The 59308-nt window shown below is 47.8% G+C and overlaps 5 protein-coding genes across 5 annotated transcripts; all 5 read right to left on the bottom strand.

The window, feature by feature from the left end:
- Positions 1-8604: 8604 nt before the first annotated feature.
- LOC118851379 (galectin-1-like) lies at positions 8605-10338 on the bottom strand. Its single transcript, XM_036760820.1, has 4 exons — positions 10312-10338; positions 9775-9854; positions 9189-9360; positions 8605-8751 (listed from the first exon to the last, which is right to left on the bottom strand). The coding sequence occupies exons 1-4, from the start codon at positions 10336-10338 to the stop codon at positions 8605-8607; spliced, it is 426 nt and encodes a 141-aa protein (XP_036616715.1).
- A 3368-nt stretch (positions 10339-13706) lies between these two features.
- LOC118851378 (galectin-1-like) lies at positions 13707-16683 on the bottom strand. The gene is made up of 4 exons (XM_036760819.1): positions 16675-16683; positions 14960-15039; positions 14354-14525; positions 13707-13853 (listed from the first exon to the last, which is right to left on the bottom strand). Exons 1-4 carry the CDS (start codon positions 16681-16683, stop codon positions 13707-13709), a joined length of 408 nt encoding a protein of 135 aa, XP_036616714.1.
- Positions 16684-24606: 7923 nt separating this feature from the next.
- On the bottom strand, positions 24607-26440 carry LOC118851377 (galectin-1-like). Its single transcript, XM_036760818.1, has 4 exons — positions 26414-26440; positions 25858-25937; positions 25265-25436; positions 24607-24753 (listed from the first exon to the last, which is right to left on the bottom strand). Exons 1-4 carry the CDS (start codon positions 26438-26440, stop codon positions 24607-24609), a joined length of 426 nt encoding a protein of 141 aa, XP_036616713.1.
- An 11184-nt stretch (positions 26441-37624) lies between these two features.
- On the bottom strand, positions 37625-38338 carry LOC118851376 (tubulin alpha-1C chain-like). Its single transcript, XM_036760817.1, has one exon. The coding sequence runs from the start codon at positions 38336-38338 to the stop codon at positions 37658-37660; it is 681 nt and encodes a 226-aa protein (XP_036616712.1). The 3' UTR covers positions 37625-37657.
- A 1169-nt stretch (positions 38339-39507) lies between these two features.
- LOC118851453 (galectin-1-like) lies at positions 39508-42620 on the bottom strand. Its single transcript, XM_036760912.1, has 4 exons — positions 42478-42620; positions 40815-40894; positions 40225-40396; positions 39508-39721 (listed from the first exon to the last, which is right to left on the bottom strand). The coding sequence occupies exons 1-4, from the start codon at positions 42496-42498 to the stop codon at positions 39575-39577; spliced, it is 420 nt and encodes a 139-aa protein (XP_036616807.1). The 5' UTR covers positions 42499-42620; the 3' UTR covers positions 39508-39574.
- Between the last annotated feature and the right edge of the window lie 16688 nt (positions 42621-59308).

Genomic DNA, 59308 nt, shown 5'->3' with positions numbered 1-59308 from the left:
GTAGCTAGGAAATACCATTTCCCTCATTTGATGAATGAAGAAATTGAAACTCAGAAAGGCTGAATGAATGGGATGTGGTCACGCAGCTACCATACTTGGGAGTAGGATTCAGAACCAGTTTTTCTGATTCATGCTGCATGAGGCTTGGAGTCAGGAAGGTCTGGGTTCAAATCTAATTTCAGGCACTTACTAGCTGGGTGAATCATTTCCCTCCTGGGGGCTGTTTCCTTAGTGAAGGATATAGACTCTGATATGTAAGGCCCCTTCCAGCCCTAAATCTAGGGTCTACTGCTTTTACAGGGTCCAGGTCTTTAAAGAGTATGGTGCTGAGAGATGGGGGGTGGAGGACACAAGAATGTATGAGACACTCAAGGAATTTATTATACTTCAGAAGAGGAAGGGAGGGAGCAAGAGCTCACAGAAGGGACTTCAGAGGCCATCTGGTCCAACTTCCTCACATTACAAAGGAGGAGACTGATGCCTGGGAAATGACTTGGACCTATAGAAGCCAAGCTCTGCATTTTACCCCTGAGGGAACTGAGGCCCAGGGACTTTTCCAAGGTCATCTGGGCAGTGATGATCAGAGGTCAAACTCAACCCAAGACCTCTGACTCCAGAGCCAGTGACTGTCTTTCCACTCTTCTCCCATCTGGCCTCCAGACCTCTCTCTGAGCTTCCTCAGGCTTCCCTGGTTTGTGTTCAACATCTTTCCAGCAGGTGGGCTTGCCCCCAGTCTGTGCTCTGTCTCCCTCCCTTCACTGACATACAGAGGTTCCCCTGCACTTACTGTGGGAAAACCCTTCCCCATTGCTATTCAGGGATTGTCTAGGACTTCTAAGTGCCTATCACTTTTTGTGTTATGGCCAGGGCTCCTGACAGTCTGGGGCAGCCCATGGATCCCTTCTCAGAGTAATGTGGTGTTATCATTTTTTTTTCATTTTTGAAGGTTCTATTTTTAAGTTTGTTTTTATCATTTATTTTTAAAAACTCTGAGTTTCAAACTCTCTCCCTCCCTCCCACCCCTCCCTTCCCAATGGAGATGATGAGCAATGTGATATCACTTAGAATGATGTTTTGATATATAAACATGAAGGAATGCTGGGAAAACCAGAAGTTAGTGACAATAAACATGTTGGGTTTTTCCCATTTGAAATCTATCCCAGGTGGAGAACCTGTGTCGTAGAAAGTCACCATAGGACCATCGAGCCGAAGGGATCTATCCAGGGTTACTCAGCCATTTTTTCCAACTCCAGAACCCAGCCCTCGATATTCCCAGAGCAGAATAACACAGAAAACATCAACTGTTATCATCAGCACTTTTATTAGTAAGAAGAAAGGCCCAAGAGTCAAGAATAAAGTCCGAAGCCAACTTGATTGGAGGGCTCATTTAAACTCCAGTATTTTGAGCTTGATATCACCAGCAATTGCCAAGAAGTTGAGTGTTTTGAACTTAAAGTGACTGGGGTAATTGATTTCCAAGCCATCAGAATGTCTCATGGCAAAATGATGCCCTTCAAAGATTATGCAGATTTGAATGGGGAGAGGGCAGAAGGAGATGAATACAGAATCCTGGGTTTGGAAACAGGAGGACCTGGGTTCGAATTCTGCCTCAAGACACTCTGTGACCTTGGGCAAATCATTTCTTCATTTGCATCCTCAGTTTCCCATTCTGAAAAATGACAAGGTGAGACTAGATGGCCCCTGAGGTTCTCTCCAGCTGGAATTCTAGGGTCCTATTATATATGCCTATTATATGGCACCCCAGAGCGTTCTTCACTCCTATTTGGACCACAGCCCATCACAGCTCCTCTCTTTCACCCCAACCTCTCCCCAACTTAAGGGATGCTGGGCTTCTTGCCCTTGACCTTTGCAAACCCAGTGACACCTTTCTCCTCTAGCTTTTCATTGTTTCCCTGTCAGAGTTTATTTCTAGGACTCTACTTTCAAATAGAAGGGCTGGATGAGATCATCTCCTGGGTCCTTCCCAGGTGGAACCTTCCATGCTGTGATGCTGGGTTTCTTGCCCTGTCCTGCTCCCTGGCACAAAGGGGAAGTGGGGGTCTCTTTCTTCTGGCTTCCAAGAGCCATCCTCACAGGAGTTGTAGACTATGCATTTGGTACCACTATAGGCATTGAAGCGTAGATTGAAGTGCAAGGCAAGATTAGATCATCTTTGCTCAGGTCCACACTAAAGGAATTGAGAACACATCTCCATTATTGCCATGGAGCCTAAAGCCTTAACTGCCTTCCACCTCCAACTCTTCTCTTAGATGACCCCCAAAGGGACCCTTGCCCAACCCTGACCTGAAGCACCATGGCTTCCCTTCTGCAGTACCCTCCTACCCCGACCCTATCACACAGGTAACATTTCTACATACCTCCAGAGACAGGGAAGGGAGCTGACTACCTATCTAAACTCCATTCTAGCTGCTGGGAAGCTTCTGTTGGGAAGATTTTCCTGATGCTAACTCCTGGCTCTGTCATCTGGGGCTGAGGCAAAACCATCTTGGTCCTTCTAATCAAGGGTCAAGTGCAGGCAGGTATATAAAGGATTCCCTGTAGTCTATGGTTATATTGTGACTCATCCATCCCATGTCCTACTTGCTTCTTAGCATCAGGTGCAATATCTCCCATTATTCTTATGCACACACCGGGTTGGAGGTTCAAATCTTTGAAAATCACTGTCTAAAGAGACCAAGTATGGCAAGTTTAGGGCTGGCTGGGAGCTGAGGGGACCCAGAGCTTCCATTTGGGGAGGGACCATCCTCCATGAAGGTTTTAGGAAAGAAGACTCTCCCCAGGCTGAAGAGAGAGTCAGTCCCAGCTCTGTGACCTTGGGGAAGCCCCTTCATATCTCTGGGCCTCAGTTTCCCCATCTGTTAAATGAGGAACCAGCCTAGATGATTATCCAGTCCTCTCCTCATTTTATGGATCAGGAAATTGAGGCTCAAAGAAGCAAGAAGAAACCTGTCCCAGGTCACACAAGTGAGCAACAGAATCCCATTTTTCCTGAGTCCCAGGCCCATCTTCTCTGTCCCACTGGCCATCCCAGTACCATCTTGCGCTGGCATCATATGTATCCTGGCACTTGGGCAAGGATGAAGGGAGAAGGGGGGATTGTGTGCTACCCTAAGGGTAGAAAATAGACTATAGCTATCTTCCCCACACTCCCCAGCCATTTCCCCCTCCTCATGCTCCAGAGCTGCCTTCATCTCACTAAGCAAGGAAAGAATTCCTCCCAAGAAAAGTTTTCAGGAAGAGCTTCCCCCATTCCCCAGAGTCAAATCTTGATCCCAGTCTAGGGCAGGAGCCAGCCATGCCCAGGAGGAGGGGACTTGACAAGAGAGGATGAGGTTCAGAAAGAATGGGGAATCAGTGGTGATCTTGGCAGAAACAGTAAGGTCAAGGAACTTAGCTTCTCCTGTCCCTCAACCCCACCCCCTCCCTAGAAGAGTAAGGGACACAGGGCAGCACAGATGTGGGGTCCCTTCCTGTTCCAAACCAATGTTCAAGAATTGAGAGTATTGGGGGGAGGGTAATTTTATCAGCTGGTTTCCTGGAGAAGAGGCAAGAAGTGTATTTGTGAGGTTAATTCGGTCTTATTTTTAAAGGGAGAAGGACTAGAATTTGAAAGGACCCGAGGAACCACTTGTCCCCTGCCCCATCCCATCAGCCTTCTCCAGTTGCCTCCCTTTTCCAGTGGAGCCTCCTCAGACTGGACTGTTTCTGTTCCATCCAGCTGGGTTGGAGGTAACTTCATAAGACAGTCATTCATCCTAGAAAGTCGGATCCTCTGGCAGAAGATTCATCTCCGCTCACCTCGTCCATTTCCTTTCCTTCTCAGCTCAAGGAAGGGGATTCCCCACATCCTCCTCCACTCCCCCCCCCCCCCGCACCACAGCCATTCAGAGGTAGCCCCTTACAGCCAAGGGACACCCTACCTCTAACTCATGCCAGGTCCCACTTCCCCCTACCTCCCCTCTCCCCAGAATCTGTCTGGACTAAGAAGCTTGTCAAAAACAAGTTGCAAGGGGGAGGGAATTGAAGGGCAGCCCTTACAAGTGTTGGGGAGGTCGGGCGGAGGGTGGAGGGAAGAGGAGAAGAGAAAGGAGCCCCAGCCCACACAGACAGCGAGGATAGAGCATTCCCACCCGCTAGAGGACACTTCCTTCTCGAGTCTCCAGGATCCTTTCCAATCAACAACTCCACAGGATCCCCCACCCTTGGACCTTCAGCCTGTACCTTGGACAAGGACACCCGCAGCCTATATATACCCTGGCGCACTCACTAGTGGCATGCCGGAGGGTGAGAAATGCCCCTGCGATTCTCCTGGCTGAGCTGGGTCCCCGAAGGATGACGTCCAGCATAAACCTAGTGATGGTGACTCAGGGAGGTGAGACACTCTTCGAATAAATGCTCAGTTTCGCGGGTTAAGCCGAACCCCCACCCACAACTCCACTGCGGCCCGCCTCTCGCGCGCGTTTCCCTAATTGAGATCCACTATAGGTGAGGGGGCGTATCTCAGCGGCGGTGGCGGCTGAGTTTTTAAAGTCTTCCTTGCCCGTACAGCCCATCAAGGAGGAGACAACCCTTTGGTCACACCGCTCCACTTCAAGATCCATCCTTTATCTAGCCTTTCCCCCCACATCCAACCTCCCAAAACTCTTCTTTGGGGGACAGGGTTCGGAAGAGTAATAGATTGATTAGGGGATCCAATGAATAACTATTTTTAGAATGAACAAGAATCTGATATTCTCAGGAAGAGGAGGGGGCGAGGAGGAGGGAAGGCGGCACTTTTGTCTGGATAACAGTCTGACCCTGGCCTCCAAAGAGTCCATCTGAAGGGAGAAATCCTAATTAGAGGATACCGCAGCGTGGAGGGACCCAATGGGGAAACTGAGACCCTGGCATTACTTGGGCAATGAGAAGCTAAACCAGGCTTTGTACACAGGTCCTCTGACTCCAAGTCCAGTGCTCTTTCCACGGTATCACGCAGTTAAACGACCACATTCTACAAACAGGAAAACCGAGATGCAGAGATGAGAGTAACTTAGCCAAAGTCACCTGTTACTGACTTTGAGGTGGTTCATTGAAGAATGAGGTGGGTGAGAGAAGGGAATGGAATCTGCTTGGTCTCCATTTGGGATGAGGGATCAATGAGTCTATTCAAAGTCTTTGGACATTGCCCCCGGGGGTCAGTGGGAGCCTCAGCCTAAGTGAATCACCATAGAGGTCTCCCAAGCCTTTACTTTTAAGGAGAGAAAAACTGGTAAGGTATCGGAGGCTGACCTTTGGTTTTCTGACCTGCTGTCAGAAAGCTCTCTCTGCTCTATTTGTATCATGAGGCTAGAGGGAGGTAGGCTGAGGTTCCTCAGAAAGTCTTGCCATGGCAGCTCAAGGAAGGGAGTGCCAGGCACCCCATTGGGCCCCCTGGTTCTGCCAGAGAGTGGGACCCAGGCTAGGAGTCCCAGATAAGTCTGCGATACAGCCTTCCTTAAACACCCACAGATGCTTCCCCTGACAATGGGACTAATAGAACAGAGGTTCAAGGACAGAGGTTAGAGGGCCCTGTGATTCCATTGAACCGAAGGGGGATTGGTGAGGGAGGAGATGAGGGGGCATGAGCTCCCTAAGAGAAAAAGAAGGGATCCCATGTTCCCCATCTTGCCTCCTCTTTTACCCTTGTCTCTTCTTCCTCTCATGAGGGGAACCTGAAGGCCATGACCCACAGCTGCCAGTCACTTCAATTCTCTGAACTTTAGTTTCCTCATCTGAAAATTGGGATCATAATAGAATTAAAAGTTAGACATCGTAGTTGATAGAGATCCACTCCTTCAAAGTCAAAAAGAACTGGGTTCAAATCCTACCTCCCAAGTCACCAAACTTCTCAGGACTTGAGGTCCCTCTCTAAGATAGTTCTTAACCTGGGCTTCACAGATCTCCCTGGGATCCATGGATAGATTACAAGGGATTTGTGAACTTGGAGAAGAAAAAAGGGATTAGATCCTTATTTTCACTGAATTCTACCTGAAATGCACTATTTCCTTCTACTACTTAAAAAATACGTTATTTCTCAGAAGGGCTTCATTAGATAGCCCAGAGAAATGGCCTTCACCCTAAGAATCTAAGTTTCAGAGAAGGTGCAGACTTGTATTTGAAGATGGTGTTTGCTCGCCTGAGAGTTCCCAATACATACAGTGTCATCAGAGATCAGGTCCCCATCCCTATCCCCTAACAGAATCATCAAATCTCCACTTGGAAGGGCCCTCAGACATCTATTGAAATAAAATCTTCCTCTGAAACGTTTCCCTCAGAGGTCATCTAGGATCCCTTTGAAGATCTCCAACAATGGGAAACTCACTCCCCATGGCATCACTGGTTCCACTTCTGGACAGCTCCTATGGTTGGATTGAATGGAAAGGTCCCTCTGTACCTTTCCCCAATCCCTCCTGGTTCTTCGTAGGATCAGGCTCAATCCTCTCCTGTAGGTCAGCCCCTCTGTACTTGCAGATGAGGCTCAGGTACCCAAGCACAACACGCCTAACTATTCCTTTTCCCACCATCTATCTCCAGGGCAAGAGAAGCACTCCACAAACCTTGAAGAGGTTGAAGAAACAAAAACCCTGATCCCCAGGCAGAGGGAGCTCCCAGCAGTGAGTGGGGCAGAACAGACACGGCTCCCCTCCTTCCAAGCCCCCCACCAACCCCAAGTGCCTCACATCTTGAGCCTGATTGCAGCCCCTTCATCTTCCCCACAGTCCTGGCACCAGCCCCTCCCCCACCCCCTGCACTGCCAGCTCTGTGACCCATGGGCAGGTCATATCTCCACTCTGAATCTCAGTTTCCTCCTGTGTAAAAAGCAGATAACCATCCTTGCACCAAACCCCTCCCTAGATGTTATAGGTGAAAGATGAAATGACTGAGGAGACAAAGGCTGGGGCTTCCATAAATGTCTTAAGCAATGCCTGGCAACTGCCCAACAAACAAGGATGAGACCCCTTCCTCACCTTAAGGCTACATTGCAAATACAGGGAGAGACAGATTTTTATACATGAAAAACAATCAATTGGTCCCTTAGGAGACAGGACTCAATGACCCATACTTGATGCTCCAGAACTTTGAACCAGGCTGATTGGCTCAGTTTGATACAAGATCCCAAGCTCAACCCACTGGAGGGTATGTGTATGGGAGAGGAAAAGCCTCTGAATCAGGCAGAAAAAGAGGTTTGGGAATTAATGGAACAAAGAGTTCCAAGAAAGGATCACAGAATCAGAGCTGGAAGGGAGCTCAGAGGTCATTTAGTTTAATACCCTTACTTTTAAAAAGAAAGAAACTGAGGCATCCCTTGCCCCCAGAGTCGTAGCTCCCTAATCTAGAAGAGAGAAAGTGGGGACAAAGAAGAAAAGTTAAGGCAGCATCAACCAAGTCAGAACTGAGCTCTAGGGGAAGTTGGGACTGATTCGAGGGGTGACAGAGGAGGGGATGTTGCCATTAGGGAAATGGCACCCAGGAGAGGGAAGCAGGAGGTACTGGGGGGAGAGGACACGTAGCTCAACCTAAAGGAAGGAGAGATAACTAGGTCCTTTGGGGAGCTGAGAGGCAGGCCCTGATCTGCAGATCCCAGAAGATGGGTGTGTGTGTGTGTGTGTGTGTGTGCGCGCGCACGCGGTGGTGGGGTTCAGGGGAGGGAAACATCCAAAGTGGACCAGGATATGGGCACCAGGGAAGGGGTCCTTTCATGACCATAGAGTAAAAGAGACCAGGGGAGAAGTGAAAATCAGATGACAACCCATCCTCTTGGCTGCCCTGTATGTGCTCAGGTGTCCTCAGTCTCCAGCCCTGCTATCAAGTCTGTCATACTGTCCACTTAGTAGTGGGCACTTCCAGGCCCTCTCTGTCTCTTTCAGGGCTGGGCTCTGCTCAAGGAGAGTGAGTCCATGTGCACTTAGTGCATCTCATGATCTAAGGCCATCATCTGATCCAAGAAACCAGGCTCAGAAAGGTACTAAGGCCTGCCCTCAGCCACATTCCCAGCATAGGCCTCCAGGGGAATCAAAATGACCTTGGCAGATACATTAAAGTAGAGGAACTTAACTTCTCCTCCCCCTCCCTTTGGAGAAGGTTAAGGGAACCAGGGCATCACAGATGTGTGGTCTCTTCCAATTCTAAATCAATAGGGAAGTAATTGGGGGGCAGCGGGAGGGGAATCTTTAGAGCTGATTACCTAGAGAAGAGCCAGTGAATGTCATTCCACTCTACTCCCATCTGGCCTCCAGATGTCTCTTAGGCAGGTCCTCAGAAGTACACAGTGCTTCCCTGGTTTGTGTTCAGCATCTTTCCAGCAGGTGGACTTGCCCCCAGTCTGTGCTCTGGTCTCCTCCCTTCACTAACACACAGCGGTTCCCAGAAAGTCACCAAAGGACTATTGAGATGAAGGTAGTTATTCAGGGTCCTTTAGCCATCCTTCCCAACTCTAAACCCAGCCCTCTATTCCCCGACACCAGAATAACACAGAAAAAGTCAGCTGTCGTCATCAACACATTTATTAGTACCAAGAGACCCCCATGTGTCAAGAATGGTCTGAAGGCAGCTTCGTTGGAGGGTTCAGTCCAAGGTCAGCGATCTAAACTTGAAGTCACCACTTGTTGCCAAGTAGTCGATTGTTTGTAAGTGAAGACGATTAGGGAAAGTGAACTCAAAGCCATCAGGCAGCTTCACCTTAAAGTACAGCCTTTCAAAGGTTATGCGAACCTGAAAGGGGAGAGTGCAGAAGATGAACACAGAATCCTGGGCTTGGAGACCGGAAGACCTGGGTTCAAATTTCACCTCAAGGCACTCACTACAAGACACTATTTCTTTATTTTGAGACTCGGTTTCCTATTTTGTAAAATGAATCTAAATCTAGGGTCTTATTGTGTGTCATATGACAGCCCAGAGTCTTCTCTAATTCTTTTGGGACCATGGTACCTCACAACCCCCTCCCTTTCTCCCAACAACTCCCCAGTGCAAAGGATGCCGGACTTCTTGCCACGGACCTTAAAAAAGCCTCTGACCCCTTTCTCCCATAGCTTTTCATCTTCTCGCCGGTTTACTTCCAGGACTCTTCTATCATATGTAAGGGCTGAATGAGATAATCTCCTGGGTCCTCCCTAGGTGGCACCTTCCATGCTCTGATTCTGGAGTCTTACCTCCACTTCCCTCTTTGGCTGAAAGGGGAAACGTTTCACCCTTTGTTCTTTCCCATACACTTTGTCCTTCTTGGAGTTGCAGACAATGGTTTTGTTATCCTTATAAAGTCTGAAGCGTGGGTTGAAATGCAGGCCAATATTATCATAGTCTTTGCCCAGATCCAATACAAAACTGGGAACAGAGAACACTTCCATTAGCATGGTCCCAGAGCCTTGGAGACCTGCCACTCAGATAATCCCTGAGCTAGAAGACTCCCAAAGGGACTCTCACCCAAGCCTGAACTGAAGCACCATGGCTTCTCTTCTGTAGTACCCCTCCCACCCCAACCCTGTCCCACAAGTGATCGTGGTACATATTTTACTACCCCCAGAGATAGGGAGCTCACTACTATCCAAACTGTCCATTCCAGCTACTGGGAAGCTTCTGTTGGGAACTTTTTCCTGATTCTGAGCTCTAGCTTGGCCATCTTGAGCTAAGGTAAAAATTTGGCACTTCTTATCAAGGATCAAGTGTAAGCAGGTATGTAAAGGATTCAGCTCTCACCCATGGTTAAATTTTGTCTCATCCTTCCCATCTCCCACTTACTGTTTGGCATCAGGTAGAATATCTCCCACTATTTTTATGCAAACTCCATGGTGGAGATCCAAGTTACAGATAGCCACATCCTGAAGAGACCAAGTAGAGTAAGATTAGGGAGCTAAGGAGACCCAAGAGCTTCCAATTAGGGAGAGACCATCCCAGAGGAAGGTTCTAGGAAAGCAGATTCTCCCCAGACTGGTTAGTGCTGAAATGGGAGTCAGTCCCAGCTCTGTGACCTTGGGGTAGCCCCTTCATGTCTCTGGGCCTCAGTTTCCCCATATGTAAAATGAGGAACTAGTCTAGATGATTAACCAGTCCTCATTTTGCAGATCAGAAACTGAGGCTCAAAGAATCAAGACATGACCTTTCCCAGCTCACACAAGTGAGCAACAGAATCATAACCAGAATCTAAGTTTTTCCTGGGTCTCAGGCCTGTGCTCTCTCCATCCCACTGGCTGCTGCAGTGCCAACTTAGGTTGGCATTGCATGTGTCCTGGCACTGGGACGAGGATAAAGGTGGAAGGGAGGACTGTGGTGCCTTACCTTGCCTCCCCCACACTCCCCAGCCATTGTCCTTCCCTCCTCCTCATGCTCCCAGAGCTGTCCTCAGCTCAAGTAGGAAAGGAACTCCTCCCCAGGAAAGCTTTCAGGAAGAACTTCCCCCATTTCCCCAGAGCCAAGTCTTGGTCCCAGTCTAGGGCAGGAGCCAGCTATGCTCAGGAGAAGGGAGTTGGCAAGGGAGGAAGAGGTTCAGAAAGACTGGGGAATCAAGGGTGACCTTGGCAGAAACTCTAAGGTCAAGAATTTAGGTTCTCCTGCCCTCCACCCCTTTGGGAGAAAGGTAAAGGAACCAGGGCAGCACAGGTGTGGGGTCCCTTCCCATTCTAAATCAATAGAGAAGTAATTGGGGGGCAGGGTGAAGGGAAGTCTTATGAGCTGGTTTCCTAAAGAACAGTCAAGGAGTGTATTTGTGAAGGTAATTCCATCTCATTTTTAGAGGAGACAGGACTAGAATTTGGAAAGACCTGAGGAATCAGTTGCCACCTGCCCCACCCAGCTGGCCATCTCCAGCTTCCCCCTTTCCAACGGAACCTTCTTAACCTGGACTCTTTCTGTACCATCCTGCTGGGTTGGAGTTAACTCTAATTCATTGCAGAAAGTCTGACACCTCGCAGAAGATTCAGCTCTACCCACCCCACACTTCCACCTCGCCCCTTCTCCTTCACTCTCCACTCAAAGAAGGGCGTTCTCCCACATCATACCCCCATCGCCACAGCGGGGTTGCATTTCAGAGCCAGGGGACACCCTAACCTTAATCCACGGCAAGTCTCACTTCCCCCTGCTCTCCTCTCCTCAGGATCTCTCTGGACTTGGCAGCTTTTCATAGACAAATTGCAAAGGGAGAGGACATAGAAGGGGCAGCCCGTCCCAGGTTTGGGGAGGTCCGGGTGGAGGCTTAGAGAAGGAGAAGGGAAAGGAGCCCCGGCCAATACCGCGGGTGGGGTGGGGGGGTTGTGCTAGAGCATCGCCACCATTTCTCGAACACACTCTTCTCGAGTCTCCCCGATTCTTCCCAAATCTCAATCCCAGGGGATCCCGCACTTCTGGACACTCAGTCTACACTCTGGACAAGATTGCCCTCAGTCCATACCCCGGCCATGAGGGAGGGTGAGAAATCCTTCTGGGATTCTCCTGGTGGTGCTGGGTCCCTGAAGGATGACATCCTGCAGCAGCTAGAAGGTGGTAACTCCGGGAGACGTCGGATCCTTCAAATAGAGAGTGGGGCTCCAGGCTTCTGCTGAGTCCCCACCCCCAACCCCACCCCGCCCCTCCCCTCTTGCACTTGTCGCTAGTGCAGAGCACAAAAGGGGAGGATCCGTACCTCAGTAGGCCGGTCCGGCGGAATTTTTGAAGTCTTTCTTGGAGGGCGAGCCAATCACACCCCCTCTACAACAAGCTCCGTTCTTTTCTAGCCATTTCCCCCAAGTCGAAAAGCCCAAAATTATCCTTTGGAAGATGGGTTTGGGGTGAGTGGTAGATTAATTGGGCAGGAGCCATATGGCGCCCTCTAACTGAAACTCAGGGCGCCCCCTCCTATTGGCGTACTAAAACTTGGAACTTTAGTAGATCCCCGGCTTCTGATCGGTCCCTTAGGAGACAGGACTCAATGACCCACACGAGATATTCCAGAACTTTGAACTAGGCTGATTGGCTCAGTTGGATTCAAGGCCCCACTGGAGGGTGTGTGTGTGTGTGTGTGTGTGTGTGTGTGTGTGTGTGTGTGTATGGGAGAGGGGAAGCCCCTGAACTAGGAAGAACAAGGGGGTTGGGAAATAACAGTACAGAGTAATCCAAGAGAGCCCCTTAGGATCACAGGTTCAGAATTGGAAGGATCCTCAGAGGTCATTTAGTCTAACACCCTCATTTTTACAGAGAAGGAAACCGAGGCACCCTTGTCCCCAGAGTGTCCCATAGTTCCTGGCCCTGGAAGAGAGAGAGTGGGGAGAAGGAAGAGAAGTTAAGGCAGCATCGACCAAGTCAGAGCTGAAAGAAAGGGGAAGTGGGCGATGATCAGAGGGATAAGGAGGAGGGGATGCTGCCATCAGGGAAATGGCAGCCAGGAGAGGAAAGCAGGAGGTAATGGGGGAAAGGACCTAGCCCAAGCTAAAGGGAGGAGAGACAACTAGGTCCCTCGGGGAGCTGGGAGGCAGGTCCTGACCTGCAGATCCCAGAAAGAAATGAGAATCAGATGACAGCACGTCCTCTTAGTTGCCCTGCATCTGCTCAGGTGTCCTCAGTCTCCAGCCCTGCTATCAAGTCTGCCATACTGTCCACTTAGTAGTGGGCACCTCCAGGCCCTCTCTCTCTCCCGGGGTTGGGCTCTGCTCAGGGAGAGTGAGTCTATGTGCACTGAGTGCATCTCATGACCTAAGGCCATCAGTTGACCCAAGGAACCAGGTTCAGAGAGGTACTAAGGCCTGCCCTCAGCCACACAGCCAATTCCTGGCACAGGCTTCCAGGGTAGTCAAAATGACTTTGGCAGACGCACTAAAGTAGAAGAACTTAGCTTCTCCTGCCCTTCCCTTTGGAGAACCAAGGGAACCAGGGCAGCACAGATGTGAGGTCCTTTCCAATTCTAAATCAACAGAGAAGTAATTGGGGGGCAGTAGGAGGGGAATCGCTAGAGCTGGTTGCCTAGAGAAGAGCCAGTGAATGTCATTCCACTCTACTCCCATCTGGCCTCCAGATATCTCTGAACTTCCTTAGGCTCGTCCTCAGAGGGACACAGTGCTTCCCTGGTTTGTGTTCAGCATCTTTCCAGCATTTGGGCTGTCTACCTTCTGGGCTTTGGTCCCCTCCCTTCATTGATATACAGTGGTTCTCCTGCATTTCCTACTGTGGGAAATCCCTTCCCTATTGCTAATCAGGAATTCTCTAGGCTTCTAAATGCCTATCACTTTTTGTGTCATGGCCTGGGCTCCTGAGAGCCTGGGGAAGCACCAGAGTCTGCTTCTCAGAATAATGTGCTCTTATTGTCATTGCTAATTTTCATTTTTATTGTTTTTATTTTTTCAAAATTTGTTTTAATATTCATTTTTTAAAAAATTGAGTTTTCAAGTCTCTCCCTCTCACCCTTCCCCTACCCACTGAGAAGTCAAGTAATATGGTAAGAATTGGAATAACGTTTTGAAATATAAAAAAACTACAGAGTCATTTTTTGCCATGCAAAATCTATCCCAGGTGGAGAATCTCTGTCGTAGGAAGTCACCAAAGGACCATGGAGGTGAAGGGACATATCCAGAGTCACTCAGCTGTCTATTTCCCCAGACCAGAAAAACCTCGAAAATGTCAGCAGTTATCATCATCAATTTTTTTATTAGTCAGAAGAGAAACCCAACAGTGAAGAATGAGGCCTGAGGCCATTTTGATTGAAGGGCTCAGTCAAAGGATAACATTCTGAGCTTGAAGTCTTGAGTAATTTCCAAGAAGTTGATTGATTCTAAGTTCAGACGATTAGGGAAAGTGAACTCATAGCCACCGGGCAGCTTCACTTTAAACTGCTTCCCTTCAAAGGTTATATTAACCTGAATGAGGAGAGAGCAGAAAGAGATGAACACAGAACCCTGGGCTTGGAGAGGGGAAGACCTGGGTGCAAATTCCACCTTGAGACACTCACTACAAGACACTGTGTGACCTTGGGCAAATCATCCCTTCATTCTGAGTCTCAGTTTCCACCTCTGCAAAATGAGGGGATCAGACTAGATGCCCCTGTGGTTCTCTCCAGCTCTACATCTAGGGTCCTATTGTGTGTCCTGGGACAGCCCTAAGTCTTCTCTTATTGAATTGAGACCCCAGCCCTTCCCAACTCCCTCCCTTTCTCCCCAACATCTCCCCAGCTCAAGGGGTGCTGCACTTCTTGCTGTTGTCCTTTGGAAACCCACTAATCCCTTTCTTCCCCAGCTTTTCATCTTCTCCCCATCAGAGTTTGCTTCCAGGGCTCTTCTGTCAAGTAGAAGGACTGGATGAGATCAATCTCGGGTCCTTCTCATGAGCAACATTCCATGCTCTGATTCTGGGGTCTTACCTCTGCTGTGCTCCCTGGCACAAAGGGGAATTTTTTCACTTTTACTTCGTTGCCCCATATGTAATCATGCTTGGAGTTGCAGGTGATGATTTTGGTATCCTTAGCATATTTGAAGCGTGGGTTGAAGTGGAGGCCAATGTTAGCTAAGTCCTTGCCCAGCTCAATTCTAAAGCTGTGAATAGAGAACACATCTCCATTATTAACATGGGTTCCAGAAACTTGGAAACCCATCTCTCAGAGAATCCCTGATCCGGAAGACCCCCAAAGGAACTCTTACCCAATTCTGCCTTGAAGCACCATGGTTTCTCTTCTGCAATGCCCCTCTTAAACCCCACCCCCCACCTGTGCCGTTTAACAACCGACAATTGCACATATTTTGTTACCCCCAGAGACAGGGAACTCAGTACCTATCCAAACTATCCACTCTAGCTACTGTGAAACTTCTGTTGGGAAGACTTTCCTGATGCTATGTCTTCTCTCTGACATCTAAAGCTAAGTCCAAACCAACTTGGTGCTTCTAATCAAGGGTCACATGCAAGCAGGTTGGAAAGGATTCAGCTCTCACCCATGGTTAAATTTTGTCTCATCCTTCCCATCTCCACTTACTTCTTGGCTTCAAGTGGAATATCTCCCACTATTTTTATGCAGACACCAGGTTGGAGGTCCAAGTGAGTGGCGAGCACTTCCTGAAGAGAGCCAGAAGAGTTAAGGCTGGGTGGAAGCTGAGGAGATTCAGAGCTTCCAGCCGGCAGGGGCCACCCTCCCGGAAGGATCTAAGAAAGCAGATTCTCCCCAGGCTAGTTAGTGCTGAAGCAGGAGTCAGTCCCAGTTCTGTGACTTTGGGGAAGCCCCTTCATATTTCTGGGCCTCAGTTTCCCCATCTGTGGAATGAGGAACTAGGCTAGATAATTGATCTTATCTATTCCTCATTTTTCAGATCAGGAAACTGAGGCTCAAAGAAGAAAGAAGGGACCTGTCGCAGGTCACACAAGTGAGCAACAGAATCATAACCAGAAATCTAAGCTTTTCCTGGTTCCCAGGACCATGATTTTTTCCCCCCACTGGCTACCCCTAGTACCATCTTAGGCTGCCATAGTACGTATCCTTGTACTTGGACAAGGATGAAGGGAGAAGGGAGGAAAGTGGTGCTGCCCGGAGGGTAGGAGATAGATTATAATTCAATGGGGAAGCTCCCTGGTAGCTTGGTTAACCTTACCTTGCCTCCCCTCCCCCCACTCCCCAGCCATTGTCCTGCCCTCCTCCTCATGCTCCCAGAACTGTCCTCAGCTCATTAAATAGGGAAAGGAGTCCTCCCCAGGAAAGTTTTCAGGAAGATCTTCCCCCATTCCCCAGAACCAAGTCTTGGTTTTAGTCTAGGGCATGAGCCAGCCACGCCCAGGAATAGGGGAGTTGGCAAGGGAGGGGGAGGTTCAGAAAGAATGGGAAATCAAGGGTGACCTTGGCAGAAACACTAGGGTCAAGAATTTAGGTTTTGATATCCCCCACCCCTTTGGGAGAAGGTTAAGGGAATCAGGGCAGCACATGTGTGGGGTCCTTTCTTGTTCTAAATCCATGGACAAGAAATTTGGGGGAAAGGTAAGGGGAGTTTTTTAGCTGGTTTCCCAGAGAATGGGCAAGGAGTGTATTTGTGAGGCTAATACTGTCTTATTTTTTAAAGGGGACAGGACCAGAATTAGGAAAGACCTCAGGAATCACATGCCCCTATGACGCACCTGATCTGCCATCTCCTTTCTCCTCCCTTTCCAATGGAGCCTTCTCAGCCTGGACTCTTTCTGCACCATACGGCTGGGTTGGAGTTAACTCTCTAAGACAGTCATCCATTCCAGAAAGTCTGATCCTCTGGCAGAAGATTCAGTTCTACCCACCCCACACGTGCACCTGTCCTTTTCTGCTTCACTCAAGGAAGGGCATTTCCCCACATCCCCCCGCCCCAACTGGGACCTTGCCCCTTAGAGCCAAGGGACACCCTAACCTTAATCCATGCGAAATCCCATTTGCCCCTTGCTCGCCTCTCCCCAGAGATCTCTCTGGATTTAGCAGCTTTTCAAAGAGAAGCTGTCGGGGTGAGGGCATAGAAGAGGCAGCCCGTCCAAGGGCTGGGGAGGTCCGGGTTGGGGGTTAGAGAAAGAGAAGAGAAAGAAGCCCCGGCTCTTAGAAATAACGAGGTTACAGCATCCCCACCTTTGCTTGAACACACCCTCCCCGAGTCTCCACGATTTTTTCCAAGCCTCAACCCCAGAGGATCACCCATTTCTAGACCCTCAGCCTATACCCGGGACAGGATTCCCCTCAGCTCGTACCCTGGCCATGACGGAGGATGAGAAATGCTCCTTCGATTCTCCCAGCTGCACTGGGTACCTGAAGGACAACCAACCTGAAGGTACCAGCCAGAAGATGGTAACTCGGGGAGGTGTCTGGCCCTTCACCGAGATGATCCGTCTCTGGGCTTCCGCTGAGTCCCCACCCCCAACCGCAACCCATCCCTCCCCTCTTGCTCCTTTTGCATTTAATGAGCAGAAGAGGCGAGGGAGGAGGTGATATCGCTGGACCTTCGTGAGGTTTGAAGTCTTTCTTGGAGGGGCAGCCAATCCAGGAGACAACCTTTGGTCACACCCCATCCACTTCAAGTTCTGTCCTTATCTAGCCTTTCCGCTCACACCCGAACCCCCAAAACTCTTCTTTGTGGGGTAGGGTTGGGGCTAGCGTAGATTGATTGGGGGAGTCGATGAGAACTACTTTTAGAATGAACAAGAATCGGATATTTTCAGGAAGGGGCGGGAGCGAAGAGGAGAGAAGACTGTACTTTTGTCTGGATGACAGTCTGCCCCCTGGCCTCCAAAGAGTCCATCTGAAGGGAGAAATCCTAATCAAAAGATGCCGTAGGGGGCAGCTAGGTGGCCCAGTGAGTAGAGCACCAGCCCTGGAGTGAGGAGGACCTGAGTTCAAATCCGACCTCAGACGCTTGACAGCTTACTAGCTGTGTGACCTTGGGCAAGTCACTTAACTCCAATTGCCCTGCCTTCCCCCCTCTAAAAAATGTTAAATAAAAAGAATGAAAGGATACCGTAGGGTGGAGGGACCCAAGAAACCATCTGGTTTCCTGATCAATGGGGAAACTGAGACCCCAGTCACTTGGGCAGAGAGAAGCTAAAGCAGGGTTTGTACCAAGGTCCTCTGACTCCAAGTCCAGGGCTCTTTCCACTGCATCACACGGTTAAACGACCATGTTTTACAAATAGGGAAACTGAGATGCAGAGATAAGAGTAACTTAGCCAAAGTCACCTGTTACTGACTTTGCGGTTGTTCATTGCAGAATGAGGTAGGTGGGAGGAGGGAATGGAATCCACTTGGTCCACTTTTGGAATGAGGGATCAATGAATGTATCCAATGTCTTTGGACATCTCCCCTGGGGTCTGAACCCTGGTGGAGGTCCCCCAAGCCTGTAATTATAAGGAGAGAAAGTCTGGCAAGTCTTCAAGCTGAGCCAATGGTTTTCTGAGCTGCTGTTAGACCTTTCCTCTCTGTATCATGAGGTTGGAGGGAGGCAGGCTGAGGTGCCATGGCAAGCCCAAGGAAGAAGTGTCAGGGACCCTAATGGGGCCCCTGATTCTGCCAGAGAGTGAGACCCAGGTTTGGGGTCCCAGAGAAGCCTGTGACATAGCCTCCCCTTAGATGCTCGCAGACCCTTCCCCTGACAATGGGACCCAATGGAACAGATGTACAAGGTCAGGGTTTAGAGGGCCCTGTGATTCCATTGAGCCAAAGTGGGTTTGGTTGAGGGAGCCGAAAGGGGAGAATGACCTCCCTGTGGGAAAAAAAGAGATCTAATTTTCCTCATCTAGCCTACTCTTTCATTCTTGCCTCCTGTTCCTCTCAGGATTGGGCCTAGAGCTGCAAGTCTCTTCAGTTTTCTGATCCTCAATTTTCTCATCTGTAAATTGGGATCCTAACAAAATTAAAATCGGGCGTTGTAGTGGATAAAGATCCACTCCCTCAAAGTCAAGAAGACCTGGGTTCAAATCCCACCTCCCAAGTCACCTCACTTCTCAGGGCTTGGGGTCACTCTCTAAGATAGTTCTTAATCTGGGCTTCACAGATCTCCCCCTGGGGTCCATGGATAGATTACAAGGAATTTGGAGAGGAAAAAAGATATTACATCTTTATTTTCACTGAACTTTAAATGCAATGTACTATTTCCTTCTGCTTTTTAAAAACCACATTTTTTCCCAGAAGGGCTCCACCAGACTGCTCAGGGGGTCAATGGCAGAAACCAGTGAAAAGACTTCTCCCCTAAGACTATAAATTTCAAAGAAGGGGCTAACTTTTATTTAGGGAGGAGTTTGGTCACCTGGGAGTTCCCGATATATACAGTGTCATTGGAGATCTGGTCCCTATCCCTATCCCCTAATAGAATCACCAATTCTTCACTTGGAAGGAAACTTAGACATCTATTGAAATAAAATCTTCCTCTGAAACATTTCCCCCAACTGGTCACTAGGCTCCCTGTGAAGACCTCAGAATGGGAAAGTCACTCCCTATGGTATCAACTGGTTCCACTTTTGGACAGCTCCCATGGTTGGATTGAATGGAAAAGTCCCTCTGCACCTTTCCCCAATCCCTCCTGGTTCTGCCTCTGGGGCTGAGCAGGATCAGGCTCAATCCTCTCCCATAGGTCAGCCCCTCTGTACCTGCAGGCAAGGGTCAGGTACCCAAGCCCAATGCCTCTAACTGTTCCTTCTCTCACCATCTGTCTCAAGGGTAAGAGAAGCAGTCCATAAGACTTGGAGAGGTTGGGGAAACAGAGGGAGCCTCCCCAGGCAGAGGGAGGTCCCAGCAGTGACAGGGGCAGAACAGACACAGCTCCCTTCCTTCCAAGCCCCACACCAACCCTAAGTGCCCTACATCCTGAGCCTGGTTCCAGCCTTTTCATCTCCGCCTCAGTCCTGGCACCACCCCCTCCCCCACCCTCTGCACTGCCAGCTATGTGACCCATGGGCAAGTCATATCTCCACTCTGAATCTCAGTTTCCTCCTGTATAAAAAGCAGATAACCATCCTTGCACCAACCCCCTCCCTAGATGTTATGGGTCAAAGATGAAATGACTGAGGAGACAAAGGCTGGGGCTTCCCAGCTTATTGATATATTAAGCGATGCCTGGCAATTGTCCAGGCCCCTTCCTCACCTTAGGGCTCTGCATTGCAAATACAGGGAGAGACTGACTTTTATAGATGAAAAACAATTAATCAAATGAGGCCAATTAATTAAAAGGAAACAATACATTAGATAATTTGATTTCTAATTGGAGGAAAGATTAGGAACTTTCTTGTTGGGAGGAAAAGAGTCAACAAGTGCAACTCTCTGAATTAAGAAAAAGAGGTGTCCTTCTCCTGCCAAGGAATGTGGCAACACTAACTGACTGATCAGAACAGGGCTACTTTTCAGATAAGACATTTAGGTTGCTTGAGATGTGGAATTGTGGGAAAGCTCCTTGCATTAGTCTTTGGACCCCACTAGGTTTCTGGTCAGCACAACTTAGGTCCTTAGTTAAGAGTCTCTAAGCAGCAGGGAAAGGTGGTTCCACTTCCCAGACCTACAGGGCAAGGTTCAAACAATACAGCAAGGCTTTCTCCCAATTCTGACGTTGAAAAAAGTTTTCTCCCAAGAAAGAATTTGGACTTGACCCATAATTGAATAGAAAGAGAACTGGGCTAGCTCCAGAATTGGATCCCAAGAATGAGCCAGTGAAGTTCCCGGAGTTAATCCTTTGTCTTGCTAAGTCTCTCAATCTCCTCAGTTCTCCCTTTTGATTCATGGTGGAGTGTCCTCCCTTGGATCACTTATATATAAGTTAAATGCATAAGGGTTTTCATAAATGTATAATCAGAATTACCTAAACTAGGATAAAAATCAAACTACTTAAATGTCATACAATGGACTCATTTTGAGAGAGCAGGTTTACCTGTCATGGAGATAACCAAGAAAAATGCAACATAAACAAACTCCATGAAGCAGAAGGCCAAAGCACAGCAAAAGGATCATCAGTATTAACTAAGATCGAATTTCCTTGTACCCTGGGCACCCACTCCCAATGTCCATTTAATCAGCATATGTTAAGCCCCAGATGCCTCTTGTAGCCCTCTGGTGCCAGCAAATATCTTCTCTTGGACATTCTGGAAGAGGTCTTATTCTCAGGGCAGCTCTGAAGGGGACTCTGTTTCTCTGGCTCCGAATCATTTGTAGAAGCTTCCTAGGTAATTCTGCTAAAACCTGCCGGTAACAAAACTTCACACAATTTAGTATAGTCTCTTAAATTTGATTCTCTGATCCTGCAGCTTCAGAGAATTTAAGTTTTTATATACCATTTGCTCTTTCTTTCTTTTTCTAAATCCTGTCCCTGACATAAGAATGATAAAAAAAATTTCATGAGTGTCTGACTTGTAAAATGAATTCTTCTGTCTTTTCAAATTATCTAACAGATGCTTTAAAAACAGGAAAATAGAGTGTTGTTTGTAGGGAAGTACTGGCAAATGTTAAGTCTCTCTAGAAATAGGAGTTGGTCATATGGACTGTTTGTGCCTGACCTGTGATAGAGCTTTCCCAGCTTGTATTGGTCTGTTGAGCCATAAGTGAACATACTGTATCTTCACCTCAATATAATAACATCATTTTGGGTCTCTTCAAGAAAGAAGGACCACAACCAACCAGGGGAGGAGGTACCTTTGGGTGTCCAGAGCCTTGAATGTGACACTTCTGTTGCCCTTCCAGGGTCATGATTCCCCTTCTACAAAAAAGGAAGCTTGAGGTTTGGTGTGGGCCGGTGATAACCTGAGTCACACAGCTGAAGGGCGGTGTCAGGATTCCAACCCAGGTCTCTCCTACCTTCTCCTTACTCACAGGTGAGACAGGGCAGCCACAGGGGGTCTGGGAGGTCACCCACCCTCCTCTGCTTGATGCCCCTTTCCAGTCAGGGTTCTCTGACTGGTCCTAGTCATCCTTTCCCTCCAACAAATGACCAGATGCTCTCAGTGAAGGAGGCATTGGGTGACCAGTCCTGAGTCTGCCCAGCCTACCTAGGATGGCTGCTAGAGAGCCTCTAAGACTTAATCTCCTTTCAGGACTCAGTTTATTCAGACTTTAACTCCTGTGTACCTGCCCACAGCCCCATGTTCTCTTTAGTTTCTAGGTAGCTCTGTATGCCTCTCTGAAATCTCTCTCTCTTCAGGATTTTCCAGCATTTGTGGGGAATGGGATAACTGTGGTAGGCCAGCCACTGGCCAGCTGAGTATGGGCCAGACAGCTCTGAGGAAAGCTTCCATACCCAAGGGTACTTTACCCCAAGGACAGATACACAGGAATTAAAATTTATTCAGGTCCAAGTTTTTGGAGGGTTTTTTTTTTTTTTATAAATTTCTTTATTTATTTTTAGTTTACCACACACACGGTTCTACATAGTTTTGAGTTCCAGTTTTTCTCCCCTCCCTCCCCGCTCCCTCCTCAAGACGGCATGGAGTCTCATATAACTGTCATGTATGACTTTGCATTGAATTAATTTATGCACTAGTCAAGTCGTGGAGAAGAATTTTGACCAATGGAATGAATCATGAGAAAGAAGAAACAGAACCAAAAATAAAAACAAACCCCAAAAACAAAAACAAAAGAGAAGCAGAAAAGGCGAGCATGTAGTGTGCCTCAGTCTGTATTCAAACTTCGCAGTTCTTTGTCTGGATGAAGATAGCATTCTCCATCGTGAGTCCCCTGGAGTTGTCCTTGCCCCTTAGGTTGCTGAGAAAAGGGCAGTATGTCAGGTTTGGTCCTCACGGAATCCACATATCTGTGGTTGTGCACAACGTTCTCCTGGCTCTGCTCCGCTCACTCAGCATTATGTCGTGTAGGTTTTTCCAGGTTGTTATGAAGTCTGCATCATCCCCACTTCTTATGGCACAATAGTATTCCATCACCTTCATATACCACAGCTTGTTCAGCCATTCCCCAATTGATGGGCATCCCTTTGCTTTCCAATTCTTGGCTACCACAAAGAGAGCTGCTATAAATATTCTTGTACATATGGGTCCTTTTCCCGCTTGCGTTATTTCTTTGGGATACAACCCTAGAAGTGGTATTGCTGGGTCAAAGGGTATGAACATTTCTATAGCCCTTTGGGCATAGTTCCACACCGCCCTCCAAAATGGCTGGATCAGCTCACAACTCCACCAGCAATGCAACAATGTTCCAATTTCCGGAGGGGGGATGTTAAGAGGAGATTTGAATACATTTAAGAGGGGTCATGGTCACTCCTCCTGGAAACATCTTAATAAATAACCTAGTAAATAGGCAAGTCCTGGGACAGGGGGACAAGCACATCAACAGTCCCAGGGAAAGAGATTGAAGACCCCTCCATGTCCATCATAGCCCTTGGGGAGCAGGGTCCTTTTTTCACTGAAGTCTGGGCAGGAGCAACATGGCCTCTCTAGTTGGCACTCAGGGCACCCCCTCCTTTTGGTCCAGTAGACACTGGAACTTTAATGAATTCTAGCCTTCTGATTGGTCCTTTAGGAGACAGGACTCAATGACCCACACTTGATGCTCCCAAACTTTGGATCAGGCTAATTGGCCCAGTAGGGGCTGATTTGAGGGGTAACAGAGGAGGAGATGCTGTTATTAGGGGAATGGCACCTAGTAGAGGGAAGTAGGAAGTTATAGGGGGAGAGGACACCTGGCCCACCGTAAAGGGAGTAGGGATTACTAGGTCCCTTGGGGAACTGGAAGGCAAGTCCTAACCTACTCATCTCAAAAGATGGAGAATCAGTGTGTGTGTGTGTGTGTGTGTGTGTGCGCGCGCGCGCACGTTTGTGTGTGTTGTAGTGTGGTTTTTAGGAAGGAAACATCCAAAGTGGACCAAGATATAGGGATTGGGGAAGGGGTCCTCTCATGACCACAGTGTAAAGGAGAAGATGAGAGAAGAAATGGGAGTAGGATGACAGCCCATCCTCTTGGCTGCCCTGCATCTGGTCAGGTCTCCTCAGTCTCCAGGCCTGCTATCAAGTCTGCCATATTGTCCACTTAGTAGTGGGCACCTCCAGGCCCTCTCTGTTTCTATTCTGGGGCTGGGCTCTGCTCAGGGAGAGTGAGTCTGTGTGCACTGAGTACATCTCATGACCTAAGGCCATCATCTGACCCAAGGAACCAGGCTCAGAGAGGTATTAAGGCCTGCCCACAGCCACACAGCAATTCCCAGCACAGGCTGCCAGGGGAATCAAAATGACCTTGGCAGATGCACTAAAGTAGAAGAACTTAGCTTCTCCTGCCCTTCCCTTTGGAGAATCAAGGGAACCAGGGCAGCACAGATGTGAGGTCCTTTCCAATTCTAAATCAGTAGAGAAGTAATTGGGGGGCAGCAGGAGGGGAATCGCTAGAGCTGGTTGCCTAGAGAAGATTCAGTGAATATCCTTTCACTCTACTCCCATCTGGCCTCCAGAACATTCTGACCTTCCTTAGGCTCATCCTCAGAGGGACACAGTGCTTCCCCGGTTTGTGTTCAGCATCTTTCCAGCATTTGGGCTTGTCTGCATTCTGTGCTCTGGTCCCCTCCCTTCATTGATATACAGTGGTTCTCCTGCACTTCCTACTGTGGGAAATCCCTTCCCCATTGCTAATCAGGGATTGTCTAGGCTTCTAAGTGCTTGTCCCGCCTTTTCTGCATTAAGGCCTGGGCTCCTGACAGGCTGAGGAAGCCCAGGATCCCCTTTTCACAATAATGTGGTGTTTTTTGTCATTGTTTCTTCCTTCTTGTGAAGGTTTTAGTTTTTGAATTTCTTTTTAATATTCATTTTTTAAAATGTTGAGTTCCAAATTCTCCTTCAGTCACACCCTTACACTACACACTATAAAAGTCAAATAATATGGCTTCAATTGGAATGATGTTTTTAAATATACTAAAAGCACAGAGAAATACTATCAAAACCAGAAGTTAGTGACAATAAAGTTGTCATTTTTTTCCTATCCAAAATCTATCCCAGATGGAGAACCCCTAGAATGTCACCAAAGGATCATCAAGGAGAAGGGGCCTATCCAGGGTCACTCAGTCATTCTTCCCGACTCAAAATCCAGCCCTATGTCTTCCGGAGCAGAATAACACAGAAAATGTCTGCTGCTATCATCACCAGCACATTTATTAGGAAGGAGAGAGCCCCAAGGGTCAAGAACAAGGTCTGCAGGCAGCTTGATGGGAGGGCTCATTGGAAGGACAATGATCTGAGGTTGAAGTCATGAGTGATTCCCAAGAAGTTGATTGATTCTAAGTTCAGACGATTAGGAAAAGTGTACTCGGAGCCATCAGGCAGCTTCAGTTTAAACTGCTTCCCTTCAAAGGTTATGTTAATCTGAATGAGGAGAGGGCACAAAGAGATGAACACAGAACCCTGGGTTTGGAGAGGGTTTGGAGAGGGGAAGACCTGGGTGCAAAATCCACCTTGAGACACTCACTACAAGACACTGTGTGACCTTGGGCAAATCATCCCTTCATTCTGAGTCTCAGTTTCCACCTCTGCAAAATGAGGGGATCAGACTAGATGCCCCTGTGGTTCTGTCCAGCTCTACATCTAGGGTCCTATTGTGTGTCCTGGGACAGCCCTAAGTCTTCTCTTATTGAATCGAGACCCCAGCCCTTCCCAACTCCCTCCCTTTCTCCCCAACATCTCCCCAGCTCAAGGGGTGCTGCACTTCTTGCTGTTGTCCTTTGGAAACCCACTAATCCCTTTCTTCCCCAGCTTTTCATCTTCTCCCCATCAGAGTTTGCTTCCAGGGCTCTTCTGTCAAGTAGAAGGACTGGATGAGATCAATCTCGGGTCCTTCTCATGAGCAACATTCCATGTTCTGATTCTGGGGTCTTACCTCTGCTGTGCTCCCTGGCACAAAGGGGAATTTTTTCACTTTTACTTCGTTGCCCCATATGTAATCATTCCTGGAGTTGTAGGCGATGATTTTGGTATCCTTAGCGTATTTGAAGCGTGGGTTGAAGTGGAGGCCAATGTTAGCTAAGTCCTTGCCCAGCTCAATTCTAAAGCTGTGAATAGAGAACACATCTCCATCATTAACATGGGTCCCAGAAACTTGGAAACCCATCTCTCAGAGAATTCCTGATCTAGAAGACCCCCAAAGGAACTCTTACCCAATCCTGCCTTGAAGCACCATGGTTTCTCTTCAGCAGTACCCCTCTTACCCCACCCTGGTTAATATGTGACCATGGTACATATCTTACTACCCCCAGAGACAGGGAACTCACTCCCTATCCGAACTGTCCATTCCAGTTCCTGGGAAGCTTCTGTTGGGAAGATTTTCCTGATGTTAAGTTCTAGCTCTGCCATTTAAGGATAAGTTCAAACCAGCTTGGTGCTTCTAGTCAGGGGTTACATGCAAGCAGATTGTAAAGGATTCGGCTCTCAACCAAGGCTAAGTTTTGTCTCATCCTTCCCATCTCCACTTACTCCTTGGCATCAGGTGGAATATCTCCCACTATATTTATGCAGACACCAGGTTGCAGGTCCAAGTGAGTGGCAAGCATTTCCTGAAAAGACCAAGGACAACAAGGTTAGGGTTGCCTGAGACCTGAGGAGACCCAGAGCTTCCAGCTGGCAGGGGCCACCCTCCAGGAAGGATCTAGGAAAGCAGACTCTTCCCAGGGTAGTTAGTGCTGAAGTGGGAGTCAGTCCCAGTTCTGTGACCTTGGGGAAGCCCCTTCATGTCTCTGGGCCTCAGTTTCCCTGTCTGTTGAATGAGAAACTAGCCTAGATGATTAACCAGTCCTCATTTTTCAGATCAGAAACTGAGGCTCAAAGAATCAAGATGTGACCTTTCCCAGCTCACACAAGTGAGCAACAGAATCATAACCAGAATCTAAGTTTTTCCTGGGTCTCAGGCCCATGCTCTCTCCATCCCACTGGCTGCCAACTTAGGCTGGCATTGCATGTGTCCTGGCACTTGGGCAAGGATAAAGAGGGAAGGGAGGACTATGGTGCTCTCTGGTAGCTAGGTAAGCCTTACCTTGCCTCCCCCACACTCCCCAGCCATTGTCCTTCCCTCCTCCCCATGCTCCCAGAGCTGTCCTCAGCTCATTAAATAGGGAAAGGAGTCCTCCCCAGGAAAGTTTTCAGGAAGATCTTCCCCCATTCCCCAGAACCAAGTCTTGGTTTTAGTCTAGGGCATGAGCCAGCCACGCCCAGGAATAGGGGAGTTGGCAAGGGAGGGGGAGGTTCAGAAAGAATGGGGAATCAAGGGTGACCTTGGCAGAAACTCTAAGGTCAAGAATTTATGTTCTCCTGTACCCCACCCCTTTGGGAGAAGGTTAAGGGAACCAGGGCAGCACAGGTATGGGTCTTTTCCTGTTCTAAATCAATGGAGAATTAATTAAGGGGCAGGAATCTTATGAGCTGGTTTCCTAGAGTAGAGGGAAATAGGGTATTTTTGAGATCATTTGGGCATTACTTTTAAAGGGGGCAGGACAAGAATTAGGAAAGACCTCAGGAATCAGTGCCTCTATGGGCCAGCTGATCTGCCATCTCCATTCTCCTCCCTTTCCAATGGAGCCTTCTCAGCCTGGACTCTTTCTGTACCATCCAGCTGGGTTGGAGTTAACTCTAAGACAGTCATTCATTCCAGAAAGTCTGATCCTCTGGCAGAAGATTCAGTTCTACTCACCCCACACTTCCACCTCGCCTCTTCTCCTTCACTCTCCACTCAAGGAAGTGCATTTCCCCACACCCTGCCCCCAACTGGGACCTTGCCCCTCAGAGCCAAGGGACACCCTAACCTTAATCCATGCCAAGTCCCACTTGCCCCTTACTCGCCTCTCCCCAGAGATCTCTCTGGATTTAGCAGCTTTTCAGAGAGAAGTTGCAAGGGTGAAGGCATAGAAGGGGCAGCCTGTCTGAAGTTTGGGGAGGTCTGGGTGGGAGGTTAGAGGAGAACAGACAGGAGCTCAGAACATATGGAGAGGGTGGTGGGGCTGGTTGTGCTCGAGCATCCCCACCCTTGCTTGAACACACTCTTCCCGAGTCTCCCTGACTTTTTCCAAGCTTCAACCCCAGGAGATCCCTAACTCTTAGACCCTCAGCCTACAACCAGGACAAGATTCCCCTCAGCCCATACCCTGGCCATGATGGAGGATGAGAAATTATCCTGCGATTCTCCTGGCTGCACTAGGTCCCCGAAGGATAACGTCCAGCTCCAACCGGGAGATAGTAACTAGGGGAGGTGGCCGGCCCTTCAAATAGACAGTTGGTCTCTGGGCTTCTGCTGAGTCCCCACCCCCAACCCCACCCCACTCCTCCCCTCTTACACTCTTCGCCCATACAGAGCAGACAAGGAAAGGGGGCCATATCTCAGGGGCTGAACCAGTCAAATTTTTGAAGTTTTTCTTGGAGGGGCAGCCAATCCAGGAAGAGACAATCCTTGGGTCACATCCCTTCCACATCAAGCTCTGTCCTTTTCTGGCCTTTCCTCCCACATCCAAAGCCCAAAACTCTCCTTTGCGGGGGGTGCGTTTGGGGCAAGTGGATCGGGGGATCCAATGGAAAACTGCTTTTAGAATGAACATGAATGTGATATTCTCAGGAGGTCAGGTGGAAGGAAGGTCATGTTCTGGTCTGGATGACAGTTAACTCCCTGCCTTGCAAAGGGGGAAATCCTAATCAGAGGATGTTGTAGGGTGGTGTGACCGAAGAAACTATCCAGTTTCTTAACCATTGAGCCCCTGGCATAACTTGGGCAGTGAGGAGCTGAACCAGGTCTTGTAGCCAGGTCCTCTGATCCCCTAGTCTACTGCTCTTTGCATCATATCACACAGTTAAACAGGAAAAATGAGATGCAGGGTAACTTATCTAGTTTACCAGAGAGTAACTTACCTAAGAGGGCGGTTTACTGAGCTTAAGTTGGTTCATTGAAGAATGAGGTGGGCAGGAGGAGGGAATGGAATCAGCTTGGTATCCATTTGGGATGAGGAATCAATTAATCTCTCCAATATCTTTGGACATCTCCCCTGGGGTCTGTGGTCATTTCCAGCCTTATTGAGCCCTTTTGGAGGTCCCCCAAGCCTCAGATTATAAGCAAAGTCTGGCAATGTGCCAGAAGCAGAGCTTTTGGTTTTCTGCCATGCTATCAAACAGTACTCTCTGCCCTGTCTATATTATGAGGCTGGAGGAAGGCAGACTGAGGGTCCTCAGAAAGTCCTGCCAAGCCAGCTCAAGGAAGGAGGTGTCAGGGACCGTAAGGGGCCCCCAGGGGCAGCCAGGGAATGGGACCCAGGCTAGTGGTTCCAGGTGACCTGTGACGCAGCCTCCCCTTAGATTCCCATAGACCCATCCCTGGAGTACGAGACCCAATGGAGCAGAGGTACAAGGTCAAGGTTTTGACGGTCCTGTGGTTCTATTGAACCAAAGTGGGATTGTTGCGGGGAGGGGATGGGGGAGCATGAGCCCCTTGAAGGAAAATAAGATTACAGGGGCTTGTGAACTTGGAGAAGAAAAAAGAAATTGCATCTTTATTTTCACTGAACTCTAATTGAAATGTACTGTTTCTTTCTATTTAAAAAAATACATTTTGAGTAGAACACCGGCCCTGGAGTCAGGAGGACCTGAGTTCAAATGTGACCTCAGACACTTGACACGCTTACTAGCTGTGTGACCTTGGGCAAGTCACTGAACCCCAATCGTCCTGCCTTCCCCCCTGCAAAAAAAGATAAAAATACGTTTTTCTCAGAAGGGTTCCACCAGACTGCCCAGAGGTCAATGACACAAACTAGTCAAAGGACCTCTTCTCTACGACTTTAAGTTTCAGAGAAGGTGCTGACTTGCATTTGGGGGATACTTTGGTCACCTGGGAGTTCCCTATACATACAATGCCATCTGAGATCGAGTCCCTGTCCCTATCCCTTAACAGAATCATCGAATTTCCACCTGGAAGGGATCTCAAGACATCTATTGAAATAAAATCTGAAACATTTCTCCCAAGTGGTCACTAGGCTCCTTCTGAAGACCCCAGACAATGGGAAAGTTACTCCCTATGGCATGCACTGGTTCCATTTCTGGACAGCTGCCATGGTTGGACTGAATGGAAAGGTCCCTCTGCACCTTTCCCCAATCCCTTCTGGTTCTGTCTCTGGGGCTGAGCAGGATCAGGCTCAATCGTCTCCTGTAGGTCAGCCCCTCTGTACCTGCAGGCAAGGCTCAGGTACCCAAGCCCAATGCCTCTAACTGTTCCTTCTCCCACCATCTGTCTCAAAGGTAAGAGAAGCACTCCATAAGACTTGGAGAGGTTGGGGAAACAGAGAGAGCCTCCCCAGGCAGAGGGAGGTCCCAGCAGTGACAGGGGCAGAACAGACAGAGCTCCCCTCCTCCCAAGCCCCCACCAACCCCCTCCCCTGATTCCTGAGCCTGATTCCAGCCTTTTCATCTCCCCCACAGTTCTGGCACCACCCCCTCCCCCACCCCCTGCCCTGCCAACTGTGTATATCTTCACTCTGAATCTCAGTTTCCTCCTGTATAAAAAGCAGATAACCATCCTTGCACCAACCCCCTCCCTAGATGTTATGGGTCAAAGATGAAATGACTAAGAAGACAAAGGCTGGGGCTTCCAAGCTTATTGATGTATTAAGCAATGCCTGGCAAATGCCCAACAAACCTTGATGAGGCCCCTTCCTCATCTTAGGACTGCACCACAAATACAGGGGAAGACAAATATTTTACATGAAAAATAATTAATCGAAAGAGGCCAATTAATTAACCAGTAACAATACAATATTAGGTAATCTGATGTCTAATTCCCCTCCAAGCTGGAAGGGTAAGAGTCAACAGATAGAATTTCCTGAATTCAGAAAAAGAGGTGTCCCATTCACCTCACACAAGCAAAGGAACGTGGAAACACCAACTGATTGATCAGTACAGGGCCACTTTTCAGATAAGACATTTAGGTTTCTTGAGATGTAGAATTGTGAGAAAGCTTCTTGCATTAGTCTTTGGATCTGACCAGGTTGCTGTTCAGTAGAACCGAGGTCATTAGTTCAAGGTCTCTAAGCAGCAGGGACAGGTCGTCCTTCTTTCCAACCACACAGGGCTAGGTTCAAACAATAAAATAAGGTTTTGTCCCAATTTCCACAATTGAAAAAGAAGTTTTCTCCCAAGAAAGAATGTGGACTAGACCCATAATTGAATGGAAAAGGAACTGGGCTAGCTCCAGCATTGGATCCCAAGATGGAGCCAGTGTAGTTCACTCAGTTCCCACAGTTAATCCCTTGCTTTCCTAATTCTCTCAATCTCCTCAATTCCTCCTTTTGATTCGTGGTGGAGGGGATAACTCACTCCTTTTCTGGATCTAAATATCTAAATTAAATCCATAAGGACTTTGGTAAATTCATAATCAGAATTTCCTAAGGCAGGTTCCAGATCGAACTACTTAGAAGACTTTTTTGAGAAGGGAGATTTCTATATTGCCAAGGTAACCAAGAAAACTTCAACATAAACATGAACTCCATAAAACAGAAGGACAAAGCAAAACAATATTGATGGTAAGTATTAACTAGGATTGAGTCTCCTCGTACCCTGGGCACCCACTCCCAATGTCCATCTAATCAGCATATGTTAAGTCCTATACTCCTCCTGTAGCCCTCTGGTGCCAGCAAATATCTCCTCTTGGACATTCTGGAAGAGGTCTCATTCTCAGGGCAGCTCTGAAGGGGCCTCTGTTTCCCTGGCTCCAGATCACTTGTAGAAGGTTCCTAGATAATTCTGTTAAAATTTGTCAGTAACAAAACTTCACACCATTTAGTACAGTCTCTGAAATTTGCTTCTTCAATCCTGAAACTTCAGAGAATTTCAGTTTTATATTCCACTTGCTGTTTCTTTCTTTACCTAAATCCTATACCTGATATAAGAATATTTAAAAAATCATAAGTGTCTGACTTGTAAAATGAACTCTTCTGTCTTCTAAAATTATCAAACAGATGCACTAAAAATGGGGAAACAGTGCTGTTTGGAGGGAAGTACTTTGCAAATGTTAACTCTCTCTAGAAATAGGAATTGGTCATATGAATTATTTGTGCCTGACTTGTGGTAAAGCCTTTTCAGCTTCTATTGGTCTATTCATCCACAGGTGGATGTGCTGTACCTCAACATAATGATGTCATTTTGGGTCTCTTCAAGAAAGAAGGACCACAACCAACCAAGGGAGGAAGTATATTTGAGTGTCCAGAGCCTTGAATGTGAAACTTCTGTCCCCCTTCCAGGGTCATGATCCCCATTCTACATAAAAGGAAGCTGAGGTTAATTACAGGTAGAGGAAACTCCTTGGCCACACAGCTAATGGGCAGTGCCAGGATTCTAACCCAGGTCTCTCCTACCTTCTCCTTCCTCACAGGTGAGACAGTGAAACCACAGGGGGTCTGGGAGGTCATCCACTCTCCTCTGCTTGATGCTTCTTCCCAGTCGGTGCTCTCTGACTGGTCGTAGTCATCCTTTCCCTTCAACAAATGACCATATGCTCTCAATGAAGGAGGCATTGGGTGACCTGTCCTGGGTCTGCCCAGCCTACCTAGGATGGCCACTAGAACCCCTCTAAGGCCTAATCTACCTTCAGGACTCAGTTTATTCAAACCCGAACTCCAGTGTCCCTGCCCTCAGCCCCATCTTCTCTTAGGGTTCTAGTTAGTTCCCTCTGCCTCTCATAAATCTCTACCTCTCCAGGGTTTTCCAGCACTTGAGGGCAATGGGGTGACAGTTTCAGGCACATGGGCCAACTGAGTATGGGCAGGATAGCTCTGAGTAAAGTCTCCATTCCCAAGGGATGGTCAGATACACATGAACATGGACAGATACACAGGAATTAAAACTTATTCAGTTCCATGTTCCTGGGGTGTGGAGGAGAGGGGAGTTGGGTATATTTAGAGGGGGTCATGGTGACCCCTCCTGAAACATCCTAAGACCTTAAAAAATAAATTCATATATAAACCAGTCCTGGGGAAGGGGGACAAGTGCATCAACAGTCCCAGGGAAAGAGATCAAAGGGCCCACCATGTGCATCACAGCCCTTGGGGAGCAGGGTTCTCTTTCCACTTAAATTCTGGGCAGTTGCAACATGGCCCCTTCAGTTGGTGCTCAGGGCACCCCCTCCCATTGGCCTACTAGAAGCTAGGACTTCAATGGATTACAGACTTTTGATTGATCCTTTAGGAGACAAGACTCAATGAGCCACAATGGGTGATGTTCCAGAACTTTGAACCTGGCTGATTGGCTCAGTTGAATCCAGGGACCCAAGCTCAACCCACTGGAGGGTGTGTGTGTATAGGAGAGGGGAAGCCCCTGAACCAGGCAGAAAAAGAGTGCTGGGAATTAATTGTGCAGAATGATCCCTTTGGATCATAGATTCAGAGCTGGAAGGGGCTTCGGGAGTCATTAAATCCAACACCTTCATTTTTACAGAGAAGGAAACTGAGCTACCCTGTACCTCCAGAGTCATAGCTCCTGGGCTTCGAGGAGAGAGAATGGGGAGAAAGAAGAGAAGTTAAAACAGCATCAACCCAGTTGGAGCTGAGAGAAGGGGGAAGTGGGGGTTGATCAGAGGGGTGAAGAGGAGGATATGTTGCCATTATAGAAATGGCACCCAGGAGAGGGAAGCAGGACGTACTGGTGGGGAGAGGACACCTAGCCCAACCTAATGAGAGCAGAGATAAGTAGGTCCCTTAGGGAGCTGGGAGGCAGGTCTTGACCTGCTGATCCCAGAAAATGGAGAATCTCTCTGTGTGTGTGTGTGTGTGTGTGTGTGTGTGTGTGTGTGTGTGTGTTGGGGTTGGGGGGAGGGAAGCATCCAAACTGGACCAGGATATGGCCACTGGGGAAGGGGTCATCTCATGAGAACAATGTAAAAGAGACTGGGGAGAAGAAATGGGAGTAAGATGACAGCCCATCCTCTTGGCTGCCCTGCATCTGCTCAGGTGTTCTCAGTCTCCAGCCCTGCTATCAAGTCTGCCATACTGTCCACTTAGTACTGGGCACCTCCAAACCCTCTCTGTCTCTCTCCCAGGGCTGGGCTCTGCTCAGGGAGACTGAGTCAATGTGAACTGAGTGCATCTCATGATCTAAGGCCATCATCTGACCCAAGAAACCAGGCTCAGACAGGTACTAAGGCTTGCCCTCAGCCAAACAGCCCATTCCCTGCATAGGCTGCCCTGGAGCTTGGCTTTCATCTTTGGACCTCCAGTCACCTGGAGGCTCTTTCCACCCAGGCTTGGGGGATCCATCTCATTGCTTTCTCTGACACTAGGCCTGGCCTGGAGTGACTGATCCCCAAATGTTTGAGAGCTGATTCTTGCTTTCTTGCCTCTTTGGTAGGAAGAAATACTGGAATTTATTATACTTCAGAGGAGGAAAGGAGGGAGCAAGGGCTCCCAGAAGGCACCTCAGAGGCTGTGTGGTCCAACTTCCTCATGTCACAGAGAAGGAGACTGAGGCCTGGGGAATGACTTGGGCCTATAGGAGCCAAGGTGTAGAGAGCTAGAAGGACCTTGGAGGCCAAGCTCTGCATTTTACCCCAAAGGAAACTGAGGCCCAGGAACTTCTCCAAGGTCATCTAGGCAGTGAACCCAAGACCTCTGACTCCAGAGCCAGTGACTGTCTTTCCACTCTCCTCCCATCTGGCCTCCAGACCTCTCTGAGCTTCCTTAGGCTGGTCCTCAGAGGGACACAGTGCTTCCCTGGTTTGTGTTCAATATCTTTCCAGAAGATGAGCTTGCCCCCGGTCTGTGCTCTGGCTCCCTCCCTTCACTGACATACAGAGGTTCCCCTGCACTTACTGTGGGAAATCCCTTCCCTATTGCTATTCAGGGTTTGTCTAGGACTTCTAAGTGCTCATCACCTTTTTGTGTTATGGCCGGGGCTCCTGACAATCTGGGGAAGCCTGTGGATGCCTTCTCAGAATAATGAAGTGGTGATATATTTTTACATTTTTTGAAAGGTTTAGTTTTTAAAATTTGTTTTTAACCTTATTTTTTAAAATTCTGAGTTCCAAATTCTCTCCGTCCCTCTGACACTTCCCTTACTCCAATTAAAAGGTAAGTGATATAGTATCAAATAGAATAATGGTTTTAAATATATTAAAAATGCAGAGTAATACTAGGATAACCAGAAGGTAGTGAGAATAAAGATGGCATTTTTCCCGTCTGAAAACTATGCACGGACCCCAGGTGGAGAACCTCTTTCCTAGAGAGTCACCAAAGGACCACTGAGGGGAAAGACCTTGTCCAGGGTCACTCAGCCACCCCTCCCAACTCCAAAGGCAGCTCTCTAACCCTCAGAGCAGGATAAGACAGACAATGGCAGGTGTTATCATCAAAATTTTTATTAGTCATAGAAGAGATTCAAGGGTCAAGAGCAGTCTGATGCTAGCTTGATTGCAGCGCTCATTCAAAGGCTATCTTTCTGACCTTGAAGTCGCCCCCAGTTTGTAAGTAGTTGATTACAGGTAAGTTAATGTCATTGAGTATCTTGAACTGAAAGTCATCAGACAGCCTCATAGTAATGTGCTTCCCTTCAAAGGTTATGTAAACCTGAATGGGGAGAGGTCAGAAAGAGATGAACCCCAAACCCTCCAATTTGGAGACAGGAAAACTTGGGTTTGAATTTTGCCTCAACAAACTTAGTATAAGCTATTGTGTGACCATGGGCAAAGCATTTGTTCATTCTGAGTCTCTGTAAAATGAGGGGGTCAGACTATATGGCCCCTGAGGTCCCCCCCCCCCGTTCTAAATCTAGGTTCCTATTGTATGTCATGGGACAGCCCAGCCTTCTCTAATCCTACTGAGACCATGACCCGTCACGATTTTCTTCCTTTCTCCCCCTACTCTAGCTCAAGGGCTCTTGGGCTTCTTTAAAAACCCACTGACCACTTCCTCCTTAGCTTTTCATCCTATCCCCTCGGAGTTTATTTCCAGAACTCTTCTGTCAAATGAAAATGGTGGATGAGATCATCTTTTTGGTCCTTCCCAGCTCAGACACTTCATGCTCTGATTCTGGGGTCTTATCTCCATCTTGCTTCCCAGAACAAAGGGGAAAAGGATCTCCTCATGCATTGTGCCCCAAAAGCTTCCCAGCATGGTGCTGTAGAGGATGACGTTGGTATTGTTTTTATAGTTGAAGCATGTGTTGAAGTGCAGGCCCATGTTAAGGTGGTCCTTGCCCAGGTTCTATTTAAATCTGGGAATGGAGAACACATCTCCATGATTGGCATGGTGCCATGAACCTTGGAAAACACCACTCAGAGAATCCCTGAGCCAGAAGACCCCCAAAGGGACTCTCACCCAACCCTGACCTGAAGCACTGTGTCTCCTTTTTGGCAGTACTCTTCCTATACCCACCCTCTCTGACAAGTGACTGGAGTGCATATTTTTACTACTTTCAGAGACAGAGAGCTCACTACCTATCTAAACTGTCCATTCTAGCTACTGGATATCTTCTGTTGGGAAGTTTTGCCTGATACTGAGTCCTAGCTCTGCTATCTGGGGATGAGAAAAAAACAAGTTTGATGCTTCTAATCAAGGGAACATGGCAAGCAGGTGTGTAAAGGGTTCAGCTCTGACCCATGGTTAAATTTCACTCCCCTCTCCCACTTACTGCTTGGCATTTGGTGGTATATCTTCTGTTATTTTTTACGCTCCATCAGGGTTGAATGTTCAAGTAATAGGTGATGATTTCCTGAAGAGACCAAGTAGAGCGAGGTTAGGGCTGCCTGGAAGTTGAGGGAACCTAGAGCACATGTTGGTGAGGGGCCATCTTTCAGGAAGGTTCTAGGAAAGCAGACTCTCCTCCAGGCTATTTTGAATGGGGAATAATGGAGAATCAAAGGTGACCTTAACAGAAGCTATCATGTAAAGAGACTTAGCTTCTCCTGCCTTTCCTTTTGGAGAAGCTTAAGGGAATCAGGACTGCACAGATATGGGGTCTCTTCTTGTTCTAAATGGTTTGAGAAGTAATTAGGGGGCAGGATAAGGGGAACCTTGTAAGCTGGTTTCCTAGAGCATAGGCAAGAAATGTATTTGTGAGGTTAATGGGGTTTTATCGTTAGAAGTGGGGAGGTAGAGTTTGGAAGAACCTTAGGCAGGAGTGGAGAACCTGCAGACTCAGGGTCACATGTGGCCTTCTAGGTCCTTGGTGCAGCCTTTTGACTAAGTCCAAGTTTTACAGAACAAATCCTTTTATTAAGGGAATTTGTTCTGTGAAGTTTGGATTCAGTCAAAGGATCACACTTGAGGACCTAGAGGGAATTTGTTCTGTGAAGTTGGGATTCAGTCAAAGGGCCACACTTGAGGACCTTGAGGGCCACATGTGGCTTCCAGGCTGCAGGTTCCCCAGTCTTGACCTAAGAAATCACTTGCTCCCATCCCACCTTCCATTTTCAGCTTCTCCTCTCTAATGAAACCTTCTCAACCTGGACTCTTTCTGTACCATCAGGCTGGGTTGGAGTTGACTCTGGAAGAGAGTCTTTCATTCCAGAAAGTCTGATCCTCTGGCAGAAGATTGATCTCTGCCTATCTGGCCCCTTTCCCTATTCTCTTCACTCCCAGAAGGGGCTTCCCTCACACCCTGCCCCTCCCCAATCCCAGGAAGATGTAGCCCCGCAGAGCCAGGGAACACCTTTACCTTAACCCATGCCAAGTCCCATTTTCCCTTGCTCGCCTCTCACCAGAATCTCTCTGGACTTACCAGCTCGTTAAAGACCTTGGGATCAGTAGCCAGGGATATCTGACAGTTTCAGGGGTTAGGGGCAGTGCAGGGAGGGCTGGGAGGGTCAACCTATAGCAAGATCACCGTGGGGAATAGAGAAAGATAGAGAAAAAGAGCCCCAAGCCATACAGAATGGAAAGGTGGAGCATCCCAACCCTCTCCGGAAAATACCCTTCTCAAGTCTCCTGATTCTTTCCAAACCCCAACCCCAGAGGATCCCTCAACCCTGGACTTCAGCCTATCCTCTGGACAAGGGCACCCGCAGCCTATACCCTGGGGCACTCATGCTGGCCATGATGAAGGATGCAAAATGCCCCTGCGATTCTCCTGGGTCCCTGAAGCACAGTGTCCAATTCCACCCCAGAGATTCAAGGAAGTGTCAGACCTTTCACATAGATGGTCCAATTCTGGGCTTCAGCTTTTTTTTTAGAAGCAAAACTTTTATTGACATTTAATGATCCCAGAGGACATTTTCACAGAACAGAAAAAAAGACCTAGTATAAAGAAAAAGATAACATACACATCAATATTCCTCGCCTTCATCTTCCCCATCAGCATTATCTGCTCCAACCTCCTCATAATCTTTCTCCAGGGCAGCCGTATCCTCCCATGCCTCAGAGAACTCTCCTTCCTCCATGCCCTCCCCCACATACCAATGGACAAAGGCACGCTTGGCATACATCAGATCAAATTTGTGGTCTAGGCCAGCCCAGGCCTCAGCAACGGCTGTAGTGTTGCTCAACGTGCACACAGCCCGCTGTACCTTGGCCAGGTCACCACCAGGAACCACAGTGGGAGGCTGGTAATTGATGCCAACCTTGAAGCCAGTTGGGCACCAATCCACAAACTGGATGCTACGTTTTGTCTTGATGGTGGCAACAGCAGCATTGACATCTTTGGGAACCACATCACCACGGTAGAGCAGGCAGCAAGCCATGTATTTACCATGGCGAGGGTCACATTTCACCATCTGGTTGGCAGGCTCAAAAGAAGCATTGGTGATCTCTGCTACAGTCAGCTGCTCATGGTAAGCTTTCTCAGCAGAGATGACTGGAGCATATGTGACCAGAGGGAAATGGATATGGAGATAGGGCACCAGGTTGGTCTGGAATTCTGTCAGATCAACATTCAGGGCACCATCAAAACGGAGAGAGGCAGTAATGGAGGACACAATTTGGCTAATAAGGCGATTCAGATTCTCCATCACACCACTCCAACTCTTTCCCCACTCCCCACCCCACACCCTGCCCTGTCCTCCAGCACTTTTCACCAGTATTGAGGGCAAAAAGGCTTATCTCAGGAGCCAGGTCTGCTGGATTTTTGAAAGCTTTCTTAGAAGGCCAGCCAATTTATGTGTAGACAAAACTTTGGCCACACCCTCTCCACATCAAGCTTCGTGCTTTGTTTTAGTCTTATTCCCCATATCCAAACCCCTCAAACTGCCGTCTGGGGGATGGGGTTAAGCAGTGTGGTAGAGAGATTGTATGAGCCAATGGAAAACTATGTTTAAAATGAACTGGAATCTGATATTGTCTAGCAAGTTGAAGGAAAATCGGCCCTCTTGTCTGGAGGAGAGTCAGCCCCCTGGCTTCCCAAGAGTCCATCTGAAGGGGGGACATCCTAATCAGTCCAGATCATAGTTTGGAGGGACCAAAGAAACCATCTGTTTCTTAACCAATGGGGAAACTGAGACCCTGCCGCATTCGAGAAGAGCCAGCAACTTAGTAAGACAACACAGGAAAATTTATAGTGTAATGATGCTGATTACACAACAGGAATTATGAATATTAAAAAGGCAGGGGGAGTTGTTAAGGGATTACGTAACAGGTGAGGGGTCCCTTCTATGGTTTGGTGGTCAAACATGCAGGTTGGGCTGCTTTCTGATTGACTATTGTGGTCCTGTCTGGTCAAGATGTTAGGTATTGTAGTCTTGTCTTGGGCTAAGTGGATAATGTGATTGTGGTTCAGTACAAGGACAGACCTATTCAAACATGTGAATGGGATCTGGTGGCAGTGGCTAGCTAGGGGCAGTGACTGTATTGAGTCTGGGGGCCTGGGCTGTGGTTAAAGCCAGATTCTGTGGTTAAATCAGGGCATGTCTACTGTTCAGTGGGGCCCATAGGGAATTTAGAATTAGGGCTGGGGGAAGCTTTATTAGGATTCCATCACTAGTAAACCAGAAGTTAGTGAGAATAAAGATGGCATTTTTTTTCCCATCTGAAAATTACCCATGGATCCCAGGTGGAGAACCCTGGTCCTAGAGAGTCACCAAAGGACCAGTGAGGTGGACAGATTTGTCCAGGGTCACTCAGCCACCCCTCCCAACTCCAAACCCAGACCTCTATCCCCCAGACCAGAATAACACAGAAAATGTCAGCTGTTCTCACCATCAGCACTTTTATTCATAAAAACAGGGCTCCAAGAGGCTTGCCTGGAGGGCTCATTCAAAATCCACCTTTCTGACAAGGAAGTCACCATAAATTATTATGTAGTCTATCTGATGTAAGTTGAGGCGATTGGGGAAAGTAAACTCATAGCCATTATGCAACGTGATTTTAAACCGCTCTCCTTCAAAGTCAAAGTACACCTGGATGGGGAGAGGGCAGAAGGAGCTGAACCCAGAGCCCTGGGCTTGGAGACAGGAAGATCTGGGTTCAAATTCCAACTCAAGACATTTATACAAGACCCTGTGTGACCTGGGGCAAAAGATTTCTCCATTCTGAGTCTCAGTTTCCTATTCTATAAAATGAGGGGGTCAGACTAGATGGCCATTGAGGTTCTCTCCAGCTCTACATCTAAGGTCCTATTTTGAGTCCTGGGATATCCCAGAATCTACTCTCCTCCTATTGCAACAACAGCCCTTTACAACTCCTTCCCTTCTCATCCCCACCCCCACTATAGGTCAAGGGATGCTGGGATTCTTGCCACTGACATTTGGAAACCTGCTGACCTCTTTCTCCCCTAGCTTTTCATCTTTTCCCCATCAGAGTTTGCTTCCAGGCCTCTTCTGTCAAATACTGGGGGTGGATAAGAGCATCCCTCAGGTCCTTTCCAGCTCTAATATTTCATGCTTTGATTCTGGGGTCTTACGTCAATTGTGCGCATATGCTCGTAGGGGAAGTTGGTGATCCTTTGTTCTGCAGCCCAATGGCCCTCGTGCTTTGAGTTACAGACAATGATTTTCCGATCTGTAGCATAGTTGAAGCGTGGGTTGAAGTGCAGGATAATGTTGTCTTCATCCTTGCCCAGGTTAATGGCAAACCTGGGAACCGAGAACACATCTCCATCATTGCCATGGGGCCCAGAGCCCTGGAAACTCCCCCTCAGAGAGTGCCAGAATTGAAGACTCCCAAAGGGACTCTCATTCAATCATGACCTGAAGCACCATGGCTTCCCTTCTGCAGTCCCCTCCTAGGACCACCCTGTTTAACAAGTGACTGTGGAACACATTTTTGCTACCTCTAGAGACAGGGAGCTCACTACCATCCAAACTGTCCATTCCAGTTCCTGGGAAGCTCCTGTTAGGAAGTTTTCCCTGATGCTGAGTCTTGGCCCTGCCACCTGGGGCTGAGGCAGAACCAGCTTTGTGGTGATCAACAAAGGGTCAAGTGCAAGCTGGTGTGTAAAGGATTCAGCTTGTATCCAGGGTTAAATTTTGTGTTATCCTTCTCATATCTCACCTTTCAGCAGCAGAATGTATATATCCCTTTACTTTTATACGAGCTCCAGGTTGGAGCTGCAACCGTTTAAGCTCCAATTCCTGACAAGACCAAGCAGAGTAAAGTTAGGGCTGGCTGGGAGCTGAGGGGACCCAGAGCTTCTAGTTGGGGTGGGGCAACCCTCCAGGAAGTTTCTAGAACATCAGACTCTCTTCCAGGCTAGTTAGAACTGAAGTGGGGATGAGTCCCAGTTTTGTGACCTGGGATCATGTCTCTGGGCCTCAGTTTCTCCATCTGTTAAATGAACTAGCCTGGAGTCTATTCCTCATTTGGCAGATCAGGAAACTGAGGCTCCAAGAAGCAAGAGGGGACCTATCCCAGGTCACACAAGTGAGCTACAGAATCAGAAGTGGAATCCAAGTTTTTCTTGAGTCCCAGGCCTACGTTCTCTCTGTCACACTGGCTACCACAGCACAATCTGTGGCTCGCATCATATGTATCATGACACATGAGCTAGGATGAAGGGGGAAGGTAGGAACTTGGTGCTACCCCAAGGGCAGGAGATATACCATAGCTCCACCTGGTAGCTAGGTAAGCCTTATCTTGCCTCCCCCACACTCCCCAGCCATTGTCCTGTCCTCCTCCTCATTCTCTCAGAGTCACTTAGCAGGGAAGGTAGTCCTCCCCAGGGAAGTTTTCAGGGAGAGCTTCCCCCATTCCCCAGAGCCAAACTTTGGTCCCAATCTAGGGCAGGAGTCAGTGGTGCCGAGGAATAGGGGAGCTGGCAAGGGAGGGAGAGGTTCAGAAAGACCGGGGAATCAAGGGTGACCTTGGCAGAAACTCTAAGGTCAAGAATTTAGCTTCTCCGGTCCCCTGCCCCTTTGGGAGAAGGTTAAGGGAACCAGGGCAGCACATTCTTAATTGACAGAGAAGTAATTGGTGGGCAGGGGGAGAGGAATCTTATGAACTGGTTTCCTAGAGCAGGGGCAAGAAGTATATAATTCAGTCTAGTTTTTAAAGGGGCAAGACTAGAATTTGGAAGGATCTATGGAATTACTTGCCCTCTGCCCCACCCCAAATTCTATCTCAGGCCTCCTATTCCAATGGATGCTCCTCAGCCTGAACTCTTTCCATACAATCCGGCTCGGTTAGAGTTAAAGTCTGATCCTCTGGCCGAAGATCCATCTCTACCCACCTCCTCCCTTTCCTTCTCAATTCCAGGAAGGGGATTCCCCCACACGCAATCCCTCCCCCACATCCAATCCCCGCCCCGCACCCATGTAGATGTAGCCCCTCACAACCATGAGACAGCTTAACTCTAACCCATGCGAAGTCCCACTTCCTCCTTGTTCCCCTCTCCTCTCCCCCCAGGATTTGTCTGTACTTACCAGCTTGTGAAAGACCTTGGATCAGCAGGCAGTTAGAGCCGACAGTTTCGAGGTGGGGGGTGGGGATGGAAGGGGCAGCCCTTGTAAGGGCTGGGAAGATCAGGAAAGAGGAGAAGGGAAAGGTGCCCCTGCCCATCTGGAGAGGAAGGTTAGAGCGTCGCCACCCGCTCGCAAACTCAGCGCCCTAGAGCCTCCAGAATCCGTTCCAAGCGCCACCCTAGAGGATCCGCCACCCTTGCACCCTCAGCCTACACCTTGGACAAAGACACCCGCAGCCTATACCCTGGCGCACTCACGTGGTACGAAGACTTATTCATTCTCTTGGCTGCGCTGGGTCGCCGAAGGACAACGTACAACTCCAACCCAGAAATGGTAACTCAGGGCCGTGTCGGACCCTTCAAATAGACGGATGGGTTCTGGACTACTGCTGAGGCCAGAGCAAACACCCCACCCCAGTCCCGCCCCTTGAAACTTTTCGCCAAGCTGCAGCACCAAAGGCGAGGGTGGCATATCAGGGGCGGGGCCGGCGGAAGTTTTGAAATCTTTCTTGTAAGGTCAGCCAATCAAGGTGGTGACACCCCTGTGGACACACCCCCTCCTCATCAAGCTCCATTCTTTTCTAGCCTTTTTCCCATATCTAAATCCCCCAAACTGTTCTTTAGGGGATGAGGTTGGGGCGAACGGTAGAGAGATTGGGGGACCCAATGGAAAACTAGTTTTAGAATGAACGATAACCTGATGTTGGCGGGAAGAGGCTGGGGAGGATACTCTGGAGGGAAGGCCATAGCCTGGGTGTGGGTGAGAGTCAGCCCCTTGGCCTCCAAAGAGTCCATCTGAAGGAGGAAATCCTAATTAGACGATGGCAAAAGGTGGGGAGATCTAAGAAACCATCTGGTTTCTCAGCAAGTATGGAAACTGAGGCCCTGGGGTCATTTGGGCCTGAGGAGCTGTGCCAGGACCTCTTCCCAGGCCCTGTGATCCCAGGTATGCTAGCTTTTCCTACTAGGTCCCAGGTTAGGGGCCCTAGGAAGCTTGTGACACCACCCCCACCCCAGCACCCACAGACTCCTCTCCTGACACTGAGACCAATGAAACAAAGGTGCAAGGTCCCAGGGCACAGGCCCCTGTGATTCCAGGGAACCAACGGAATTAAACCAATGGGGGATTGTAGGGGGAGGGGAAGAGGGGGAATGAGCTCCCTGAGCAAAAAGAAGGGATCTTCTCTTCCATCTTGCTTCCTCTTTCACTCTTGTCTCTTGCTCCTCTCAGGAAGGGGACCTGCAGCTGCAAGACACTTCAACTCTTTGATCCTCAGTTTCCTCATCTGTAAATTGGGATCCTAATAGAATTAAAAGTAGGGCATCATAATAGATAGAGATCCACTCCTTCAAAGTCAAGAAGATCCAGGTTCAAATCTTACCTCCCAAGTCACCTAACTTCTTAGGGCTTGAGGTCACCCTCTAAGATAGAGGTTCTTAACCTGGGGTTCACAGGTCTCCCTGGGGTCCATGGATATATTACAAGGGGTTTGCAAACTTGGAGATGAAAAAAGAAATTGTCTCTTTATTTTCACTGAACTCTAAGGAAATGTTCTATTTTCTTCTACTATTAAAAAGCACAATTTTCTCAGAAGAGCTTCACCAGATTGCTCAGAGGTCAGTGACTAGTCAAAGGATCTCTACTCTGAGACTCTAAGTTCCAGAAAATGTGCTGACTTGTATTTGGGGTAGTTCCCTATACATACAGCATCATCAGAAATCTGGTCCCTGTTCCTAGCCCCTTACAAAGTCATCAGATCTGCTCTTTGAACTGACCTTACAAATATATTTAAATAAAATGTTTTTCTGAAACACCCCCCCTCCCCAAACGGTCATTAGGCTCCCTTTGAAGACCTCTGACAATGGGAAAGTTACTCCCTATGGCATCAACTGGTTTTACTTCTGGCAGCTCCCATGGTTGGAATGAATGGAAAGGTCCCTCTGCACCTTTCCCCAATTCTTCCTGGTTTTGCGTCTGGGGCTGAGCAGGATCAGGCTCAATCTTCTCCTGCAGGACCGCCCCTCTGTACCTGCAGGCAAGGCTCAGGTACCCAAGCCCAACACCTCTAACTATTCCTTCTCCCACCATCTCTCTTGATGGTAAGAGAAGCACTCCATAAGATTTGGAGAGGTTGGGGAAACAGAGGGAGCCTCCCCAGGCAGAGGGAGGTCCCAGCAGTGAGAGGGGCAGAACAGACAGAGCTCCCCTCCTCCCAAGCCCCACCAGCCCCGAGCACCTCACATCCAGAGCCTGACTGCAGCCCCTTCATCTCCCCCTCAGTCCTGGCATCACCCCCTCCCCCACCTCCTACACTGCCAGCTGTGTGACCTATGGGTAAGTCATATCTCCACTCTGAATCTCAGTTTCCTCCTCTACAAAAAGGAGATAAAAATCCTGGCACCAAATCCCTTCCTAGTTCTTACGGGTGAAAGATGAAAGCTGGGGCTTCCAAGCTTATTGATACATTAATCGATGCCTGGCAATTGTCCAACAAACCAGAACCAAACCCCTTCCTCATCTTGGGATTGCACCACAAATACAGGGGGACACAGATTTTTGTACATAGAAAATAACTAATCAAATTAAGCCAATTAATTTAAAAGAATCAATACATTAGGTAATCTGATTTCTAATTGGAGGCAAGATTAGGAACTTTCAAGTTGGGAAGGGAACAGTCAACAGGTGCTATTCCCTAAATTCAGAAAAAGAGGTGTTCCCTCCCCCCAAATGTCTTTATACAATCAATGGAATGTGGAAACACTAAATAATTGATTGGTGCAGGGACAGTTTTTGGAATATAGGTTGCTTGACATACAGAATTGTGGAATCTTTGGATGTGACCAGGTTTCTGGTCAGAATAACTTAGGTCCTTAGCTAAGGGTCTCTAAGCAGCTGGGAGAAGTAGTCCCCTTCACCATCCATGTAGGGCTCTGTTCAAATAATACAATAAGGTTTCCTCCCAATTCCCACAGTTGAAAAAAAAAGTTTTTTTCCCAAGAAAGAATTTGAACTAGACCCATAACTGAACAGAAAGGGAACAAGGCTAGCTCCAGAATTGAATCCCAAGATGGAGTCAGTGTAGTGCACTCAATTTCCAGAATTAATCAGTTGTCCTAATTCACTCAATTCCTTCAATTTCCCCTTTTGATTGATGTTGGAGTAGAAAACCCACTTCTCCCCTGAGTCATTTATCTATAAGTTAAATCCATAAGGATTTTCATAAATTAATAATCAGAATTACCCAAGTCAGGTTACACATCAAACTACTTAGAGGGCAGAAAATGTACTCATTTTGAGAAGGGATATTTACTTGTCACCAAGGTAACCAATAAAATGTCAACATAAACACTAACTTCATGAAACAGGAGGCCAAAGCAAAAAACAAGCTATGATCAATATTAAGTAAGATCTAGTCTCCTTGTATCCTAGTAAGTCCCTCTGTGTCCATTTAATCAGCATATATATATATATATATGTACATATATATATATATATATATTTAAATTTCCACAGTAGTCATGTTGTGAAAGAAGAGTCAGAATAAAAGGGAAAAAACCACAAGAAAGAAAAAAAAAGAGAGAAAAGAATGTGATCCAATCTGCATTTAGACCCCATAGCTCTTTCCCTGGATGGTGGATAGCATTTTCTATTACGAGTCTTTTGGAATTATCTTAGATCATTGTATTACAATCAGTATATTTTGAATTCCAGATGTCTCGTGTAGCCTGGAATAGGTCTCATTCTTAGGGCAGCTTTGAAGGAGGCTCTGTTTCTCTGGTTCCAGATCACTTGTAGATGATTCCTAGATAATTCTGCCAAAATCTTCCAGTAACAAAACTTCATACAATTTAGTACAGTGTCTTAACTTTGGTTCTTCAATTCTGAAGCTTCAGAGAATTTCGGTTTGTATATACCACTTGCTGTTTATTTCTTTAACTAAATCCTTTACCTGATATAAGAATCTTAAAAAATTTATGTGTCTGACTTGTAAAATGAACTCTTCTGTCTTTTAAAGTTATCAGGTACTTTAAAAATGGGAAAATAGATTATTGTTTGTAGGGAAGTACTTTGCAAATGTTAATTCCGTCTAAAAAAAGTAGCTGATCATATGGACTATTTGTGCCTGACTTGTAGTAGACCTTCTGAGGTCAGATTAGTTTAATCAGCCACAGTTGGACACACTGTACCTTGATCCCAGCATAGTGATGTCATTTAGGTCCCTTTGGAGAAAAAAGAACAGTCACCAGCTAGTTCAGGACCTCAGCTGACTTCTGTCTAGGGGAGGATATTTTCTTCCCTGGCAAATAAAGGCTAGCTTACTGAAGTCAGAGCTAGATATACATCTTTCTGGAGTGGCCTCAGTGAAGGGGAACACTATGAAGCTGGTGGGTTTTGCAATCTAAGCTAACATAGCCAGCAAGCCTGCATGCCTTCCAAAAGGGGTGAATGACAGGCACATGACAATCCAATGGCCACTTGCAAGAAAGGACCACACCATCATCATCGGTACCTCTGCTCCCACCATGATGAACCTTAATGAGGTCAAAGAAAAATTTATGAAGGACCAGAGATCCGCATAATCAATCTGGCAAAAGAGGACAAGTTTATGATTCAAGGTGATTTTATGATTGGCACAAACTATCAAACATGGCAGGGAGTCCTTGGGAGGAATGGAGTTGAAAACAGCAACAGCGCATCAATGGTCACCTGCTGCTGAAAGCTTGTGAGTCTCATGACCTTCTCATCACCACCACTGTTTTCCATTTATCAAATGCAATAAAACTTCATGGATACACACTCACAGCAAACATCGGCATTTAATAGTCTTATGTCATCATAAGGAGAAGAGATGGATAGTATGTAAGAGTGACAAAGATGATGTGTGGTGCAGAGTGCTGGACTGATCATAGACTTATCTTCTCAAGCTAAATATTCACATTCAACAAAAGGAGGGACCCCAAGGCAAGATGACTACCAGAAGACTTAATGTCAGCAGATTAGAGCACTTCTCTGAACATGAACAATTTGTTGCTAACTTGGAGAGAAAGTTGACCCAATATACAATTGGCATAAGTGAGTAGAAAAGGAATGAGCAGCTTTCAGAGATTTGGTGTACAATACTGCATTTACTCATCAGAACACTCACAAACACCAAGCTTGTTTTGATGAGAATGACAGGGAAATTCAGAAGCTGCTAAATGAAAAACATCAAAAGGGAAGTACAAATGAAGCTTAGAGAGACGCAGAATTCTTGGCTCAGTTAAGATGGCAGATGAAATTCAGTTTTAGATTGATAGTAGCTACCCAAAGTTATGATTCCCTGAAAGCTATTTATAGGTCAAAGACACGTGGTACATATCTACTACTCAGTGCTAAGGGAACCACATTGATTAGTAAAAAGGACACGTTCCTGGAGAGATGGACTGAATACTTCCATAGTGTTCTCAACAGACCATCATCAATCAATGCTGAAGCCACTGACTGTATACCTAAGGTTGAAGTCAATCCCTCTCTAGTCAAATTTCTGACTGAAGAAGTTTTGAATGCCATTAGTCTTCTCCTCTGTGGCAAAGTGCCTGGTGCTGATTCTATTCCAACAGAGACTTACAAGGTGTGTGTATGAGTGTGTGTGTGTGTGTGTGTGTGTGTGTGTGTGTGTGTGTGTGTGGTGTCCATTGCTCATAAAAAAGCTGGCTGAAATCTTCCAGGTTATATAGCAAAAAGATGTTATCCCCCGGGAGTTCAATGATATTTCCATTGTCAATCTTCATAAATGTAATGGAAATAGATTGTCTTGTGACAATCACACAGGGTGGGAGGGAGTATCTCTCTTAGTCATTGCTGGCAAGATTCTTGCCAGAGTTCTCCTTAATAGGCTGATCCTCCACCTGGAAGATGGTCATCTACCTGAGAGCCAGGGTATAGATTCAGAAAGGGCTTCAGAAAGGGCCGAGGAACAGTTGAGATGGCGTTTGCTACCGAACAACTCCAGGAGAAATATGATGAGCAGAACAGAGGTCTGGACACAACATTCATCGATCTGACCAATGACTTTGATACTGTTAGTGGTGAGGGCTTATGGAAAATCATGGCAAAATTGTAGTTGCCCAGAGAAGTTCATCAATCATGCCAATTCCGTGAGGGCATGCTCACCTGGGGTGCTCGCATGCTTTTTAGCATGATGTTTCACCAATGCTGTCAGATGCCTTCAATGAGGATGAATACAGTATCAAGGTCAGCTACAGCACTAAGGGTAAATTATTTAATTTGAAAAGGCTACAAGCCAAGGCTAAGATGGAGGGAGAGTTGATGCATGATTTTTTGTTCACAGATGATTGTGCACTCAATGTGGCCTCTGAAGCAACAAAGAACAGGTCAGTTCTCTGCTGCTTGTGCTCATTTTGGCCTAACAATTAACACCAAGAAAACACAGGTTCTCCACCAGCCACCACATCCGTGCACGGAACCAGTGGTCATAGCTAGAAGCTTTGAATACTGTGGATAAGCTCACTTACCTTGGCAATTGTAATAGTAATTAAGGCGGGACTTTTTGCTGTTGACTTTTAATGATTCTGGCCTTTGTTTGAATGGGGCAGATAAAGTGGGATGTTTTTGTATTGCACTGAGACAATTGGGAGTCATTGATTTGCATCTGATGTGATACTGGGGGTGGGAAACTTTTCCACACCCAGCCTGGGTGAGGTCCAGGCCCTCGGGGGCCGAACAGGATATATAAAGGTAGAGGCTGGCATTCTCTCTCGGAGCTCTGAGCCACAGCAAGAATGGCTCTTGTCTCTGGGCCAGCAGTTGTAACGAGCTCCCTGACTGAACACTCAGATGTTGATAACTATGAATTCTGTATGCTCTGAAGTTCAGGGTGCTGGCTTTTCCCCCTAAACTAAGTGAATGATATTTGTATGCTGGATTAAAGTAAGATTGTTAACCCCTTAACGTTGCTTTCCTTAGTAAAGCAGATCAAAAAGACCTGGGCTTTTGCAGCATTCTGTGTGCTGGTTGTTGTTGGTTTTACACCCTGACAGCAGCTGCTAGCTGGATTGTTGATACAGCAGTATACTTTCCAGGGATGTACACATTGCTAATGAGGTTCACACATGCATTGCCAGAACTAGTTCAGTGTTTGGGAGACATCACAGGAAAGTATGGGAGAGAAGAGGCATCAGACTGACAATCTAACTGAAGGTCTACTGAGACCCTGTGATGACCTCATTGTATGCCTGTGAAACCTGGACAGTATACCAGCACCAGGCCAGGAAATGGAATCTCTTCTATTTGAATCATCTTACCAGGATTCCTAGAAGGATCAGCTTGCACTGATCAGTTCAGCAGTACAGATGGGGGCACCTTGACTTCAACATAGTGATGTCATTTTGGGTCTCTTCAAGAAGGAAATACCACGACCAACCAGGGGAGGAGGTACCTGTGGGTGTCCAGAGCCTTGAATGTGACACTTCTATCACCCTTCCAGGGTCAGGATCCCCATTCTACAGAAAATGAAACTGAGGGTCATTATGGGCAGGTGACATACTGGGTCACACAGTTGAAGGGCAGTGCCAGGATTCTAATCCAGGTCTCTCCTACCTTTCCCTTCCTCACAGATGAGATGGGGCAGCCACAGGAGGTCTGGGAGGTCACCCCTCTTCTCTGCTTGATGCTCCTCCCTAGTTGGGGCTCTCTGACTGGTCTGAGTCATTCTTTCCCTCCAACAAATGACCATGTGCTCTCAGTGAAGGAGGCATTGGGTGACCTACATAGGATGGCCACTAGAGTCCCTCTAAGGCCTAATCTACCTTCAGGACTCAGTTTATTCAGACCAGAGATATGGTATCCCTGCTCATTGCCCCACTTTCACTTAGGGTTCTAGTTACTTCCCTCTGCCTCTCTCAAATATCTCCCTCTCCAGGGTTTTCTAGCACTCGAGGGCAATGGGGTGATAGTTTCAGGCACACGGGCCAACTGAGTATGGGCAGGACAGCTCTGAGTAAAGCCTCCATTCCCATGGGATGGACAGATACACATGGACATGGACAGACACACAGGAATTAGAATTTACTTGGTTCTATGTTCCTGGGGTGTGGGGAGAAGGGAGTTGGATATATTTAGAGGGGGTCATGGTGACCCCTCCTGGAATATCCTAAGACCTTAAAAATAAATTCATAAATAAACCAGTCCTGGGGAAGGGGGATAAGTGCATCAACAGTCCCAGGGAAAGAGATCAAAGGGCCCACCATGTGCATCACAGCCCTTGGGGAGAGGGTTCTCTTTCTGCTTAAAATCTGGGCAGGAGCAACATGGCCCCTCCAGTTGGTGCTCAGGGCACCCCCTCCCATTGGCCTACTAGAAGCTAGAACTTCAATGGATTCCAGCTTTCTGATTGGACCTTTAGGAGACATGACTCGACTCACAATGGGTGATGTTCCAGTACTTTGAACCTGGCTGACTGGCTCATTTGTATGCAAGGTCCCAAGCTCAACCCACTGGAGGGTGTGTGTGTATAGGAGAGGGGAAGCCCCCGAACCAGGCAGAAAAAGAGTGCTGGGAATTAATTGTGCAGAATGATCCCTTTGGATCATAGATTCAGAGCTGGAAGGGGGCTCAGAGGTCATTTAGTCTAACACCCTCATTTTTACAGAGAAGGAAACTGAGGCATCCCGTGCCCCCAGAGTCATTGATCCTGGGCCTGGAAGAGAGAGAGTGGGAAGAAAGAAGAGAAGTTAAGGTAGCATCAACCTTCAGAGCAGAGCGAGGGGGGAAGCGGGGGCTGATCCAAGGGTTGCTGAGGAGGGGGAGGGGATGATGCCATTAGAGAAATGGCACCCAGGAGAGGGAAGCAGGAGGTAATGGGAGGAGAGGACACCTAGCCCAAGCTAAAGGGAGGAGAGATAACTAGGTCCCTTGGGGAGCTGAGAGGCAGGTCCTGACCTGCTGATCCCAGAAGAGGGAGAATAAAAGAGAGAGAGAGAGAGAGAGAGAGAGAGAGAGAGAGAGAGAGTGTGTGTGTGCACGCGTATGTGCCCCCACCTGTGCGTGTGTTGTGTTGGGGATGGGGGGAGGGAAACATCCAAAGTGGATCAAGATATAGGGATTGGGGAAGGGGTCCTCCCATGACCACAGTGTAAAGGAGAAGATGGGAGAAGAAATGGGAATAAGATGGCAGCCCACCCTCTTGGCTGCCCGGCATCTGCTCAGGTGTCTCCAGCCCTGCTATCAAGTCTGCCATACTGTCCACTTAGTAGTGGGCACCTCCAGGCCCTCTCTGTCTCTCTCCCAGGGCTGGGCTCTGCTCAGGGAAAGTGAGTCCATGCGCACTGAGTGTATCTCGTGACCTAAAGCCATCATCTGACCTAAGAAACCAGGCTCAGAGAGGTACTAAGGCCTGCCCTCAGCCACACAGCCAATTCCCAGCACAGGCTGCCAGGGGAATCAAAATGAACTTGGCAGATACACTAAAGTAGAGGAACTTAGCTTCTCTTCCTCCTCCTTTTGGAGAAGGTTAAGGGAACCAGGGCAGTACAGATGTGTGGTCTCTTCCTCTTCTAAATCAATGGAGAAGTAATTGGGGGGCAGGTGGAGGGGACTCTTTAGAGCTGGTTGCCTAGAGAAGAGCCAGTGACTGTCTTTCTGTTCTACTCCCATCTGTCCTCCAGACCTCTCTGAGCTTCCTTAGGCTGGCCCTCAGAGGCACCATGCTTTCCTGGTTTGTGTTCAGCATCTTTCCAGCAGGTGGGCTTGTCTGCATTCTGTGCTCTGGTCTCCTCCCTTCATTGATATACAGAAGTTCTCCTGTACTTCTTGCTGTGGGAAATCCCTTCCCCATTGCTGATCAGGGATTGTCTAGGCTTCTAAGTGCCTGTCACTTTTTGTGTTATGGCCTGGGCTCCTGCCAGTCTGGACAAACACCAGGGTCCACTTCTCAGAATAATGTGGTGCTACCATCACTGTTGATTTTCATTTTGTAGAGGATTTATTTTTTAACATTCATTTAAAATTTTTTTAAATTTTAAATTCTCTCTTTCCCTTTCAACCTTCCCCTACCCATTGAGAAGGAAAGTATGACCGTAGCAACTGGAATAATGTTTTCAAGTGTCTAAAAAACCACAGAGAATTAGATGTGAGTGATGATAAAGATGTGGTTTTCCCCCCAATTTGAAATCTATCTTGGGGGGACAGCCCCTGTCCCAGCAAGTCACCAAAGAACCATGGAGGCAAAGGGACTTATCCAGGGTCACTCAGTCATCCTTCTGAGCTATATGCCTCTATGCCCCAGACTTGAATAACAGAGAAAATGTCTGCTGCCATCATCGTCTACACATTTATTAGTAAGAAGAAATACCTAAGGGTCAAGAACAGGGTCTGAAGCCAGCTTGATTGGAGGGCTCAGTTGAAGGACAATGATTTGAGCTTGAAGCCATGAGAAATTTCCACGTAGTTGATTGATCCTAAATTAAGATGATTAGGGAAAGTGAACTCAAAGGCATCAGGCAGCTTGATCTTAAACTGCTTCACTTCGAAGGTTATGTTAACCTGAAAGGAGACAGGGCAGAAGGAGGCGAACGCAGAACCCTGGCCTTGGAGAGGGGAAGACCTGGGGTCAAATTTCACCTCAAGACTCTCACTATAAGACACTTGGCAAAGTATTTCTTCATTCTTAGCCTGTTTCCTCTTCTGTACGACTAGATGCCCCTGAGGTTCTGTCCAGCTCTACACCTAGGGTTCTATTATGTGTCCTGGGACAGCCCAGAGTCTTCTCATCCTACTGGGATGTCAGCCCTTCACAACTCCCTCTTTTCTCCCCAACATCTCCCCAGCTCAAGGGGTGCTCCACTTCTTTCCATTGATCCTTGAAAACTCTGGCATTTCATCACTTCCCCATCAGAGTTTGCTTCCAGGATGATTCTGTTGAATACTTGGAGCGAATGAGATCATCTCCTGGGTCCTTCCCAGGTGGAATGTTCCATGCTCTGATTCAGGGATTTACCTCTATCGTGGTTCCCTGCACAAAGAGGAAGTATTTCTAACTTCTTTGCCCCAGTTGAAATCCTTTCTTGAGTTGCATTGAATGGTTTTGGTGGTATTACAATAGCTGAAGTGTGGGCTGAAGTGCAAGGTAACATCACCATTGTCCTTGCCCAGCTCAGATCTAAAGCTGGGAATAGAGAACACAACTCCATCATTAGCATGGGTCCCAGAAACTTGGATACCCATCACTCAGAGAATCCTTGAGCTAGAAGACCCCCAAAGGGACTCTCACTCAATCCTGACCTGAAGCACCATGGCTTCTCTTCTGCAGTACCCTGTCAAACAAGTGACTATGGCAGATATTTTATTACCTCCAGAGACAGGAAACTCCCTCCCTATCCAAACTGTCCATTCCAGCTACTAGGAAGCTTCTGTTGGGAAGATTTTCCTGATACTGAGTCCTAGCTCTGCCATCTAAGGATAATGCAAAGGCTTGGTGATTCTCATCAAGGATCACATGTAAGCATATGTGTAAAGGATTCAGCTCTCACCCATGGTTAAATTTTGTCTCATCCATCCCATCTCCACTTACTGCTTGGCATCAGGTGGACTATCTCCCATTATTCTTATGCAGACTGCAGGTTGGAGGTCCAAGTGAGTGGCAAGCATTTCCTGAAAGGACCAAGGACAGCAAGGTTAGGGCTGACTGAGACCTGAGGAGACCCAGAGCTTCCAGCTGGTAGGGGCCACCCTCCAGGAAGGATCTAGGAAAGCAGACTCTCCCCAGGCTAGTTAGTGCTGAAGTGGGAGTCAGTACTAGCTCTGTGACCTTGGGGAAGCCCCTTCATGTCTCTGGGCTTCAGTTTCCCCATCTGTTAAATGAGTAACCAGGCTAGATGATTCATCCAGTCCACTCTTCATTTTACAGCTCATGAAACTGAGGCTCAAAGAAGAAAGAAGTAACCTTTCTCAGGTCACACAAGTGAGCAACAGAATCATAAGCAGAATCCAAGTTTTTCCTGGGTCCCAGGACCATGCTCTCTCCATCCCACTCACTGCCCCAGTGCCAACTTAGGTTTGAATTGCATGTGTCCTGGTGCTTGGGCAAGGATGAAGGAGGAAGGTAAGACTGTGGTTCTATCCCAAGGGTAGGAGATAGACTATAGCTCCCTGGTAGCTAGGGGAGCCTTACCTTGCCTCCCCCACACTCCCCAGCCATTGTCCTTCCCTCCTCCTCATGCTCCCAGAGCTGTCCCCAGCTCACTATGCAGGGAAGGAATTCCTCCCCAAGAATGTTTTCAGAAAGAGCTTCTCCCATTCAACAGAGCCAAGTCTTGGTCCCAATCCAGGGCATGAGCCAGCCATGCCCAGGAGAAGGATAGTTGGCAAGGGAGGGGGAAGTTCAGAATGAATGGAGAATCATGGGTGACTTTGGGTGAAACACTAAGTCACAGGAACTTAGCATTTTCTGCCCCATCACACCTTTGTGAGAAGGGTAAGGACATCAGGGCAGCATAGATGTGTGGTCCCTTCCCATTTTCAATCATTGGAAAATTTATTAGGGGTCAGGGTGAGGAGAATCTTAGGAGCTGGTTCCCTAGAGAAGAGGCAAGAAAAGTATTTGTGCTATCACTTGGGTATTACTTTTAAAGCGGAGGGGGCTAGAATTAGGAAGGACTGAGGGAATCATTTGCCCTCTGCCCTACCAATCTGCCATCTCCAGCCTCCTCCTTTTCCAACAGAGCCTCTTCAGTCTGGACTCATTCTGTACTAGGGGTGGGGAACCTTCCACCTGGAGGCCACATGTGGCTCTTTTGGTCCTAGAGGGAACCTTTGACTGAATCCAAACTTCACAGAACAAACCCCTGTAACAAAAGGATTTGTTCTGTAAAACACTGACTCAGTCAAAAGGCCACACACAAGGACCTAGAAGGCCACAGGTTCTCCACCCCTGTATCTGTACAATCAGGCTGGGTTGGAGTTAACCCTGTAAGACAGTCTTTCATTCCAGAAAGTCTGATCCTCTGGCAGAAGATTCATCTCTACCCACCCCACGCTCCCACTTCACCTTTTCTCCTTCACTCTCCACTCAAGGAACAGCATCCCCCCATCCCCAACCTTGCCCCTCAGAGCCAGGGGACACTCTAAGCTTAACCCATGCCAAGTACCACTTTCCCCTTGCTCTCCTCTCTCCAGCACCTCTCTGGACTTAGCTGCTTGTCAAAGACAAAGTTTCAAGGGAGAGGGCACGGAAGGAGCAGCCGTGGGAGGAGGGCTGAGAAGGTCAGGGTGGAAGCCTTGAGGAGAGAAAGCAACCCTAGCCCATGGTGGGGGTGCTGGTGAGGGTGGTTTAGAGATCCCCACCCACCGTCGAGCTCACTCTTCTCAAGTTTCCCGATTCTCTTCAAGCCTCAACCCCAGGGGTTCCTCAACACTCAGAGCGTCAGCCTATTCTCTGGGTAAGGGCACCTGTAGCCAATACCGTGGCCATGACAGAGGATAAGAAACGCTCCCTCTCCTGGCTGCGCTGGGTCCTGGGAGGATAACGCCCAACTCCAGTCTAGAGATGGTAACTCGGGGAAGGTCGGACTCCTCAAATAGACGGTCCGTCTCTGGGCTTCCGCTGCCTCCCCACCCCAAACTCCACACCGGCTCTCACTTCTCTCACTTTTCGCCAGTGCGTACAACTAAAGGGGAGGAGGCGCATCTCACTGGCGGGACCGCCTGAATTTTTTAAGTCTTGCTTACAGGGGCGGCCAATTAATTTGCAGACAGCCCTATGACCACATCCCTTCCTTTTCTTGCCTTTCCCCCTACACCCCAACCCCCCCAAACTGTCTTTGGGTAGTGGTGTTGGGGCAAGGGGCAGAGGATGGTGAAGCCATATTGTCCCAAAGGGGCTGGGGACCTCCTGGAGGGAAGGCCACACTCTTGTCTGGGGGAGAGTCAGCCCCCTGGCCTCCAAAGAGTCCATTTGAAGGAGGAAATCCTAATCAGAGGATGTCAAAGAATGGAAGGACCTAAGAACTCATCTGGTTTCTTAACCAGTAGGGATACTGAGACCCTGGGGTCACTTTGGCAGTGAGGAATTAAACCAGACCTTGTACCCAGGTCCTCTGACCCCAAGTCCAGTTGTCTTAAATATCTGTGTTTTACAAATAGGGAAACTGAGATGCAGAGATGAGAATAACTTACCCAAGGGCACCTGTTACTCAGCATAATGTGGTTCATTGAAGAACAAAGTGGGTGGGAGGGCAGAATGGAATCAGCTTGGTCTCCATTTGGTATGAGGGATCAATGAGTCTATTCAAAGTCTTTGGGTATCTCCCCAGCAGTCTGTGGGTATCTACAGCCTTAGTGAACCCTAGTGGAGAAGCCCCATGTCTTTACAAGAAGAGAAAGTCTGGCATGATTCCAGAGGCTGAGCATGTGGTTTTCTGACCTGCTGTCAGAAATCACTTTCTGCTCTGTCTGTATCATGAGGCTGGGTGGAGGCAGGCTGAAGTGTCTCAGAAAGCCCTGGCATGACAACTCAAGGAAGGGAGTGGCAGAGACCTCAATGATGCTGCTGGGGTTGCCAGAGAATGGGACCCAGGCTAGGGATCCCAGAGAAGTCTGTGATACAGCCTCCCTTAGATACCCATAGACCCTTCCTCTGACAATGGGACCCAATGGAACAGAGGTACAAGGTCAGAGGTTAGAAGGCCCTGTGATTCCATTAAGACTCATAGGGATGGTTGGGGGTGGGGAAGAGGGAGCATGAGCTCTCTGAGAGAAAAGAAGGGATCTTCTCTTCCATCTTGCTTCCTCTTTCACCATTGTCTCTTCTTCCTCTCATGAGGAGGACCGGGAGGCCAGGACCCACAGCTGCAAGTCACTTCAATTCTCTGAATTTTACTTTCCTCATCTGTAAATTGGGATCCTTCTAGAATTAAAAGTAGGGCATCATAGTCCTTAGATATCCACTCCCCCAAAGTCAAGAAGACCTGGGTTCAAATCCCACCTCCTAAGTCACCAAACTTCTCAGTGTTTGGGGTCACTCTCTAAGATAAGGTTTCTTAACCTGGGGTTCACAGGTCTCTCTGGGGTCCATGGATAGATTACAGGGGGCTTGCGAACATGGAGAAGAAAAAAGAAATTACATCTGTATTTTTACTGAACTCTAACTGAAATATACTATTTCCTTCTATAATTTAAAAAAAAAACCCACCATGTTTCTCATAAGGGCTTCACCAGACTGCCCAGAGGTCAATGACAAACTAGTCAAAGGACCTCCTCTCTAAGAACTAAGTTTCAGAAAGGTGCTGACTTGTATTTGGGGGGAGGGTGCTTCGGTCACCTGGGAGTTCCTTATCCATATAGCCTCATTGGTCCTTCTCTCTATGCTCTGACAGAATCATCAGATCTCCACTTGGAAGAGCCCTCAGACATCTATAGAAATAAAATCTTCCTCTGAAACATTCCCCTCAGCGGTCATCTAGGCTTCCTTTGAAGATCTCCAACAATGGGAAACTCACTCCCTATGTTACCTACTAGTTCTACTTCTGGACAGCTCCCATGGTTGGATGGAATGGAAAGGTCCCTCTGCACCTTTCCCCAATCCCTCCTGGTTCTGCCTCTGGGGCTGAGCAGGATCATGCTCAATCCTCTGCTGTAGGACAGCCCCTCTGTACTTGCAGACAAGGCTCAGGTACCAAGCCCAACACGCCTAACTATTCCTTCTCCCACCATCTATCTCGAGGGTAAGAGAAGCACTCCACAAAACTTGAAGAGGTTGAAGAAACAAAAACCCTGATCCCCAGGAAGAGGGAGCTCCCAGCAGTAAGTGGGGCAGGACAGAGCTCTCCTCCTCCCAAGCCCCCCACCAGCCCCAAGTGCCTCACATCCTGAGCCTGATTGCAGCCCCTTCATCTCCCCCACCCCCTGTACTGCCAGCTGTGTGACCCATGGGCAAGTCATATCTCTGCTCTGAATCTCTTTGAAAAGCAGATTACCATTCTTGCACCAACCCCCTCCCTAGATGTTATGGGTGAAAGAGGAAATGACTGAGGAGACAAAGGCTGCACTTCCAAGCTTATTGATGTCTTAAGCAATGCCTGACAATTATCCAAGAAACCAGAACCAGGCCCCTTCCTCACCTTAGGGCTATACCCCAAATACAGGGGGAGATAGATTTTTATACATGAAAAACAATGAAATGAGGCCAATTAATTAAATGGCAACAATACAATATTAGGTAATCTGATTTCTAATTCCCCTCCAAGCTGGAAGGGGAAGAGTCAACAGGTGCAATTTCCTGAATTCAGAAAAAGAGGTGTCCCACTCACCCCAAGTGTCTTTACACCAGCAAAGGAATGTGGAAACACTAACTGACTGATCAGTACAGGGCCACTTTTCAGAAAAGACATTTAGGTTGCTTGAGATGTGGAATTGTGGGAAAGCTCCTTGCATCAATCTTTGGACCCCACCAGGTTTCTGGTCAGCACAACTTAGGTCCTTAGTTAAGAGTCTCTAAGCAGCAGGGAAAGGTGGTTCCACTTCCCAGACCTACAGGGCAAGGTTCAAACAATACAGTAAAGCTTTCTTCCAATTCTGACAGTTGAAAAAAGTTTTGTCCCAAGAAAGAATGTGGACTAGGCCCATAATTGAATAGAAAGAGAACTGGGCTAGCTCCAGAACTGGATCCCAAGAAGGAGCCAGTGAAGTTCCCAGAGTTAATTCCTTGTTTTCCTAATTCTCTCAATCCCCTCAATTCTACCTTTTGATTGGTGGGGGTGTGAAAAACCCACTCCTCCCCTGAATCACGTATCTATAATTTAAGTTGAGAAGGATTTTCATAAATTAGTAATCAGAATTAACTAAGTCAGGTTACAAATTTAGAGGCCATCCAATGGATTAATTTTGAGAGGAGAGTTGTACAAGTCACCAAGGTAACCGAGAACATTGCAACATAAAGACCGACTCCATTAAACAGAAGGCCAAAGCACAGCAAAAATGATCATCAGTATTAACTAAGGTGGAGTCTCCTTGTACCCTGGGCACCCACTCCCCATGTCCATTTAATCAGCATATGTTGAGTCCCAGATGCCTCCTGCAGCCCTCTGGTGCCAG

Source organism: Trichosurus vulpecula, chromosome 5, assembly GCF_011100635.1.
Source record: "Trichosurus vulpecula isolate mTriVul1 chromosome 5, mTriVul1.pri, whole genome shotgun sequence".
Lineage (NCBI taxonomy): Eukaryota > Metazoa > Chordata > Mammalia > Diprotodontia > Phalangeridae > Trichosurus > Trichosurus vulpecula.
Note: the sequence above shows the minus strand (reverse complement) of the source record. Positions and strands in the feature narration are given on the sequence as shown.

Excerpts from the sequence above, each read along its gene's own strand:
- LOC118851379 (XM_036760820.1), bottom strand. The coding sequence starts at position 10,338 with ATGGCTGGGGAGTGTGGGGGAGGCAAG. Across the intron at positions 9,361-9,774 it reads ATTCTACCTGATGCCAAACA|TTTTGTATTGGATCTGGGCA; the intron begins GTAAGTGGGAGA and ends CTCTGTTCCCAG. Across the intron at positions 8,752-9,188 it reads AGCCAAAGAGGGAAGTGGAG|GTTCGCATAACCTTTGAAAG; the intron begins GTAAGACTCCAG and ends CTCCCCTTTCAG.
- LOC118851378 (XM_036760819.1), bottom strand. Across the intron at positions 14,526-14,959 it reads ATTCCACTTGAAGCCAAGAA|CTTTAGAATTGAGCTGGGCA; the intron begins GTAAGTGGAGAT and ends CTCTATTCACAG. Across the intron at positions 13,854-14,353 it reads TGCCAGGGAGCACAGCAGAG|GTTAATATAACCTTTGAAGG; the intron begins GTAAGACCCCAG and ends CTCCTCATTCAG.
- LOC118851377 (XM_036760818.1), bottom strand. The coding sequence starts at position 26,440 with ATGGCTGGGGAGTGTGGGGGAGGCAAG. Across the intron at positions 25,437-25,857 it reads ATTCCACCTGATGCCAAGGA|CTTTAGAATTGAGCTGGGCA; the intron begins GTAAGTGGAGAT and ends CTCTATTCACAG. Across the intron at positions 24,754-25,264 it reads TGCCAGGGAGCACAGCAGAG|ATTAACATAACCTTTGAAGG; the intron begins GTAAGACCCCAG and ends CTCCTCATTCAG.
- LOC118851376 (XM_036760817.1), bottom strand. The coding sequence starts at position 38,338 with ATGGAGAATCTGAATCGCCTTATTAGCCAAATTGTGTCCTCCATTACT.
- LOC118851453 (XM_036760912.1), bottom strand. The coding sequence starts at position 42,498 with ATGAATAAGTCTTCGTACCAC. Across the intron at positions 40,397-40,814 it reads ATACATTCTGCTGCTGAAAG|GTTTGCCATTAACCTGGGCA; the intron begins GTGAGATATGAG and ends CTCGGTTCCCAG. Across the intron at positions 39,722-40,224 it reads AGCATATGCGCACAATTGAC|GTGTACTTTGACTTTGAAGG; the intron begins GTAAGACCCCAG and ends CTCCCCATCCAG.